This window comes from Pogona vitticeps, chromosome 2 (assembly GCF_051106095.1).
Source record: "Pogona vitticeps strain Pit_001003342236 chromosome 2, PviZW2.1, whole genome shotgun sequence".
Classification (NCBI taxonomy): domain Eukaryota; kingdom Metazoa; phylum Chordata; class Lepidosauria; order Squamata; family Agamidae; genus Pogona; species Pogona vitticeps.
This window is the reverse complement of record NC_135784.1, coordinates 163,083,599-163,136,971: the sequence shown is the minus strand read 5'-3', so window position 1 is coordinate 163,136,971 and position 53,373 is coordinate 163,083,599. Positions and strand designations below refer to the sequence as shown.

General features: G+C 43.4%; 1 protein-coding gene across 1 annotated transcript; it reads left to right on the top strand.

Annotated features, from left to right (window-relative positions):
- The first annotated feature begins 885 nt into the window (after nucleotides 1-885).
- Nucleotides 886-50,528, top strand: FAIM2 (Fas apoptotic inhibitory molecule 2). Its single transcript, XM_020815757.3, has 12 exons — nucleotides 886-1,765; nucleotides 5,843-6,038; nucleotides 17,395-17,495; nucleotides 20,133-20,197; nucleotides 22,959-23,012; nucleotides 27,922-27,972; nucleotides 29,174-29,213; nucleotides 32,142-32,179; nucleotides 33,967-34,054; nucleotides 37,018-37,113; nucleotides 42,595-42,648; nucleotides 47,296-50,528. The coding sequence occupies exons 1-12, from the start codon at nucleotides 1,751-1,753 to the stop codon at nucleotides 47,443-47,445; spliced, it is 948 nt and encodes a 315-aa protein (XP_020671416.1). The 5' UTR covers nucleotides 886-1,750; the 3' UTR covers nucleotides 47,446-50,528.
- The last annotated feature ends 2,845 nt before the right edge of the window (nucleotides 50,529-53,373 follow it).

The following is a 53,373-nucleotide window of genomic DNA, read 5'->3' as shown; positions in this document are numbered from 1 at the left end:
AACAAATACAACTTTTTGAAAGGTATTAATTATTGTACCTGTTTATGTAAACAGAGTTATACTGTACAATCTATTTATGGAACATACCATAGTTCTGTGGCTTATGAGATTAAATAAAAGATGTCCTTCTAGTTGGTGTACGGTTATAAGGCGTTGTCTTGTAACTGAGGTATGTTGAGCTCTGCGGTTAATTAGCTGCTGGCTTTCTCCTTCTTACACAGTGCTTCACTGTTCTGGCTTTGAATTTCTGTGGCTTGTGGTTGTTTAGCTGACTCCCCACCACCACCACCAATCTACAAATACCTACTGAGAATCTCCTGGAAGAAGCCTGTTGTGCTTGGCATGAGGGAGACAAAACTACTCCTACTTGAGTACAAAGTCGTTCTTATGAACCATACCTAGAAATATGGAGCATTTTCCAATGAGCCTAGAATAGATCCTAAAAACAATGGACTAAATCTATTTGATAGAGTAGACTCGGTGAATAAATGAGGCTTGTTAAGTCAACACTTTGGAAGTCCCCATGAGTCCAGTTTAGCTGGAATGAACAGCTTGATATAACCTCATAAATTTAAACATCCAGGAACAAGCTGATCATCTGCAGCCATTTTTAGTGAAAGTGAGAGGACAGGTGCTAACCAGACAGGATTCTGTTAGTTAAGAGACTGCAAATGGAGAGAATTTCTCTTCAGACAATTGACACGCCTGCTGCTAGTTGCAAACGGGATGGAGGTGTAAAGGCTGATACTGGTGCATCGAACAGTCAAGCGAAGCCATCCTGCAGCAAACCCATAAAACCAAAGGGAGAGAGAGGGAAATACTGTAAGGGAAGAAAAAAATCACCAGGAAGAGTCAGTGGTTAAAATGGAGGTGCGCTAACGGGAATGGAGAGACGGATCACTCCAGAAGGGTCCAGAAGGACTTCACTTTACCTCGGGGGTGCAATAGTGTTGGCGTGCCAGAGAAATAACCTAGCACTTCCCAGGGAGATGCTGTTGCTGCTCTTAGTGACGCAGCAAACGTGGTGTGCCTGCAAGCAGCAGAGCATCCTTCCCTTTCCCCCTCTGCATCATCACCTCCTCCCTCCCTCTCTCTCTCTTTTCCCTGGGCAGCAACACCAACCCTCCCCCCCCCCCATCTGTCTCTCTCTGCACATCTCTGGTCTTCGACATTCAGCTGCATTCTGGCGCTTGCTGGCTTTTTCTCTCGCCCTGTGACTCCTCTACAGCACCATCATCCCCGCAACCAGCCTACGTCACTGTTTCCCCACTCTTCCTCTCCCCCTCCCAACACAATTAGCTCCCCTTCGTTCCTTCCTTTTTTGGCATCTGCTCTCCCCCCCACCTATAGCAGCAGACTTTTCCACCCCACCCGCACCCCCACTTATAGGGATGTAAATGGTACGGTCCCTACCTCCAACTCCAACCCCCCCCCCCGCAGCCGGCAGCTCCCATCTAGATGTTGCTGGAACAAAACAAAAAGAGAGAGAAAAAGAAGGGGGTCGAGCATCCCTCATCCTAGACAGGCTGAGGAGGGCGGAAGCGACAGGAGGAGCAGCGAATGGGCGCGCGAGCCGAGCCGAGCCAGCTGCTAGGAGACCGGCAAGGTGCGGGTGCGCGCGTGCTCGCGCCTGTTGTGTGAAGGTGGGGGAGGACTAGCCATCCCCGCGCGCCTTGCTTGCCCTTGGAGGTACCACGGTCGCCAAGAGAGGAAAGGTTTCCTTTCGCCGAGAGAAGGGGGAAAAAACAACATGACGCAGGGAAAGGTAGGTTGCGAGTGGGATCTGGGGAGCCGGGAGGGGGGGGGGACGGACCCTCGAGTCGGCTTTTGCAAGGGCAGACGTATAAGGAGGTGGATCCAACCGTGATGGTTAATAATGCATGCACCATGGAGAGGTCTTAGATCATATGGCTTGGTCCACGAGTCAGACATGGTGTCAGCTGCCTATTCAAATAAGATCAAATACTTCAAATTGTTATGTTTGTGTGTGATACGTAAATGTGCAATACAGCCAGTACTTCTGGATGCATGGATGCATCTATATGCATAGGTAGATACAGGTGCATGTTTATGTGTATATATTTTACACAGAGAAATATGCAGCACGAAACACCTGTCTCAGAGATGAGAGAAAAGGTCCCTTGTTGTTTGTCACTACAGGGCGAATGATGGCCTCAGTCACATCTCAGAACATTCCTCTCTAGGGGTTTTGGACTTCCCCCAGCCTTGAAGACAAAGATCTTGGATAACCAGAAACCATCATGATCTTATGCATCCAGGAGTTAAAATGTAGGATGTAGTTTCATCCCCCCACCCAGCTTGGCCTCCCCCCCCCCCAAGCTCTGAGAAGTCAGTTGCCATGGAAGAGGTAGTCATGACACTGGATCCTTTTCTTTAAAATTTTGAACGAGTATCTAGGTCCTTAGCTTTCTGTGAAATTTCAGGACCCAAATATTATCATCAGTTCAAGGAATCTCTAGTGATGTAAATCTATGGTGATGTAAATTCTGATGGTCATGGTTTAGGTTATCAATTCCATCGTCCTAGGCCTCAACTGTATCCAAACATATGGGATTATGTAACCAAGAGATGGTTTCTCCTAAAGACTTTGCTTGTAGAACAGAACATGCCCAGGGGGTGTTGACGTTGAGTGATGAGATTATATCTCTACCTATCACTCCAAGGAAGACAGGAGAGCTATGAAATGCTTTCTCATCTGGATATATCAGCTGGAAAATTAATATGGAAAGAGATCCTGCCCCCCCTCCGTAACCCACTCTACCCAATATTCTCCCACTAGACTATCTCTTACTTTAGGAACTGTTTCTTTTGAATTAGGTCATCTCAATCCAAGTGACACCACACTGGTATAATTCCAAGATTAACTCCTTGTAGTTCTCCTTTGAAAATTCTGCGTGCGTGTGTATGAGAGACAGAGGGATTAGCTGCTGATTTTTTTGCATTATTGCTGTCATGTACTGAGTTGTTATAATCCTTGCAGCATTTGTTTGTATGGTGGCTTCAAATGGCTGCTAGGAGGTTCTTGCTAGCCAGGTTTCAGTTGCAATGTTATTCAGTAGCTGCTGAATGTTGGATAATAAAGGTACTGTATACATTCTAGGGCCATAGTTTTCCTGGACCAACTCATGGGCCACAAAAATCTGCAAGATTCTCTGATATCTTCATTAGGTTACAAAAATACAGGTAACAAAAAGACAAGAGTGTATGAGAGAGGTTTGGGGGATGTAGGGGAGCGACAAAGACTGACAGTGTTGAAGTCATAAAGTTCTCATGTTCATGCCTTGAAAAAAATGGGAAAGAGGGGTGAGTACAAATATCCCTTCCTGCAATTCATTTTAAGATTAGAAGCATGCAGACTTAATGATTTATACATTGCCAGGCTTTTTTTCTGTGCTCTTCCTCACCATCACCTCCTTTTTTTTGCAACATTTTTCCTGACGACAATCTCAATAGTTTGCCATATCTGACCTTGGGGTTGGTCTAGGAAACATGCTAGCCTTATAAGGATACGTATTGGGAATCTTCTTACGACCAAGGCAGACACCTTGGGATAATAAAGCTACCTTGCATAAGAAAGACAACTCAAACCAAGAGGCTCAGAACAAGATTAAGCAGGCTCATATGGACTTAAATCCAGGCTGAGATTAAAAGGACTAGTTTTTTGGCCAGTTGTTTAAAATGGTGCTATCAAGTGATATTTGTTGTGTTTCAAAATATTTCTCCTCCCTCAGGCTCTCCTTGCTATTTACGGTGGGCTGTATGGAGGGAAGAACAGAAGCAGAGACAGAATTGGACGTGCGGTGTCCGAAGTCCACAGATTCAGAGGGCCAGTGTGGCGTAGCAGATAGACTATTGGACTTGAGATCTGGTTTCAAAACCCTGCTTGGCCATAGAAGCTGTTTGGGAGTGTGTGGGAGTAGTAAACCACTCCTTGAATATTTCATGTACCTCAAAAACCCCTGTCAGGGTTGTTAGACGTGGGAAGCAATTGGTGGCACACAAAAGCCACGCTGCTGATTACAGGAAACATTCTGGACAAGAAGGGTGCAATTTAAGTGTCAACGTCTTTGCAAATAAAGTAAAAAATTTTTAAAATTTAAAATTATAAAGTTGTATGCCAGAGTTCCCTTGTCCAGTGCCTTTAAAAATGGTGGGGAGGGATGGGGAAGAGGCTGTTGCGAATACCCTACAAGCACCCCTCCTTGTTCCTTAAGGCAGTAAGTAGGCTTCGAGGTTCTGCTCCCATCCTCCAGTAGCGTAAGCTAAGATGCAGTCTCTCCCAAGGATGGAAAAGAGACCTTGTGGTGAGGCCTGTTGCCCAACCTGCTTGAAGCATAGGAAACAAACTGTGCTAAGTAGGTATGTTGATTCCTGTCATCAGGTTGAGTTGGATTAACAACATGAGAAGCAACTATCCTTCCCTGAAATCAGTCAGTAAAGTTGAGTCCATCTCAGGTGTGCAAGTGGCTGTGTGGGTGAATGGCAGGCTCACGGTAGGTAGGTAGGTAGGTAGGTAGGTAGGTAGGTAGGTAGGTAGGTAGGTAGGTAGGTAGGTAGGTAGGTAGGTAGGTAGGTAGGTAGGTAGGTAGGTAGGTAGGTAGTGAAGCAATACTGCTCAGCCAGCAAATCACTACACTGGGTGGTGTACACTGAAGAAAAGATATATACATTTTGAAATTACTATAAAACACTAGAATGTCCCATATATAGAGTAGCCACAGTAACTATGACAACCGGAGTGGCTTGTGGTCCGAGCTGAGTGAGTTGCCTGACCTCAGCATTTCAGTCAGGAGCTGCCCATGGGTGCATCAACACCCCGCTTTATATGTGTGATTTTCAAATACACGAGAGCACCTGTATGTGTGCTTGTGAACTAAAAACAGAAATACGACGTACTGAAGGAATTCCCTGCATGCAGAGGTACATATTCAACTATTGAGTTATAGGGCCTTCTCCATTTTTATGGATTTTTCCCCCCTAAGCACTAATGTTTTTCAAACTCTGTATGGAAAAAAAAATGCAGCTGCCTGCCTTTCACGGCTCTGCATGCGGCCGTTGCCTCCAAAGCCCAGTTCCTCACTATGGTCAGTATTGCCACAAAAGCATTTTGTGGTTCTGCATCAGAGAATCCTTGACTTTTCTTGTTGTTCCAGTTTATACTGCAGTGTTGCACCATCTGCGCTAGTCATCAATTTTTTTTTTACACATTACCACATAACAGAAGGACTATCTGTACCTGGATAAGGAGCTCTGAAAGAAAGGAATGCACTGTCACCTCTCTCTGTTTAACTGTGATATTGTACATTGCAGATTTCCCACAAGTTAAGCTGGACAGTGCCAGGACAAGTCATGTTTTGTGTAGATAATGAGCACTCATCTATTTTTTCCAGCAGTACAAGGAACATGGGACATGGTGGAGAGCCCACCTGTATTCTCCCTGAGAAAATAGCTGTTGTGCTGCAGGCATTTCTTCAGCATTTTCTGCCGAGATGTTTCCCAAAGTCCCAAGACACCTGGCCTCGAGCCAATTAATTAGTCACAAAACATTGCCACCATTCTCACTGGGAGTGTTAAAACCTAGGAAAGCCCGATAAATGTTGTATGTTAGGGGTTCACAGTGCACACCCTACATCTTCCAGGCTAAGATGCCTCCTGATGCTCCCATGCTCAAGGATAAAACCACACACCAACCTTGGAGCTGATCTTCCATTTTGGTCTCCTTGTTGTTGTGATAATAATAATAGTTGTAATCGTAGTAGTGGTAGCAATGAAGATGATGACAAATCTTCACTTTTCTTTCTTCTTTTTTTTCCCTCTGTAGCTCTCTGTGAATAACAAGCCTGCAAATGCCGAGGGGCAAGGGCAACTGGGAGATGCAAAAAAAGAGGACAATGCCACTGTCCCCTCGGCACCTCCTACCTATGAAGAGGCAACTTCAGCAGAAGGGATGAAATCGGGGGCATTCCCTCCACCACTGAATGTTCCTCTCCACCCCAACTGGGCCTACGTGGATCCCAGTAAGTTTTCTCTCCCTCCCTCTCTGCATTTTTTTTTAAAATAATGATTTGAAACTGATGTCTTTTTATGTGAATCATTGTGGTAGAAGAATGGTAGGCCTGAAATTCAAGGTCAGTTTCAAAGGACCTTCCCTCTCTGAGAATCCATTTTCTGCAACAGACACAGATGCCTTCTCCTCTGAGTACTGAGTACTTCCATTGCAGAGTGTCCTCAGGTATCCTCTCTTTGTCAGCAATTATGAAGAGGGGTGGGATAAAAACATTTCTCTTGCCTTACAAAGAGGTCCCTACACTATTAAAGCAGAATGGGCAAGGATGGCCCACTAACTGCATTTTTGGAGCCCCAAAGATACTCCAACCCAATCAAGCCATGATTTGATTAAAATGTATCACCAAATAAACGTCATAACAGGACATCAAATCCTGGGTGAGAGCTGCTTGTAAACCATGGTTTATTAGAGGATGCTGATCTAAACATCCTACTAAGTCATGGTTTGGTATCAACATGTGAACCATTTTCTGAGATGTTGTTGTTGTTTAATCGTTAAGTCGTGTCCAACTCTTCGTGACCCCATGGACCAGAGCATGCCAGGCCCTCCTGTCTTCCACTGCCTCCCGGAGTTTGGCCAGATTCATGTTGGTTGTTTCGAAGACACTGTCCAACCATCTCATCCTCTGTCGTCCCCTTCTCCTCTTGCCTTCACTCTTTCCCAACATCAGGGTCTTTTCCATGGTGTTTTTTCTTCTCATGAAATAGCCAAAGTATTGGAGCCTCAGCTTCAGGATCTGTCCTTCCAATGAGCACTCAGGGTTGATTTTCTTCGGAATGGATAGTTTGTTCTCCTTGCAGTCCAGGGATCTCAAGAGTCCTCTCCAGCATCACAATTAGAAAGCATAATTTATTTACAAATTGAATAATGTAGGAACGTCAGTGCAAGAGGTTTTATCATTTTAATTGGGTATACAGTGGTGCCTCGCTTAACGAGCGCCCCGTTTAACGATGAATCCACATAGCGATGGAGTATTTGCAATCGCAAAAGCGATCGCATTGCGATGTTTTAAATGGGGGAAATCGCTTTGCAATGATCGTGGGGAAGCACTTCCCCACGATCATCCCAAAGGCCCCACCAAAAGAGAGCCCCGAAGCACAGCTGATGGGCGGGGGGGTTGCAAAGATCGCGGGGAAGCCAGCTTTGCAAACCCCCTGCCAACTTCGTCTCTCTCTCTCTCTCTCTCTCTCTCCCCCCCCCCCCACTCGCAACTCCAGCCTGGGCAGGGAGACTGAGGCACTGCGCTGCCACCCTGGCCGTGGCGGCGTGGTGCCTCAGTCTCCTTGCCCAGGCTGGACCTGGAAGGGGAGAGAGTGTGTGCGGGGTTTGCGAAGCTGGCTTCCCCGCGATCTTTGCAAACATCTGCCCGTCAGCTGTACTTCGGACTGGCTCTGTGGCTTAAATAAGCCTGTGGCTTAAGGATTGCCAAATAGAGGAGTTGAAGCAAAGGCCCAAGAGTAGGGGAGGCTCCATCTGCTGCCTGAAGGTTCCAATCCTGTGTCATCACAATGATTTGGTGAAGAAGGGCCAAACCAGTCTTACAGCCTTGCTCTTCCCTGTTTCTCCTTGTTGCTGGAGGCTGCAGGAGACAATGGAGAAATTTTACATCCGTAAAAGCAACATAAAGATGGAATCTCTAAAGAAATACAGTAAATGTAAATGATCAAGACAGCAATGTTTACCTTAGATTTTAGTATCAAAATAGGGAGTTGGAAGGGGTTAGAAAGAAAGGCGGATGGAGTGATTGCTGAATGGTCAGTAGCTGAAAATGTTTAATGATTTTTTTTAACTGTAAGATTTCATCTCCTTGATTGTTTTTGAGATTGTAATGCGATTTAACTAATAATGAATTTGCAGGAGATTGATATGGAAATAATGGCGGAGAGTAATATGATCTCGTTATTGGCACATTGGGGTTATGGTAAAAAAAAAATAGGGCAACAGGAACACCACTAAAACAAAGAGCTATTATTTTCTCCACTGTCAACAGATTTCATGTTTATTGATCCAGCTTTTCCCAGAAGACAAATCATATCAAGCATTTCTGTGGGAGTATCATGGCCCCAAATGTCTAGCCCTGGCTACCTGATGGATGGCCCGAAATGCCCCCCCGCAGCGTTTTCGCGACCTCCGTAAGCAAGGGGAGGGCGTGAAAACACTGATAGGGGCCATTTCGGGTCATGCGGTGGCCATTTTGGAGCCGCCGATCAGCTGTTCGGCGGCTCCAAAATGGCCGCCGGAGGCCCCAATCGTCGCAAAGCGAGTGCGCCAATTGGGGCTGATCCATATAGCGATCCCCAAAAAGGGATCGCTATACGGATTCTTCGTTAAACGGTGCGCTCGTTAAGCGAGGCACCACTGTAAATCTCCTGGAGCCTCTATGGTTAGCATGCCATAGCCTTCCTTTCCAAAATGAAAGCCCTACCCCCAGGCCCAGATGATGGTTCCATGTGGGAAGTCAGAGTGGGCACCTGCTTGAACCTCTCTGTCCATCTCCTGTTGTCCATTTCTGCATGAAGGAGAGTCTGAAGAGGAGGCAGCCTGTTACACCTGGAGTCTCTCCATGTGAGCAGCGATGCTGCCATTTCAGGAAGCCCAGCTACATGGAGAGAGTGCCTAGGTAGCAAAACCTTTTCTTTTCAAAGAGTCCCTTTTCCCTGTAGAGACGGGGCCAGGCATGGGACGGCGCTCTCCCGCCTAATGCTTTCAAATCAGCATATTTTTTTTAACACCTGATTTAGACGACCCTCCCCCCCCCACACACACACACATAATGATTCTAACAACAGAGTACTATACTGTATTCCATAACTTAGGAGAGGCTGCAGTTCCAGGCTAGTCCTTTTCAGGGGACAGCATCGAGAGCCTGTCCTGAAAGAGGAGGTGCCCAACTTCCAAAACTGCTGAATGTAGGGGGTCGTGCTTTTTCTACATAGTGTAACAGCATCTTGGGAGGGTTCCAGATCCAGCCAGAAGAGTAATACTTTGGGCTGGCTCTGAAAATCCTTTGATGGAATCCAAGCCACTGCAATTTTAACCTTTCTAAGTATAATTCAGCCTTGCTGGTGAAATGTGATTCTGTAACAGGCTGTTGCTAGCAGGTGGATTGCAACAGGCCGGCTCTCTTCTCCGCTGCTTGCCTAGGGGCTGAGCGTAATATTGCCGAGAATGCTGTCATTTGAATTGTGTCTGTGATGTTACTGAGGATAAGTGATACCATTCTCCACTCTGTATTTACACCTTTGGTTCTGTTTTGCATTTTAAAGGAAGGGCTGTGCTTTTAGCATTTTTTTTAAAAAAATAGTACAGATTGGGCAGCTTTTCTGCTTAGCCATGTGGGTATTCTTGTTAAAGCCAAAAACATAAATCCTTGCCTGCTTGAACAACATCACCTAATCTTGGGAAAGTTAGTTTTTTGGACTATAGCTCCCAAAATCCCATAGCCATTGTCATCACCAAATGCAGGAATGTCTTGTCAGTTCAAGACCTTTTCTTGTATACTGCTTCATGTTTTGTAAAAGATCCCTGCCGTCTCTCTCCCATTTTCATCTTTGATCACAGAGACAGATGACCCTTTCTTTGCAACAAGGGGTGGGTAATGCCAACAAGGCTGAGAGTCATTTTTCAGCTGCCAAAGGGCTGCATTCCCAATAGGGAAGGGGGAGAGGTGTGACCGAATAAGCTAATGTGCATAGATGTGGGGTTTTTTTTGAGGGGGGGACTTGAAACTACCCCTCTACCACACATCTATATCAAGAGAAGGCTCTGTAGGTCTTCATTGCAGAGTGGGGGACACTGGTGCTCCCCTTTACCTGTACAGTATCTTCTTTGCTTATGTTGGAACGACTCATTCTGGACCTTATTGTGCCTGTTTTGCTCAGCTCAATAAAGTGCCTTGTGTTCCAAGGCTGCTGATGGCATGCTGGGTGCAATTATTCATGCCACATGCAGAAACATGGCGGAGGCTGCCCCCTCTCTCATAGAAGAATTCTCTCTAGCTGTTCCTGTTGTGTGCCATCAAGTGTTTCCAACTTACAGCAACCATAATAGGGTATGTTTAGAGGAATGGTTGACCATCACCATTTCCCCAGTGAGTTTTCGTGGCTGAATAGGAATTTAAACCCACCTTACTTGAGTCCTAATCCAGAACACTGGCTTTTCCATTACACAAGCTTTGGATGCTCTTTTGGTCAAAATGCACAATCATTTGCTTTGTGGAAGTGTTGCAAGATTTCATTTAGGGGTAGGTTTTTCTTGGTGGCCAGCATGGAGACACTCTGGGGTCGTCACAGAACTAGAGCAAGACATTTCCGTACCTGAGGCAGAACATCTCAACATTGGCTCTAGTGGAGTATATTTGAATAGGAGAATATGCTACTGTGTTTTCCCGGAAATAAGACAGGGTCTTATATTAATTTTTGCTTCAAAAATGTATTGGGGCTTATTTTCAGGGGATGTTTTATTTTGCAGTTATGACATCTTCTTTTGGTTGCTGCACAATGCTGTACAGTGGTGGAGGGCGGGGTTTCACTTAACTGGGGCTTATTTTGGGGGTAGGGCTTATATTACAAGCATCCTAAAAAATCATACTAGGGCTTATTTTCAGGTTAGGCCTTTTTTCGGGGAAACGGTAGATCACTGCCAGTTTGCTACTATAACCCTTAATGATTCAGGGTAGGCCTTCCTCATATTAAACTGACCTTGGATAGACATTTTGTTGTGTTTGTGTTTTGTTATTTGTTTTAATCCCTTAGGATGAAGTGAGTTACCAAACATAAAGGACCTCTGTTTTTTTATTTTATTTTATTTTAATTTTTGCCAGATAGATCCCATTTTACTTTGTGAAAATGATAAGAGGCCTGGTTTTCACATTCTCCGTTCTCTACTGATCACTTAACCCGCAATTTAGGGCTTTATTGGCTATAACAAAAATATGTTATGGCTTTTGTACAATCTCCAAGGTACTTCTCACACTTAGGAATACACAGCACTGGTGGGGGGAGAGGTTTTGTATGATTCTTTGTGGGAAACAGCAGCTTTAGCGACTGAGTGACGTTGGAAAAACATCCCTAAAGACTGGCCATAAGTTTGAAAAGGTATTTGAGCACTAATCAGCCCCAGAGCTTCTTATCGGCAATTCCCTTAAGCCACTTAAGCAACTTCAGCCAGCTACTTCAGAGTAATTACGCATGGTGTTTAGAAATAGAGTTGGGTTAAGCGGCAGAGAGTGGTAAACTGCATAAATACACAGAGGGATTGCATCATGGTGATTTGTTGACCGCTAGAAGTTTATAAACAATTAACTGAAGTTTGGAGTTGCTGTTTGTTGTTGATGTTTTTGGAAAACTGCCAGAAATCCCAATAAAGTACTTGCTTAAGGGATTCTAGACTGGTAATCTGAAAGCACTTTTAATGAATTGTGTGATTCATTCAACCTTAGTTCAGCATCCTGTTGTTGACCCTCAAAGCCCCAAATGTTTGGAAGCTGGATAGGGGAGCATTTCCTTTTAGGTACGCGAATATCCCAAATTGCCCAGGTCTGTATGGCATGGCTTGAGGGATTGTGATGTTGGGTTATGTGGGGCTGGGGTTTTTCTCAGTCACAGTGCTCAGGCTGTGGAACATTTCAGGAGTACAACTTCCAGCAGGCGGGTTGGAGGATTCCGGGAGTTGTCCGAAAACCACTCCCTGCTTTCAAATTGCAAAGTTTTACTGGTGTTGCCAGTCTCCCCACACCATGGTTTCCATGGCCAAATAGGTATTTGAACCTCAGTCTCTTGAGTTCTACTCTTGTCAGGCATTCTATCTGTTACATTATACTATACAGGTTTGCAAAGTTTGGATTCCCGTGTTGAGTGGGAGGTTGGACCCAATGGCCTTTTAGACTGCTTCCAACTGCATTATTCTATGATTTTATGAAAGCTCCCCATAGTGTCTTCAGTTGGTCGTTGGTTGTTACCTGGAGCAAGGTACAGCTCTTTCAAAGGAGCAGGCAATTATCCCTGAGACATGTTTCTCTCTAGGGAGGTACAGTTGTCATAAGAAATGATGTCAAGAAAGGTTTAATACACAGCAATTAAACTAAGCTAAGGGACTCCTCTGCCACTAGAGCTGAAGGAGAGGTATACCATGAGAGTATACATCTTGTACACTCAAAAGGACATTAAATATTCAGTCACAGGGAAAGCCTATGGCCCTGGGCTAGAAGATAAAGCGATGACCTGAAGCCTAGTTGCATTCTTTAAATATTCCCCACATACCCCATATCTTGTAAGAATATAGGTAGCCACATAGCATGTAAGGCTATTGCTGGTAACCTGTCGGCAGCCATTATGCTTGCCAGGATGGGGATGAAGTATGTATAGAGGGTTCCTTCAGCCTGTTGGAGTTCTCGGGGTGAAAGACACAATCTGTATGAGCCATCTCGGCTCTTCAGGCCATCAGGGGAGCCCCTTCCCTCCATCCCACCGCCATCCTCTCCGGCGTGTTTGGTGAGAAGGCAAGAGAAAGCCTTCCCTGTGGCTGCTCCCAGGCGGTGGGAGGCCCTCCCTTTCTGGAGAGGCTTTCAACAACTAATTGGGCAATGAAGAGTTTTGAATTTGGGGGTCACATATTATTATTTTATGTATGTTTAAACCTGTGTTCGAGGTGTCATTTTTTTAGCTGATAATATTAATACTAATATTTCGAATGCAATAATTTATTGTCGTTTAACTGGCTTGTTTTTTTTAAATAATTTGTGAGTCAACCTTGGGTCCCATAATTGGGAGGAAGGCAGCACAGAAATAATTTAAATGACAAATTAAAAAAAAGTGTGCTGTCAACTTATGGTGACCCTTTTCAGGGTTTTCCAGGTAGAGACGACTTGGAAGTGGTTTTACCCTTCCCTCCTTCTGGGACTGCGCAGTTTGCCCAAAGCTACACAGGCTGGCTCTACGCGCAGGAGGCACAGAGGGGAATTGAACTCCCAACCTCTGACTCTGGAACGTGATACCTAAACCACTGAGTTATCCAGCTGGCTAAATGACTAAAACAAACAAACAAATATTGTGTGGAGCCAGGGGCAAAACTGGATGTTCACGTATAAGCAATGAGAATCATTCTTTCACATACGTACACAACAGATGTACATATAGCACACACACAAATACGCATACGCACAAATACAAATGCAGGAGAACCTCTGCTTCTGTTAAGAGGGCAGGACAAAATTGGCTGGTTGGGAATAATCTGAGGTGGGGCAGTGTCCCGCTTGCTCTAGTGGCAGAGCCACCACTGCTTGTGTCTCCCACCCAGAGGTGCTGATTATTGCTCCTTCACCCCTACCTCCCACACCTCACACCCCATGGGGAGAAAGGATTTCAGAGTATCATCTCTAAAATCTTATTGGTGATATGTATTAAAAACAAAGGATATAGATGGAAATTCATTCAGACACTGAAATTGCTGCTGATGTGAGGAGTGTCTTTTTTGGGGGGGGAGGGGAGCTCTGTGGCGTTTATCTTCTTCCCACCCACCCACCCCTGACAGAACTAGCAACAAGCAGCTTTTTTCCCCCTTTGTCTTTCCTGATCTCTCTTCTCCCTTCTTTCGCAGTAGAAACCTGCAAGATATTGTGTTTCATAGGCTTCAGTGGTGCAAGAGAGCCACTATAGTTGTCACCAAATTTCAGTAGCAGTCGTGGGTGCAATCGTAGTCGTGGGTTGCATCCTTTGAAGAGTTGAGTGTAGGATGATGCCTCCCCCTCCTGCCATGTCTTAAGAAGTTGGCCATCCTGGTGGAGACAAGAGGGTCTTGGGGCCATAGAATGGGCAGTCAGTGAAAATTTGAACTCACAATGATGATAGTGAGGAAAATAATATCCACACTAATACTACCAGTAAAAGAACAATATCCACACTATATCTTGGATATTATTAGGAATATGCACAGTATGGTGTAGTGGTCAGAGGGATGGACTAGGGCTCAGGAAACCTGGGTTCAGATCCCTGTTTAGCCATGGATCATTATTGGCGGACGTATCTCACTTGCCATGATGTTTTTAAAAGAGTTTCTATAAGTCGATGCCAACTTGATGGCACATCATACACACACACACAATTAGGAAAGAGATTGACAATAACATGACAAGTAGTCATAGAATCCTACAATAAAAGAGTTGGAAGGGTCCTGTGAAGCCATCGAGTTCAACCCCCCAGCTCAACGCAGGAATCTTTTGTCCTGATGTATAATGATGCCACTTCTTTCAGAGCACTGTGTGTCACACTAGCTGCTCCGTTTTAAAAAAGGAAGCTCGACTCTACTGAAAATCAATTTACTACTTGGAAGGAGAAGCTTATAGCCTTTAACCCTTGTTTGTGAGCTTCTCACTTTAACTGCTGGCTGGTCTTTTCGTTCATTGCATGAAACAAAATGCTGGATGAAACTGACCTTTGTGTGTGTCTCTCTCCCCCCCCCCGTTCCCCCCAAAAAGCAATCCTGTTGTTAGGAATGGCTAATGTATGACTCTTCAGGTGGGTTATAGTGCCCATCATCCTTCACCAGTGGCTATGGCAGCTTGGGTTGATGGATATTACACTCCAAAAACACCTGGAGAGATATATAAATCCTACCTTATATCCTTAAATTGAATTGGAAAAGTTTGAGAAGAATGGAGATTTAAGATCATAGCCCCACAGAACATTGTTCCAGGGGTGGCAGTGGTGTTGTTGGTGGCACGTTTGTTGAAGTTTCACCTTGGGACCGAATGGTGATAGAACTGTGCCCTGACCTAGGAGTACAGCCAGGCCTGTGGTCTCTTGGAATGAGAGGAGGGAGACTCTCTCCCTTCTAACATCATTCTGGATTGTGCTTTCAGATCAGAAAGAGACTGGTCATCGGTCCCACATGGATGCATCTGCCTTGCCTGTGCACATACTTGTTTCCTGATGGAGAGGAATTGGAGCCTAATTAATGGTGCAATTATAAGTATTGTGCTTTACTTGTTTTTCGTGTCACTGCAGTGGCCCCTGTAGCTACTGTAGGTCAGCCCAACTCACAATTTCTGGCTACACGTTTGAGTGCAGCTTTTGTAGTCTCCCGTTTAATGTCGAACCATTGTGCTTTCTTTGGGATGTCCACAGGATCCTGAGAGGACCGAGGCTTCCTCAGCTTCCCTTGGCCCTGGGACATTTTGCTCCTGTTCTATAGTTTGTTGGCCGAGACTGTTTCGCCAGAACCAGAACATGCGGTTTTCAAAATTCTGCCAGGTTCATCTTTGACATTTTTCTTTGTCCTGATGTTGTTGACTTCTGAAGCTGTCACCTGTGGCATCTTTTTCAACGGCTCATCTAAGAGATGGGGACTTTCCATCCCCTTCAGCCTCAACATTGGTTCTTCTCCCCCCCATCTCCTGCAATGTGATGAATTCTTTCTGTTCCCCATGGACTGTGGCCACAATCTAAGACAGAATCCTTGACTCATATTTACTTGCTCTTCTGTGTGTGGTGGAAAGAGGATGAGATATTTGGTGGTGCACTTGGCATGACAATGAAACTGAGAACATTGTGTGTGTGTGTGTGTGTGTGTGTGTGCACACGCAAAGTAGGCAAAATTGTGGGAAGTAACACTTAATGGAAAATAACAGTTTAATTGAAGTGCACAAATTGCACAAAATGCCCAGATAGGTATTTGTCAGTTCTCTTCTACTAAGGATTCTACACTTAAATCCTTCAATCTGTGTCTGTTTATAATCTAAAAGCTCTTTGTTGTTTCCTTGTTTTAGTTTTTCAATTTGTTTATTTCTGCAAGAACAATAACGCGCTTGTGGTACTTTAAAATGCTAGCAAGTTTTATTTGACATCAGATCCCTTGGAATCTGATGAATGGGCTGCAGTCCATGGAAGCTTAAGCTTTGAACAAATGCTTAAGTTAGAAAATGCATGTCAGTTGTAAGCTTATAGCTATGCAGATTCCAGACAAAAATTTTAGTCATGCTTGAATCAAAAATACAAAAATACACAAGCATTAAAACATAGGAGCTCATAGCCTATAAAGGCAGAGAATACATCTCCATGACATTTCAGAGTTTTTAAGAACAAATCATAAAAAGCAAAATGCCTTATAATTTTCAATGCCAGGCATGAAAAACTTTAGAAACTTTTAAAAGTACTTTTTACAAAATCAGAAGCATTATTTAGCTCTAAGCATATTGTTAACACACAGAAAAATACTCTCTCTAAAAAGAGAAAAGCTTACCCCAGCCTTGTAAGCCTTTATCTATGTTATTTCCATGGCTATTTCCTGGCTGCTGTCAGTCCATCTGCATCTTCCCACTTGTTTGCAAAAAGCAGGTGGCTGTGATTCTTGGGAGTTCTGTATCCTTTTGGAGATGTTCTCTAAATATGATAGAAATTTCTGTTTAAATACTTTTGATGTTTTTGAGTTAGTCAAATATCATGATGCACAGCTTTTGCTCTTCTATGGGTAAGCAATGCTGGCTTCTCCAGACAGCTGTAGGTTGAATTAGCTGGGGTATGAGCTAGCTACTAGCCAGGATAGCTTGTAGTTGGGGAAATGGAGTGATTACTCTTAGGGTACTGCAGTATAAGATGCTATTATTTTTGCTGCAACAGATAAGATTATTTCCTGCCTTGCTTCACCTTGCTTCTTTCGTGAGTATCCCATCTTTTAATTGTTGGGTATTCTTTTGTACTATATAATTTTATAAATGAAAAATCTATTAAAATGACAGCTTTTAATATAAAAAGTGCGGATTTTTTTTAAAAAAATATTATTGTTGTTAAAAGATTGCCTCCTCTTTGATAAACAAGGTGCAAGGGACAGTGGAACTCGTGGTGGTGGTGGAGACATTTTAATTAACTACTTTGGGTGAATGTAACAAGATGGTCGCTCAGGCCCTTGCAGAGATGCAATTGAGAAATAATTGTTTTGACGAAATGGAGTCAACTTGGTCCAGAATATGCAACAAGAACGGTGAATGCAGGTCCTTCTTAAATGTTGCTGAACTTTAATGGTTGAATATACTGGGCATGGAGATGAAAACCAAGACATGGTTCTTGTGCTTGTAAGAGTTGTATGGCAGAGTGGATTTCAACAGGTAAAGTTTTATCATGTGAGCAGCACCTGCTGAAATCCCTTCATCTATACAACTTCTCAAGGTACAGGAGCCCTGCGTTCTTTTTTCATACAGACATCCTGTAGACACATAGACCTGTCTTTGTTCTGTTTTCTTTGATGGGCCTTAATTAACTCGTGGTGGTTTACAGGACAAATGTTAATGTTTCTTTTTTTGCCACCTTTTTCAGGTGCCAGCCCTAACTATGGCAGCGGATACTCAGGGGACACAGAGACCTTTACAACTTTCAGCTGGGATGACCGCAATGTACGCAGGGTGTTCATCAGGAAGGTAATGCCTGGAAACAGACAATTGTAGTTGGGGAATTCGTCACCTTACGATACATAAATTGGCCCGGCCATGTCAAAGTGCTTTCTGCCTCCATTTAAAACGTGGTTGGGCACCCGGCCACCAAAAAGCAGCAAAATTGGTAGCCATGCTGTTGGTAGCAAATAATAATAATACACATACATAGGCATCCTTCAGTCTCGAGAGACTATGGTAACATGCTGTGAATCGAGGAGTGTCCCCTCCAGAGCATGAAGCCTGGGTAAAGTAATATGGAGGACAAGCTGTTACCCAAGCAGCAGATCCCCCCTCTCCACATTGCTGAAATGGTCCAATGGAAAGGCAAGAGCCAATACGACTGGTTCCAGCAACGTCGCAGGAGTTGGCAGAACGACACATGCTGCCATTGGGACTCCAGCTCCGGATTTTGCCTCAAGGTTAACTCCTGAAGCCTTTTCCATGAGTGGATATAGCCACAAGGCAGTGGAGGTTTGAAATCGGAGTTTTCCTTTTCCTAGATGGGCTGCCTTCCATGGCTGACAAGCCCCACCTATCTGGCCTGCTCTTTAATAGTGCAAAAGTATGATCTGACCCTTAAAACTTTCCTGCCTCCCAGGCTTATGCAAAGCTAATTGGCTTTCTTAAAAGTCCCACCCCTAGGCCCCACCCCCAGGCCATGTGGTGAGGAGACAAAAAGAAAGTCCAGGAAAAAGAAACTCAGCAAGGTATCCATGCAAACATACCTGGCCTTCGCCCTCAGCCCAGCTTCCTAGGGAAAAAGGGTCCAGGGTCCTGGTACACGCTCTTTTAAAGCAGAAAGTCCCACCCCTAATAATAATAATAATAATAATAATAATAATAATAATAATAATAATAATAATAATAATAATAATAATAATAATAATAATAATAATAATAATAATAATAATAATAATAATAATAATAATAATAATAAAAACAGCAGCAACAGCAATAATTATGTTGATGATGATAATAATGATGCAAAGTCCAGTCAAATCTGACTCATGGCAACCCTCCCAGGTATAAAGTTCTCAAAAATGGTTCACCCGCCCCTCCTTCTGGTAGTACTCTGGGTCTATGAATCTTGCCCAAGAACACATAGGTGGCAGAGCCTGTAACCCCCACCAAGCACACATGCTTTGGGTGATATTGGCTGGCCCTTCTTCTGAGAGGCACAGTTGGGAACTCACACTCCCAACCACTGGCTCTGCAGCAAGATGCTACTACACACTGATCTCTACCAACTTGTAGGTAATTTTAAAAAAGTATGCTGCTTATATACTGTCCCATAATTCTTAAAGCACTCTCTGGGTGGTTTACAATTTAATTACATAGGTTACACGTTGCCCCCACCCCAAGCAAGCTGGGTACTTAATTTACTGACCTTGGAAGGATGGAAGGCTGAGTCAACCTTGAGCCGGCTCCCTGGGATTGAACCTGGGTTTTGAGCAGAGTTTTGGCTGCAGTACAGTAGCTTAACCACTGTGCCACAAGGCTAATAAAGAGGTATTTACAAATCTAAGAAGTATAATAATGATCAGCATCCTTAAAATCTGCCTGGTGTGGTGTAGTGAATAGAGAGTGAATTAGAATTCTGGAGACCAGGGTTCAAATCTCCAGTTGGCCATGGAAGCTCACTGGAGGTGTGAAACTGGTAAAACCATTCCTTAAAGCTACTTACCATGAAATCCCTATTAGGGTCACTATAAGTTGGTTCTGAATTGATGGCATATAACTAACTATTCTTAAAATACTTTGTCGAATAAATTTTGGGGAAATGTATTGGTGAATAAATCCAAGAAGAGCTTCATGATCTTACACAGAACCTGAACTGTCCCATGCATTAATCTTTTGCTGTTGTGTGTATTTTCTTGCAAGAAACATGGTCCAGTATGTTTTTCAGGGGTGTGGGGGTGGGTGGGGCAAATAAAAGTCAGATCTCACTATCAGGCTGAGACAGTTCGCAGTGTTCCTTTCAGCTTGCCCAACCTTCTGTCACATGCTAGAGTAACCACAGAGATATTCTTTATCTGCCCAAATAGTTTACAAACGTGGCCAAGAATTCTTATCCAGGATGTTTTCTGAGGAAGAATTTATACCAAAATATTTCAGGCTTAATAAATCTTTTCATCTATACCTTGAATCTCTTGCTCTAATGCATTTTTACAAGGGGGGCGGGCGGAATCCAGCTGGTTCCCTTGTAAATCTACAATCAGTTGAGGAGTGGAGATGGAAGCACATCTATGGGTCAGCCCCCCTCCCGCACACTGGCATCCATGCCAGTCATCTCCCCTGCCCCAGTTGTCCCAACATCTCCCATCATGTTTACAGTTGTGCCTAGGCACCACCCTTGGCACTGATGCTGAATGCCACTATATGTCTTTGGATGCTGGGGGCATCACCAATGGTAGTAGCTCTCCACACCCCTCAGAAATACATGCATTTGAAGTGTGTGTGTGTGTGTGTGGGTGTTCAGATGAAAAGAAACGAAGACAGATAGGCAGGAAGATACAGAGTGAGTCTGCCTTGATTCTTTCAGGTCTAGATGAGGTCCAAGGAAAGCATTTGCTGGAGTCTGGCCTTAACCATGGTGACATTGATCCTTTTGTTTGATTTTAGGTGTACAGCATCCTCATGTTTCAGTTGCTGGTTACAGTTGGCATTGTGGCTCTCTTCACCTTCTGGTAAGTTTCCAGCCAAGCAACAAATATTTTGCTTAGAGTCCTTTTTCTGGTTTGGTTAGCAGACTAACTGTTCCTATATCATTTTCCCCTGTGCATGTGAAATGAGGAGCTAAACATGTATGCCTGTTTTTTTAATGAATGTCTACTGAAGCCCCAAGGTATAAATGAAGCTGTCTTAAGGCTTATTCCAGCCCACCTCTGTATCGTATTATGAAGGTTTCTTCACCCTATGCAGAAATTCATATGTATTTCATGTGCATTTTTCAGAATATATGGAGTTTTGACATGTTGCATATATTCTCACCTTGATTGAAGCATTTTATGCCTATTTTTAAATGATACATTTTTTCTTATGCAAAGGCATGTATAACAAAATGGGTTTGAGTGCCACTTTGAATCCTCACGTTATCAATTGGATAAGCTCATATGAATTTGTTAACCCAGTAGATTTCTTATGCATCCCCCTGTAGGTATTTTTGAGCTAGTCACCTTGATTTCTTGGTTGTTTTGATTTTTTTTAAAAAAAATCCATATCTGGAGCACTATGTAGAATGAAGGCAAGGTTGATATCATACAAATTCTTTGCAATAGTTTAAGCCAGAGTTGAGCAATTTCAGTGGGGCCAAGGACTGATTTTTCAGATACTCCAGCACCCTGAAGGCCACACCCCAACGGATGAGCTCAAGGAGTAATGTTCATATTATTCCTAAAAAGTTAGTGCAGTGATTATGCACTGCGAAGGTTACATTGAAAAATGGATTCAGCCAAAAGAAAAGGGAGGGAGGGAGGGAAAAAGACATTTTTAAATCCTCAAAGCCCCCCTGTGTCCTCCAGTGGCCTCAAATGAAATTTTTAGAAAACCCACGTTGGTCACACATGGCTTTTTTGGGCCCTCAGAACAGGACAGGATTGCCTCCTGTGCTCTCTTGCGGGCACAAAAGGACTTTCACTGGGTGAAAAAAAAGACACTTTAGTGTATATGGATGGGCCGTAGAGTTGGGCACAAACCATGCCTTGTTTTTTTAGTGCCCGGAGGCAGGTTGGGGCAGTTTGTGCCCATTTCTAGTGGTCAGGGGTGTTAAAATGGCCCTAGGCTCCACCTTTCACCTAAGGACCACAAGTAGCCTGTTTCAAAGCAAAAAACAATACTCACAGTTGCCTCGAATATCATTTTAGATGCGTTTTGGTGGCAACTCCATCTATTATATTGAGTAGCTACCAAGACCGTGGGCAATTGCTGTTTTCCTGCATTATGTTGTGAGAAAGAAGGAAGGAAGGGCAGGGGGCTATTTGTGCAGTTTGTGAAGGCCGTCTTACATGGGCATTGCAGGCCAGTGCTAGATTACTTTATCTCTCCCTTTGTTTTGTCACTGGCTTTGTCCTGGAGGGTCTTCTCTTGAAAAAGTCATTGGAATTCACCAAGGATGCTGCATTCACTTTTATTCACAAATAACTTCATTGGCTGACTGCGTGAAGCTTATAGAACAGAGGGAGTCAGAAGAAAAGGGTAGCCTGGATCTAATTGCGTTTAGCATCAATAATAAATTGACGTCACTTGAGACCTTTCTGGCTATTTAATCAGCTTGCTTTGCAATGAAAAGTCATTTCCCTGGAGTAGAATAAAGTGAAGACATAATGTAGAGGATTGTGATGCACTCTCCACTGACAGGGAAACAGAGTAGCTTTGCCCCCCTTGAGTGCTAGGGAGGCTTAAGAGCCATTTCAAAAAGCAATGCTTGGTATTTCTGGCACCACACCGTTCTCAGCCTTGATTGATTTTGGATGCTAGGAAGGGTCAGGCCTGGTTAATACTCACATAGGAGGCAACTGGGGAATATCAGGTGCTGTATTGAGGCGGATGAGTGCTAAAGTGTGCTCAGGGCTTCAGTTCCAGCATCTCCAGTTAAGGCTGGGAAAGAATTCCACCCTGGACAGTGTCCCTATCAGCATCTTGAGCTAGGTGGACCAATGTGCTGATTCTGTGTAGCGTTGTTTCCTTTGTTGTTATGTTCTTCCTGGGTTTCCAGATTTTGCTCTCCATCCAAAAGTACAGATATGTTTATCCAGGCTGTGCTTCAATGGTTCATGTAGCAGGACCATTCCCTCGCACAGCAGCAAAGTAGATTGGTCATTCTTTCCTTTTGATGTTGGGATCTGTCTGTCACACACACAACCACACAACTCTCTCTCACACACACACAAACATCCCCACAAAAACAGCAGCAGCCTGGCTCCAGACGCAAAGAGCAAACTGAGCTCTCTCAGATGTGATTCTGTTCTATGACCAGAACATTACAGAATGGCCATGAAAAGCAATGGGAAGTACAGTGGACCCTCGACTTACAGACGGCTCGACTTACAGTCTTTTCGAGTTACAGACTTCTCTGGCTGCAAAATTTAGATTCGACTTGCAGCCGGAGAATCGACTTACAGACCAGAAAAAAAAAAAAATGGAACAAAAATGGCCGGCTACGGATTAATCAGCTTTCAATGCATTGTAGGTCAATGGAGACTCAACCTACAGACTTTTCAACCTGCAGCCACCATTCCAATATGGATTAATTCTGTAAGTTGAGGGTCCACTGTAGGGAGATGTGGCAGCCATGGGATGGGAAGAAAAGAAGGCAGAGAGACAGTGGTTGGTGAGGTGGGATGCTTGGCATGCTGTCTCCATAGGCAAACACATTGGAAAGAAAGGTTGAATTTTCTCCGCTCTACCCTAATTGAACCGGTCTCATGTGCCTTTCTCTTCTCACCACAGTGAACCAGTCAAAGGATATATCCAAGCAAATCCGGCCTGGTACTGGGCTTCCTAGTAAGTACTGATCCTCTTTATGGGATTCAGAATTTGTAATGTGCAGAATATGACAATCAAAAGAAGGGAAGAAGACAAGAACACTTCATTACTGTGTGTGTCCCCCTTCCCTGAGAATAGTCACTTGCAAAATCCTAGCCAGTCAGGGTTCAGGTGATGGGTTGGGTTGACTAACAGGGGTTGATAACTAAGCAGGGTCTGAAACTAACCATTTCACACCATTCCATAAAAAGCGTCATTTGTCCAGTTTACGTGTCTGTCTGTGAGGCTACCCTTAAAAACATAGGAAGGCCAGGGAAGAAAGCAGCCACTCGAGTGTGGTCCAACTATACCTGAGTCACAGGTAAACCTTTTCGTGTTAACCAGGTATTCAACCTGAATAATTTTGGGCTTACCGGATTTCCTTCCTCTCTGCATGGTATTAAAAGTATTTCCTGATGTGGCATGCCCTGTGATATCTACAAGGTTATTTTGGGGATTTCAGGGAGACTAATGGATCGTTCAGCAGAGGAGCAGTGCTGAACGCTGAAAGAGGCATGGGTCAACAAAATTCAGAACCTGATGCTTATTTTATTTTTTTATACTTGCAGCAGAAACTTTGGACAGAACAAGGGTGGCTTTTGCAACTTTAATAGCGGTGTAGAAGAGGAAATGCTAGAAGCTATTTCTTGTGTAGCAAGTTACATGGTTTGATTTTCTTTCTTCTATGCAGCTGTTGGAGGTATAGCAACCTTCTACTCTTTTTCTACCCAGCTGCTCTAGGGTGAAAATGAAACTTTGGGCTTGGCTAGATGGCTCAATTGGAGGGGGCAGAATAGGGTCATTTAAAGTCACGTAGAAATCCAGTATGCATTTGGTGTGATCCTTGCATCCACACAGAATACACACCTCAAGTAAACCTATTTGGCCTGCCCCCCCCCTTAAGAAAGGAAAGAAAGCAATCAAAACAAAACAAGCCCCCTCCTTACCCCTCAGCTTTCATATTTTAATATTTTATTTCTAAGAAATCAGCGCTGCCTTCATAGACTGTAAAAAAAAATATCCAAAACTTTGCTTCCTGCCTCTGCGCCATCTGGTTTTATTTTCCCAATATCGTTAAGCTTAGCCACGTAGTGATATTGAGAAAGCAGAGGAAGTTTTTAATTTTCCAGTATAATTAAGTGACTAAACTTGACAATATTTGGAAATGACAAATTTAAAGTGGCAAGTTCCACTTTGGTTTGATCCCAAAAAGGAGTGAACCAGCACATCCCCACAGCATACCAAATTTGAGGGTATATGTGGATGGTATCATAGTCCACACTAAGCAATTCTCAGGATTCAATCCTGTCTGTCCTACTTCTGCTGCTTCACTAAATAAAGTAGAGGATCATAGATGAGAGGAAAACGTATCTTGAGCAGGCACCATATTTTTCCATTTTTTATTCCATTTTTATTGTTAACTACCCAGAGTAGACTTCGGTCTAGATGGGTGGGGTATAAATCAAATCAAATCAAATCAAATCAAATCAATCAATCAATCAATCAATCAATCAATCAATCAATCAATCAATCAATCAATCAATCAATCAATCAATCAATCAATCAATCAATTAATTCAGTTCCTCTTCAGTTCTCAAGACATTTAATACTGTGGTTCCATTTAGATGCTTTTGCAGCTTACAAAAAGAAGGGGGGGGTAGAAAAAAATGAAATGAAAAGAAAGACACTTGAGAAAAGGCTTCAGAGTCCCAGGATTAGGGGACTAAGATGAGACATAAGAAGGGTAGATGGGCTGGCCACGTGAAACAAAACAAAACAGGGTTCCTAGACCTTTACTAGTTGTGTGGGAGAGGAGATCGCCACAAGGTAGCTAAAAGTCCCTTATTTACATAATTATTAAAAGTCCCTCTCCCCTCGTTTATTTCTGGCTCCCCTAATGTTAGGTGGGTGCCCCTCATCTACCTGGACTCTCCAGACCGACCACATACCACAGCCTCGCTGCTGCAGAGACAACTGGAATTTTGTGCTCACTGAACTGCCTCCTCACCAGGCAGGAGTTGACAGTCCAGTGAGCGGGGGGGGGGGGGTTACTCTCTGCACCCATTCGCCGGGTGGAAAAATACTTGTGGATGTTTTGGGCTCTATGAGTGGGTTGATCTTTTATTCCCCATTGAATCAAATGTTTGGGATTACTAGAAATTCTCCACTGTGCTTAATGAGTTGGTTGTGTGTGAAGGATCTTCCCTCAAACATCCCTCCCCCCTTTGTTTTGTTGTAATTAAACTGCATTTCAGGAAAAACTTTTCCACTTTCCTTTCTAGTCCTTAGGCTTCCAAGATGGCCCCGGGGCTCTGCACGGAACCTGAGAGGCTGTTGGCTGGATGTGCCAAGTCAGGCACATGGTTGCATGTTCCTCTCCCACCCTGATTTCCCATTAGGCCAGATTCTGTACTGAGTCTTGCTTTTGTGTAATGGTAGCTATTACACTGATTCAAATTCAGACAGGCCACCACCAGTGGGGTTTTATCTAGGTTTGGCATTTATTGTGTATCTACTTCAATCTTCACTTGGACATGAGGCCATCCCACATGTTGGCTGAGGGCATCCCTTTTGAGGCCCTCAATCTGGCTCCCTCCCCAAGTGATTTGGACAACATATCCCATAACTCTGAGCCAAACTAGCCCAGTAGTTTGGGCTGATGGGAGTAGCACTGGAGGGCATCAGGCTGGGGAAAGCAGTGGTAAGTCGCCTACATCAGTGGTCCTCAACCTTGGGCCTCCAGATGTTCTTGGACTTCAACACCCAGAAATCCTGGCCAGCAGAGGTGGTGGTGAGGGCTTCTGGGAGTTGCAGTCCAAGAACATCTGGAGGCCCAAGGTTGGGGACCACTGGCCTACATGATCAGTGTAGGTACTGACCCATACTGGATCTGTAAACTTCTATAGAGAGGGAAACTTTGGCCAGACAAATCTCCCTGTATTATTACTTTTATCTCTTTTGAATTACATTACCTGAATTGAGCCAGAGGTAAATTTCCAGTCTTGCATCTCAAATTTCACTGTTACTACAGAGGACATGTCATACCTGTCTTCAGTTTTATAGATCATTATCCATTAAATATAGTGTTTGTGCGGCCTTAGGGAAGTTGTGCTGTGGAGGCACTTGACCAAAGTGGTCAGATGTGACCTGCCAGTTGGGGCTGGACTGTAGCTCCAGGGATCCCTTATCATTGGCTGTGCTGCCTAAGGCTGGTGGGAAATGGCAGTCTTATGGCATGAGGATGGGAAGGATGTGTGTGGCCTTTCCCCTGGGCACAGACACATCTCAGGCATTTCATGCCCTTTCCCATACTGGAATGGAACTGTGTCCAGGGAAGCACCATAGCTCTGTGTTACAGGATGGGCTTTGCGTATGTATGTTACCAGGTTCCATTCCTGGCATCTCCAGGGAGAGGGAAAAAATGTTTACCCAGTCTTAGGGAACTGTTGCTAGCCAGAATAGGGCAAGATCTTTCCTGGGCAACAGGTGGCCCTCTTGATGCTGCTGGAGAACAACTCCCATGAGCCATTTCCACTGCTGATGGGAGTTGTGATTCAACATCTGGAGGGTCATCGATTGTTCACTCTTGAGCTAAGCCAAAATTAGTCTCATCCAACCTGCTGTCAGAGATATGTTCTGAAAGGTCAAGGCCTGCATGGAGAAAGACTTTCTTCCTTTTTCCCAAAGCAGTGGTTTCCAACCTCGGGTCATCCAGATGTTCTTGGACTGTACCTCTCAGAAGTCTTCATCACCAGCAGTTGTGCTGGCCCCGGGTTTCTGGGAGTTGCAGTCTAAGAACACCTGGGTCACCCAAGGCTGGGAATCACTGACCCGAAGGCTAACAGTTTGATATTTACTGATGTGAAATGAACTGAAGGGATGTACTGAAGGAGACTAAACTCACATTCTGACCTTGGTAATGCAAGCTGTTGGCCAAAATCCTGTTGCTTTCCATAGTAAATTATCCTGGAGTAGACTAATTTAATCAGTGAGTCAAATCTTCCACATGTTCCCTTGATTCAAACGAGCCTTCTCTAACTATGACTTACTGTACTAAAGTCAGTTACAGTTAGAGTAGGCCCATTTGAATCAATTGAATTTCCAGAGGAGGGAATCTCTAAATCTCCATTGATGCAATGGGCTTACTCTAGTGTGATTTGCTATGCTAAGCAACAAGATTTTGGCCAATGAGTATCATTAGACTCTTGTCTAAATAGCCCTTGCCCTTCATTTACCTAGCTTCCTTCATCCTGTTTCTTGGACACTGGAGATTGTGAATGGAAGTTGCAAGCCTGGTTTTAAATAAAGCAATAATAATGATATCATACTGAGTTTTCATATAGCATTTTAAAAGAATGGCTAACGTTAAGATAAGATACAAGAGGCTGGGAAACCTTTCACTCTCTGGCTGTGTGGGATGGCTATTCCCTCAATTCCCTACAACTGGCAATGCCAGGTCAGTCTGTTGGGAGTGGCAAGGCCGAAGAGGCTCAGAGGTTCCCCACCCCCACCCCCTTGCTTCTCTTCAGGGCCAGCCCTAAATATCCCTCTGCCTGAGGAACAATGGCCAACAATGGTACAGTTGCCTCCACCCAAGTTGAGGTGTTTTGTAGCTAAAGCCAGACAATGCCTAATAAAATAAAATCCCACAAACACCTCTTGTATTCTTACAGTTATAATTACATGGGCATTAAAATGTGGTAAGAATGATAGCAGTTTCCTATTCTTTCTGAATATCTGAATAAGCTCACTTTGCTTAAGGGTAGGGCAGGCCCTAATGCTCAATAGGAAGGAGGAGAAGCACAGTAGAGAGATTCTGCTTCAGCAGCCACGCACAGCTTTTTTTCCTGGGTTCATTTTTTTTTGTCTCTCTGCTTTTCCCTCACAGTGCTGTTTTCTTTATTACCTACATGATTCTGGCCTGCTGCTCTGGACCCAGGTAAAGGGCTTCTTTCATGGACTTCAGTAGGCACTGGTGTTCTTTTTCCAGCTAGTTATTTACTGCTCAGGAAAGATAATCTTTTCTGCTTGGTGGTACTATAGCTTGCCAGAACAATCTAGACCTCTTGCTATCATTCCCTCCTCCACCTTGGTTTCTACTTTCTACTGCCATGGTCCACCAATAGATAACCCACCAGAATTCTCTCTGATGTCTGGCACTTTTGAACTTCTAGCATGATAAGATATGGTAGTGTCTGCCTAGTGTTTTTTTTAATAGGGCCTGTTCACTTTAGAGAAGGAAGTACATGATGGTATGTCTCTAATATCTGTTCATTTAAAGATTTACCAACTGAGCAGGGGTGGAGTAGGGAAAAACCCAATCAGACAGACAGTGGTATTCTTTAATGCAGTGCCAGTTTTTCAAATGCCACAAAAAGAACAAAGAAACAAAAAACACAACCCAAAAAGCAGCCATTTGACCAAGAGTAGGGAATCTTTGGTGCTCCAGATGTTTTAAGCTTCACCTCTGGGAGACCTGAGCAAATATGGCCAACAGGAAAGAGTGTGGGTATGGGTCTCCAAAATATCTGGGGGCCCAAAGGTTCACCACCCCTGCTTTAAACTTCCCCTGCTTCCCTTTGCAAGCCGTCTGTCCTTTTGCTTTGGGGGGTGACTGTGAGGAAAGGCTGTTGCTGTAATGTGCTGGTTTAGAAAGGGCAAGGAAAGGGAACTTTTTTCCCCACTTGAATCTGATGCCCTTTTTGAAAGTGCCCACATATTTCAATTTCTTGATAGTATTAGATAATGTGCTGTCTGATTAGGTTTTACCAGCTTTTCAGCCAGCCTTAAAACCTTAGCCTTAGTGGCAACTATATCCACAGCTCTTCAGAGGTAATAGTCATATTCACCTGCTGAATCTGTGGCCTTGATCTGTGGTAAAATTATAACTACTGCAAGGCCCGGTCATAAAAGTGCCTTCACTCCAATTGCCAATAGATTAGCAAGAGCCTTGATAATGGAGCACCTTGTGAGTCATAGTTACCTGCAGAGTTTTACATGCTGCTGCCCGTCTGCTTTAGTGGTTGTGTTGTTCCTAAATTTTGCATTACGCAAGATGATGTTATGCAATTTTCCTTTCATTTGCTCTTTGAGTGATAAAGCTGACTTGGCTGTTTTTTTTTTTTTCATTTAATTCGCAGGAGGTACTTCCCATGGAACATGATCCTCCTGAGCATCTTTGTAAGTGGCACACACCTGACCCTGTCTGTGTGGGGTTTTGGAGGAGATGCAAGAGGACAACACAGCCAGCCCGAGAACTCACACCCATCCGTTTTCAGTGACTTGAAAAGCTTGCTGTTGGTCCAGAGGCTGTGCTGAAGGAGTGGTTGATCCTGCAGCATTTGGGATCTGGCAGTACACCACTTATAGCAGCCAGATAGGAAAAAGCATAGGTCTCCTTGTACACCTTCAAGGCTTGTATAGAAGAGAAAACTATCATCGTGCAGAGCATGAACATGCTGGTTGCAGGATTTCTGAGAGTTATACAGTATAGTAAAAACTCTGAGCTTTGGGTGTGGTCATGCAACTTTAGAAAAATGGTACCAGTTAAAATTCCTAACTGTTCCTGGTTCCTCTTCACAGTCAAGTGATAATTATTATAATTATACCCAGTTCAACAAACACAGAGCATACCTCTGCCTGAGTGTTTACATAACCATCTTGTGCTTTTTCTGACCTCGGAGGTGGAATAATTTCAACAGTCCAACAATTTCATTAGTCCAAGCCAAGAGCAACAGGCTTTCACAGAGTGGAGCATCGTGTTGCAGCTTATCTTGACAGGTGGTGCAACAGCTCCAGCACCGATGGCAAGACAGGGCTCAGCCATTGCAGAGAGTTGAAGCAAAACTGAAGTTACACTGAACTCTACAGTAATATCAGTGTCCAGAACTATACTTAATATTTTAAAGAGCAAGCTCATTAAAAAAAAAAAACACGCTAGAACTAATACTTCTGGTCATATGACCCCACTGAACTCATTGTGACTTGCTTCTGAGTGAACGTAAATAGAATTAGGCTGCATGTTTGCTGTCTTCATGTGCACCAGGAAGTCACACAGAAATCATTACAACTTAGATCGATGACATCCATGCCTAAAAGCTTTTTTTTTTGTCTCTTGCTGTTGGCATGCATGAGTGAAAGACAGAAATATTCTCAGTGTGCTTGAACTAGATTTTTGAAATCAGCTGGTGCCCATGCAGGATGCTGGATTTACTATTTCATTTCAACTTCTCTGCCTTTTTGGTGCCACCAAGCAACAATCTGAGGTGCGTTTTTAGTCATCTGTCAGTCTTTTTTCTTTAGAATGGTGGCAATTTTTCAGGCAACGGCTCCTCCTGCTCATGCATCTTAAGCTTCTCTTGTTTTTATAGAAATGTTTATTTGGTTATTTACAGTAGACAATGATTCTCTCATGTAATTCCTCTTCCTTTTCTTTGACTTTGAGCAGGAAACACACACAGTCCCATTTCCTATGAAAGAAATCATCATCATTATCATCATCCCCTCCATGGCACAGTTATTGTTGAGGTAGAGGGGCTTGCGTGCTTCAGTGAGATTGAGAGCTATGCTGAAGGGTCTCCTGAGCCAGACAGGTCTCATCTGATAAGCCAGACCAACTGTGTCCACCAACCATCAGTTATGATGAGAGGGAATAAACAGAAATCCATACTCTATCAGTCATTGCCCGGGTCAACAAGGACTGAGTCAGATGCTACAGCCCCTGAGCATCTGGTGACAAATGGGTTACAGGGCTCAGCAGACCCTGTTGAGGGACCAGGATAGGCTGCAGCAAAGCTACTGGAACAACATAAATGCAAAACTGAAAACTGAGAAATTATGAAATGTTATTACGAGGCAAACCCAACAGCTTGTGGTTTTTAAAAAAAGAATGATGGAAATTTGGAAAAAGAAACATCCAAGTAGTTACATAACTGAACAATTAATGAACCAGAGAAGGTTTATCATCCAGAATAAAGTGTTTCCAGAACTGAAACTGCAAGAACTAGAAAAGGTGACATAGTCAACACAGAACAATGACCATAATATGGAAGACAAATGGAGGGTAGAGGTAGACACAATAGTGGAATAAAATGTATCAATAGAGGAACAATTTATGAAACAACCGAGAAATTATGAGTTGACAGAATATCAGACATCACCGAAGGAAAAAATAGTAACCCATGTTAGCCAGAACACAGAAAGACAAAGGCTCCCCAATTTGTGCCAGTTACAAAGTAAACCAGTAAAAGAACTACTAACTGATGTAAATGTAGTCATCAGAACAATCCCAACCAACACACTAAAGGAAACAAACTAAAGGGATTGCCGCTCTTGAATTGGCCTCCTCAGCCACACTAGACGCTGTTCCAGGTCTTCCATACAGAGCACGATACCATAGTGTCTCGAGACTGAAGGATGCCTAAAGGTAAAAAAAAAAAGCCACAGTAGCCAGAATTCATCTAGCAAAACAGGAACAGACTGTGCTCCTGGATGAACATACCAGTGGTGGTCATGCTGAGGAAGATGCAAGTGAACATATCATAAAAAACAGTCTTAGAAAAAAAGTCACTATAGGTCTGCTGTCTTATCTCGAAACCAACTGAGTGGGCAGCTATAGACTGGAGAGTAACTCCTTTTCTTTCTCCCTTCATGATATTTGCACCATCTTATTTCATTTCTTGCCATGTATCCATTCTCAAGGAACAGTCAAGAAAAACTAAGAGGAACTGAAATAAAGTAAGGGAAAAGTCAAGAGCTACAGCTGCGGTTTACTCCCCAGTAAAATGATTGAGTGGAGGTTTACTGCTCAAGGCAATATACTGCTAGAGGAATACTTTCTAGTGTTATGTAGGTCAGTGGAAGCCCACAAAACTTGTGACTTCTACTAAATCCAAATAGCATGTGCCATCTTTTTACAATGACACTGTGACTGAGGCACTCTGACCTTCTGTTGTTTTTCCCCCAATGCCAGATGAGGAGCAAAATCAGGCCATTTATTGAATGCCATGGGAAATGGATTTTGGCCCATAAGGCCTGCCAATAATAGCCATATTATGCTTCTTTTCCTTTAAGCTTGTGCATTAAACTTGAGCATGTTTCTCTCCACAGACTCTGTCTATGGCCTATCTCACTGGGATGCTGGCCAGGTAGGTCACTCACTGAAGGAGTTTGAATGATTGGCTGTATTTTGTATGTGCAAAATACAAAGATTTTCATTCTTATGTATCTCTGTCTCGCATTTCTTCCGGTATCATTCGTCAGACACTTTCTCCCTCTCCTCTTTCAGTAAGAAAAAGATAAAGCAAAACAAAGACATGAAAATGTATGTCTAGATCAGAACTTGGAAATGAATCTTAGAGTTAACATGTTAATGTTTACATTTTACTTCTGCATGAAATGGGAGGCAACTTTGAGAAAATAATGGCTTAAATCCTGTTGGACAGTTACTCAAATTGTGTAAGTTCGGGAAGCAAATTGTTGAAAGTTAAGAAATCTCCATAGACCTTATTTGTTGTATACTGTAGTGAGTTGCACAACTCAGCATGCAGCAGATAACGCCTATTAAGATTTCTTAACTTAAAGATTTTCATTTAAATGTTACACTGTTTGCAGAACTGTGGAATAGGATTTCAAGTAATGTTTGAAAAGTAACAGTTTTTACCATAAACACTTTAAATTGATACATTCTTTCTAAGATTTGGTCTTAGTGGATAAATTTCAACATGTGCTTTCTAGTTCGTCATATGTGGCCTAGGTTTAGGCTTAGGATTTTTGAATATTTTTTATCAATTACAAATCCCATAATTCTCTATTCTGTGAGTTCCACCCGATAGACCCATACCTGTAGGCACCTAAATGTGGCTTAGTTGGGAAAAAAAGGCCTAGTTGGGAAGGCTTGTGGCCTAGCTTCCTGTTCAGAAAGGAAGCTCCCAGGTAGCAGAATGGAGAATGATCGGATTGGTAGTAAAAAGAAAAGAACCGAACAGAAAAGAAAACCTCATGCCTACACAGGTTTTCTTTTCTTTTAGGATTTGGTGTGTGCCCAGTTTGTATCAGACTGTTTTGCTTCTCTGCTGTATTAGGATTCCTCCCTGAAGAAAACTGGTGGCGGGGGGGTAATAAATGGTGCCATTTTCCCTGAACATTAATTAGCCCCAGAGGAAATAAGGAAATAAGGATGGCTTTGCTTAATATGCCCAACATTTCTCTGGCTCCCCATCTCAGTGGCAGGGGACTCTGGAAACCTCACAGACAGGGCAGGATGGCGAGGGCGACCCCCAGTTTTAGTATCTGATTCTCCCTATATCACAAAAGGCCAATCATGCCAAGCAAGACCAGCTGTATTCGAAGAAGGTCTTGAGGGGCAGCAGTGCTAGCCTCCCAGCTGTTCTTCCTGAGGCCGCTAGCTAATTCCCTCTCTTAGAGAAAAGTGGGGTGCATGGCACACTACCCTTGATCCCTCTCAGCTAGCGTGCTGTCATCAGGCATGATGGGGCATCAGATCTGCCTGGCGAGAAAGCTTCAGTGGTCAGTCCAGTCAAGTTATGTGCATGGAAGGGACGGGCATCATCTTGTCTCTTGGCTCCAGCCCAGATGTCTGGTGCAAGGCTGTAGAAATTCCAGCTCCCAGTGAAAGCTGGTGGAAAAAAGGAGTCATCCAGGAATATGGTGGACTGTTTTCTTTGTGCAGGTTACAGGGGGAGCCTTTAATTACACATTTCCTGGCTCAAATGTGCATTTCTTTAGTCATTCAGAAAACAGATATAGCTTATGGAGTGGATCGTGGGGTCTGCTCTGGCCACAAGCACCTTATGCCAAAACATACTGCTTAGGAATTACCGTTCTCACAGATTTTCTTGATTTCCCCCTCTCTCTGCTTGTTGCCTGGCTCTTTAATAGGTTGTGTCACTTAATCTCACTATTCCTTCTGCAGCTTCTACAACACCAAGTCCGTCCTCCTCTGCCTGGCAATTACAGCACTGGTGTGCGTCTCTGTCGTCATATTCAGTTTCCAAACCAAGGTAAATGAATGTATCTCTTAGTTGGGCTGAAGTTCCCCATCATCACAGCCCCATTTACAGGTGGACGAGCTTGTTTTAATCGTTTTTTTTTCCCAGAGGTCTTTGGGTGCTTTTTAGAGTAAAGGAGCAGAATACAAGGCACATTTTCATTAAGTGGGGATGGGTTTCAGACACAGGTTATTATAGACTCTGTTACATTTCACCTGCTTGTCCGGGCAGGTTTGGGCTGCCTTGGGGAGCAACCCTAACCTGGAAGCATGTTTCTATTTTCTGCACAAAGCGAAGTTCAAGAATGACTCAAATAATGCCAGGACAAGGCTGTCTCGGCCATGCCTTTCCGCTTTCAGATGACCTGAAAGCGAGAGTCAGAACAGGGTCAAACCTTTACTGATGCCTTTCCTGCCAGAGGTTAATTGCCAGAGGTTCAGCACCTCATTCCCTGCCATTTTGGGGCCAAAACCTCAGACCAGGAGGCAAGGCCTTGTAATGTTAGGCAGAGATAAGTGAGCCAATAGATAAAGGGGCAGAACTACTGTATTTTTCTGTGTATAAGACAATACTTTTGTCTCAAATCTAAAGACTAAAAATTGAGGGTCGTTTTATACACTGAAGTAAGCTGAGGATAGAACAAAAACAAATGGAGGGGGAAGGGATCAAAGCAATCCTGCCGCACTTTGGTCCCTGTTTTCCCCCTCCACTTGCTGAGCCCCATGGGGCTGAGCAAGTGGAGGGGGAAAGCAGGGATCAAATTGCTGCAGGATCGCCTGGATCGCTGCTTTCCCCTTCACTTGCTAAGCCTCTGTGGGGCTTAGGAGTCCTGCAGCCCTTTGATCGCTGCTTTCGCCCTCCACTTGTTAAGCCCCATGGGGCTTAGGAAGTGGTGGGGAAAGCAGCAATCAAATTTTCTAATTTGGGGTTAGAAAAGTGGGGGTTGTCTTATACATCAGGGCATCTTATACATGGAAAAATACAGTACTTCTGGTCCAACTGTCTACAGCAAAAGGGACAAACAGCTAAGTGGACTCAGAATACCTGAGCTGTGCCTTAGCAGCTGAACTGGCAACCCAGAGCTGAGAAGAAATCATTATTTTTAGAACCTAGCCAGGCAGCAAAATGCCCAGGTGCTGCACTGAGTGCTGGCATTCCTTTGAGACCTTGCCTCCTGCCCTCCCTCAGGTATAGTCCACAAATACAGGCTATTACTGTGGTTTTCCAAACTCTCATTTGCTGCCAGAGCTTAAGGAAAGCTCACTGCCATGCATGGGGAGTTGGATTTCTTTTCCCTTATACCTTGCTCTGCTTTTCCTACAAAAATCATTCTTGTTCCTCTCCCAGTGTTGCTGTGTATTTCTGCACCTGAAGAACAGGAGAACAAATCTCAAAGTGTAATTGGATGGGCAATTGTCCTGTGGTTGAGTCTGGGTTGGGAATAAGCTAGTTCACTCCTTTTCCTGTCAACCACACAACTTACATGCCATTGCAAACCAGTTCACCCTGATCCATGCCTACCTGCACTGTTTTGGGGTTGTTGTTGATGATGATGCAGGCAAGGTTCACTCCATTTTGGTTTGTTCCAGCATGTGTGATTGTGGGGGTTGAACCAAAGTAGCTGGCTTAAGCTGTTAATTTGCTTAAATCACTGAATAGCCTTGAGACATGGAAAGCTTCCTTGCTGTTTACCTGCAAAGGAGAGGGAGGGAGGAGTTTTTTTAAAAACCCTTTCAAAGCATGACTGATGCTCAGTATTGGTTTGCAACAATTAAAAAGAAATGGAAGACTTCCTCTACCTTCCTCTGCATAGGCAAATGGCAAAGAAGCTTTCCATTTCTCAAGATTGTTAAGTGATGTAGGTAAAGCTTAGAGGAGGAGACAGGAGAAGGGTGTTTGTCTTTTTTGCTTTTCTTCCCTTTAAAGGGAAAGATGATGAGTCTAAAATCTGGATCATGCTAAAGCTCTGAGCTCAGATTGCTTTCTTGAATCCTCCCATTTCTGAATTTGCTCCATTAGAAGCCCAGAGTATATTCCAAGATATACATAACGGGTAATCAAAATGTGGCTCTGCAGATGTCCTTGGACTATGGCTCCCATCAATCTGCACCTTTGTACATACTGGTAGATTTGGTAGGAGTTGTAGTCCAACAATATTTGGGGGGCTGGTAGTCCCCACCCCTACTCTGCAGTTAAACCTGTTTGAGAACAAGCATGGATCTTTAAAAATAATAGATGTCATTAGAGATGAGTATGAAGTGCCTGATCCCAATCCATATGCATGGCACTACAGGTGCTACACATTCTCTCTCCCCTGACCAGCTGCCCCACTCGCAAGCCTTGGTCCAGGCAGGAGCCCAGGCTTCCCTTCTCTGCCTCCTCTGGCAGCTGATCTCTCACCAGCTGTACAGTGAGAATCCCCATCCCACCTCATTGTCGGAGTAGTTGGCTGCTGGAGGAGGTGGGAAAGGGAAGCCCATGCTCCTTCCCGGACTGTACCGATTGAACGGAGAGTGGATTCTAAGTGTTGGGTGGTGTGCTTCAGCTTGTAAGTGGGATAGCCAGCTGGGGAGGAGGAAATGTGAGGCACCTGTGATGCTACGTGTGCAAATTGAGATCAAGTGCTTTGTGCCCATCTCTAGATGTCATAGGGTGGAATATAACCTAAGAAGGATGAGCATCTGGGACTAAATTAAATATCAGACATCTAACCATTTTTTTAAAAAAAGGAAAGCATTTATGGTTATGAAGAAATTTCCAGGGTGGTAGCCGTTTGAGGTTCTTGCAGTAATCGCTTGTAGTCCCTTAAAGGCCGATTGGCATACGTTTCTGCAGACCATAGCCCTTCTTAAGCAGAAGGACTTGTGCATGTATGGAAGCACCTTATGTGCTGCCTATAGAACCGGAAAGGGTGGCTCAGATTCCTCCATCCAGCGTACACTGATGCACTGATGACCTCTTGTTTCCTCCCACAGTACGACTTCACCTCTTGCCAGGGGGTGCTCTTTGTGATGCTGATGGTGCTGTTCTTCAGCGGGATTTTTCTTGCCATTATGCTTCCTTTCAAATACGTAAGTCTCATCTGGCCTCTGCCCATTGGTGCCATCCCCTGTGTCCTTCCACGTGTCATTGAGGTGGAACACCCAGAGAGGATGTGTTGTGCCTTGACTGTGTTCAGTTGTGGATCTGGAATGGAGGCGATGTCATTCAGCTCTCTGTTGCCCTCAGTGAAGCAGTTCCATCTTCACAACCAAGATCAAAAGAGCAAAATGGGGGCAAGAATTAGGGTAGTCCCCCCTTGAAGACTGTCAGTGGAAAATCCTCCTTCTGAAGGTGTCCTCTGGTTCCGTTTGGAGGAGCCTTGAAATGTTCTATCCCCAGTTAGCAATCCCTGGGCAGCGGACTCAGCAGGCCATGCAGGTCACTGTGTTTCCACTTGAGCAGGAATCATTTCTCATTTTGCATCTCGAGGTACAAATCAGCATATGCAGTTTTACACACATTTTTGGTGGTGCATATGATCTTTTGTGAGGAGGTGAAAGAGGCTGCTCCAGTAAATATAAAATAGATCTTTGTTTGCAGATGTTTGAGTGATTTGTAGAAGTGGCACGAGATATGCTGGACTGATAACACAAGTTAAGAATATTACACCTCAGGGTTTCCTCCAGTCATGGGGAACTTCTAAATATATTTCAGAATGAAATTTAAGCATTTACATAGTGCTTAGAATACTGGTTGATTGGTTGGTTTCCTTGCTTACTTGAGGCCTTTAAAATTAGATACAGTTTTGGGCTTTAGGATGTCTTCATGCAGTCCTTCATACACTAAATATTAAGACCGTCTGCACATTCTGTGGTTGCTGGTCAACCTGATATAGTTATCCTGATATAAAATACGATTCTTAGTCTGGCAGGACCCCTGAATCCCAAGGGAACTGTATTGTTGTAACACAGCACTGTGGAACATCAGGTGTTTAGCTAGTGACTGATGAAGACTTTTGTGGAACTCTAAATGTTATATTTTGCCATACCAAGCAGACTTCATTTTATCAACAAATGCTCCTTTATATTATAAAGCCAAAGATAAAGAGGAATTGATAGTGGCTGTCAATTATTACTATCCAAATTGTATCCAGCCACAGGGTTTTGGATTTTTTCGACTTTTGTTGTTGTTTAGTCGTTAAGTTGTGTCTGACTCTTCGTGACCCCATGGACCAGAGCACGCCAGGCCTTCCTGTGCCTGCCTTGTCAGCACCCAGTAACAAGAAGTTTTTTCCTGGAGGGTCATCAGCTGCTACCAAGGCCAGTAATAAAAGGCTGTAACTATGAAAAATTGTTAACAACCAGTCCTCATAGTGGCTGTCACTATAAAACATTACTGAAACATTAATGTACAGGTGATTTTGGGTGATTTTTACTATGCTACAATGAGTAACTATAGAAAAGTTTTGTAGAAGTTTAGCTGCCCATTCATTGTACGTGAATGCTATGTCTTGACGTTTACCACTTGGAGCAAACGACAGGCACCTAGCTGTGCTAGGCATGATGCTTAATAACATTTACATGATACTTGTTATTTTAGTTAATTTCGCAGTGATGGCACCAGATAGGATGGTACAGGTACTTCACAGTGGAGCTAAGAGATTGTCGTGTGGGTGGGAGCAGTCACTTGGACTGCACACATGGTGAGAGATTTCAGCTTCTTGGGTCATTGTGAGTTTATGATGGTGTGTATGTGAAGTGGCTAACAAACCAATCTGATAGCTGAGAGGAAAAATCAAAAGAAAAGCTTATTTCAGGCGAAAACCCCCTGCCGTCAGCTCAGCCTTGCAAACAGACAGACTACAGTCCATCTAGAGTGGCCCTGCTAACCTTTTGTGCCTCACCTTTTGTACTTTGTCATTGGTGTCCTCTCTGTTCTCTTCTGAACAGGTTTGCCGGGTCATCTCCCCATGCTTATCTTGATGTCTTTGGCTGTACTGTGGCTTCTGTTTTCACATCTTGTGCTAGTGCTGTGCTCAAAATTTCAAAGTGTTGACTGTTATTAATCGATTTGATAGAAAAGAAATTTCCTTGAGGGGGAAAAATTCGAAAGAAATGTTTGTGGATAAATTCAGGATTGTTGCACTTGCCTTACTTTAGAGGTAGCTAAGGAATGTGTCTGTATATCTTATCTCTTTGATTGTACAATCATCCCTGTGGCGGCCAGCATCCTCTCCAGCTTCCCACTCTCCACTTAACACCCAGGGCCCTAGGAGAAGGGTCATGTGTTGGCTTCTGCCATAGGGTTCTTTCGGATCAGGAAGTCTGGGCAGAGGGGGAAGCTGCAGAGTGAGGAAGAGATTAAAAAGAAACATAGCAGACTTGGCCAACTTGCAGTATTATGGTACATTCAAAAAATACAATTAAAAAAATATTCTAAAGGACTCCAGGAAGGAAGCAGAAAAATAAGCCCGTTTAATAGAAAAATGCAGTTTGGGGAAAATTTGAGACAGATGATGGCACTTTATCAATTTTTCCCTGGATCTGGACACAATGCTACCCTCCCTTATACCTGTACAGGATTTACAAGGCAACAATTGTATTATCAACATCTGCAGCAGAAACAGGTTGTATGTATGATGATGACCTTTGGAAAATGTTGCATGTGGAAGACCTCAGGAAAATGATAGACCCTGGAAAGTAAAAAAGTGCAAATAATAAGTGGATCAAAATATATTCAAATATGTTTTTGTAAAAAAATGTGATTATGATGACGACGACGATGATGAATGTATTGCTCTTGAAATAGGTAATTACTCCCACTACCGCTTCCACATTGCCGTAGAACAAACGACACAAGGTAGAAGGCATTACAGTATTGACAGGACAACAGTTGTGGTTACAGCCCCTTGCAGAGGCCAGAGCAAAAATAAATAAATAAATAAAAATTAAGAATCCTAGTGAGGGAAAAAGAACAACATTACACTATAACCACAGGTCCTGATGAGCTCCATTTCTACTGGACAATTTGTCCTCCCTACCCCACCCCTGGTGAAATAGATCCCTCAGTTTCTTTGCCCCCATTCAGGATGGAGAATCTCAAAAGGCAACATGCACACAGTGCTTGCTCCCTCTCTTGCAGGTGAATGTGTTGGCACTGGCTTGTGTTTATTGTTAGGTTGTTTATGAGGCAATACCTCATTCATAAAGCACTCCTGATTAGCTGGAGGGAGAACTAGGAAGGAGGGCAAAGAGGCTGGAATTTTTCAGCCACTCATTCCCCGACAGGGAGTTTGCATTATGCATTTTGTTATCGCTGAGAACCTGCTAGATACGGACAAGTGCTGATAAAACAGAAAACGGTCTCCTAGATTGTTAGACACGCACAACCCTGCCATTAATCACTGTGGATTTGATTTGTTTGCTAGATATTCAGGTTGGGTCAATTTCCCCCAATGGCTGAAGCCGTTTTGAGAACCTGACTACTTTTACCTCAAAAGAACATTGGCTTTTTGATTTGGACCTCTCTTTTACTCTGTTGTCCAAAAGCCTGTTGCTGGGTTGTCATTTTTAGCTGTGTTAGCCTGTGCCAGGATGCCAGAGAAAAATAACAAAACAAAAACAAAAAATGAAGACAACATTCTGGCATTATAGAATGGTTCGTTAGTAATGGAAGAAGTTATTAGGCTGTGCATAATTTCAGTTATCAGTCTACAATGCAACAATAGTAGAGTTGACAAAAGTGCCAAATTGTGTGGATCAGTATAGCATTCCACACTTGGCAATGAATTAAAAACCCTTGATTGATAGTCCTTTTAAGTGAGTCTCCAGCATCCGTATACACCTTATATCAGCTCTTGCTCTTTCAAGTCTGGTGCTGTCGTGTTCCCGGCTCCACCCCAAAAACGGCAACTTTCAGGTCATTCAAAGGGTGCCCAGGTAGAATGAAATGTTCTGAAACACGTTTTTTGTGTATTGCCATTCCTGATGAGTCAGATTTATGTCCATTAATTCTTTTGTGCAAAAATTGTCTCATTTGTCCTACACGGAAGGTAGAAGGGCATTGTTGGCAAAGGATGCCATAGATTGCATTAGCAGAGGAACAAGTAAACATGTCCCTGATTTGTGTGGGACAACGTTGAGGCCTGTAATCGTGTTACCAGAGTGGATGAGAGAACAAACTTGGCATCTGGGTTTGTAGCAGGATTTAGTTCCCGTCTCTGTATTCTTTGACTAATGAACCGTTGTCACTTGTCCTATTGTAGGTAGGCCCGCCTGGTTATGGGGTCATGTTTAAATGTGACTGTCATATAGTCTCACTCTTATGTCTAGGGAAATTGACTTCATCCGTGAAAGCTCACATTAAAATGGTCTTTAATGTGCCACAATGTTTTCGTCTTTGGGGATTTTCCCCCTCTTCCCAGAATATGTTTTACTACAGGATCCATGTAGGCCTTCTGTAACTCTGTGTACTCGTGATAATAAACACTAAACGGGTAACATAATGTGCTTGTGATTAAAAAAGAAAAGAAAAAAGGCAGAGTAATGACAAAGGTAGATAGCTACTGAAAACCTGGCTCAGGTGTATACGTGCTCTCATCCTTTACAGCAGGCCCAGTAATGTACAAACAAGATCTTATCAAGTTATGTAGGAAATGTATAACACATTCCTATCATACATTTATCTTAAATATTAACAAGGCCAAGGAGGGCTGAGCACTGGTTCCAATTTCCAAGGTATCCCAGCTCTAAGGTGGCTCACGAGTTTGTCTTAATTTGCCTCATTATATGAAACCACAGATTTTCCCCCAAAGTGTCCACATTTACTTTTTCAAATGGAAAAAAGGAGGGATTTACCTCCCTCCCCTGGGGATTCCCCATTACATTGTTAGAGATGCCCATGTAGTGATCTGCATTCAGGCATATATTTTTTTCCTATGGGTGAAATGCTAATGATGACGTACAAAGCCTAAACGGTTTGGGACCTCAATACTTGGCAGATCGTCTTCTCCCACCTAGATCTACCCGAATCACCTGGCATAGCCAGCAGGGACGGCTGAGGGGCCTAACATCGAGACAAGCCCAGAAAGAACAAGAAACCAGGCCTTCTTGGCAGTGGCCCCATCGGCTATGGAACAGTCTCCCAACAGAAATCTGTCTGGCACCCTTGCTGGGTGTTTTTAAAAGCCATTAAAAAACTTGGCTCTTTAGGCAGGCCTTCCCTCCAGTCAATAACTGATCTTTATTCTTTGTCTTTTAAATTTTCATCTTGGCAATGATTTATAATAAGTGTTAATATTACGATGTTGTAAATGATTTTTATGATGTTTGTTATATTATGATGTTTTATCATGTGTGTAAGCTGCCCCGAGTAGACTTTGTCTAAGGGGGTGGGGTAAAAATCTAATAAAGTAAAATAAGTAAAGTAAGTGAAACTGACTTGGGGTCAACCGGTTCTATCTTCAGCCTCTACAGAGAAGGACAGGCTTGGTATGCTCATGCAGATGGCACTGATTCTGCCCTTCCTTTCTGTTCAACTGACCGACTGCTCCGTCTTTTCTTTCTGTACAGGTGCCCTGGCTCCAGGCCATTTATGCTGTGCTGGGCGCACTTTTATTTACTATGGTAAGTACGTTTGACTCACATTTACAGCTTTCCCACATACGTTGGATGAAATCACAGAAGTTAAGGTGTCCACTCTGGGCTTTTCACTCTGAAGTAGCAGTTGGACTGACCCAAGTATTTTTCTGCCTGAGGAAAAGAACAAAATGGGACCACCTCCCTATTCCATATACAGAAATGGACAAGACTGGGGAACAGCTTTTAATTCAACCCTGGCAGTCTGTGCCTGTGGCAATTTGAATCAATTTCTGTTCATACTTAAAAAAAAAAAAACACGGGTGAGGTCACATAGTATTTAAACCAGTGGCCACGTTCAAATGCACTGAATGGAAATGGGTTTTCTGTTTTAGGAGCACTATGTTCTTAAAAGATTTTTATTTATTACAGCTGAGTGTTTAGGAGGTGCCACCTGGTATCATAATAATTGCTAGAAACCTTGGGAAAGAACCCCAAAGAGGTGGCCCAAGCTGATTAATGATGAAAAAAATTGAGAAATGGGGTGGGGGAGAAGGCTTCCAGCTGCTTTGTGGGGGTGATACTATTGGTGTGTGGTCTGTCCTCTGTACCCACTCTGCACCTACTGGTCTTATACTGCTCTGCCAGCTGTCTTGTAATGCCAAACATAGTGATGAAGTGATAAACAGTTTAAGAACTTTTTTTAATTTAAAAGGAAAAACTGTTGTGCCCCGTACATCCAAAATCCATATAGACACAAATTAAAATTACAGCAGCATTTACAGCTACAAAACTGCATTGAATTGAATCAATTCTAGAAGTGAGGTGTTTTTTTTAAAGCCCCTGCTGGCCAGTTGGAAAAAAAAAACCTCACTTTGCAGCATATATAAATTGATTTCACTCTTGCATTGTGTGAACACTAAAATCTAAATCCATTTAAATTACACTTTCATGCAGTTCTTACTGTATTCTCGAAGGCTTTCACGCCCGGGATCTGATGGTTGTTGTGGGTTTTCTGGGCTGTTTGGCCGTGTTCTTAAGGTTTTTCTTCCTAACGTTTCGCCAGTCTCTGTGGCCGGCGTCTTCAGAGGACTGGAGTCAGAACTGCAACAAACTGCAACGGAACACAGACAGAGTCCTGACTCCTGTCCTCTGAAGACACCAGCCACGAAGACTGGCAAAACGTTAGGAAGAAAAACCTTAAGAACACAGCCAAACAGCCCAGAAAACCCACAACAACCAGTGGGTCTTACTGCCAGTGTGACTACAGCCTGTAATCCTCTATGGTGTTTGAAGGCAGCAGTCTAGCTTAGGGAGGTGCAGGGGCTGCCACTTGGCAAACAGCTCTCTCCTCCAATGTGTTTCTGTTGCCTTCCAGCCGCTGTCACCTGAGATGGCTACCTCGTTCTACTTAAATGGTGTGGTTTTTTGTTGTACAGTTCAGTCTTGAGAAGCTTGCATTCACGTTCTTGCTGTTCAATATTCAGTCTAAATAGTAATTAATAGGCTACATCACCGCCGCCAAGATGGTTCAGAACTAGAAAATCAAATTGTTTCCCCCTGAAAGTGAGAAACCTTAGGCACGCCTCCATTTGTGCCATTGGGAGTGATACGTCTCTCTCCAGGTCCCTCAGAACTGCTCTCCTCTCTTCCCTCTTTGGTAGTGGCTGTGGTTGGACCATGGCAGGAGCAAAGTCTCTGTGTAGGTCCCTGTGAGAACCCTTATTCGCACAAGTGTCCCAAGATTATGGAGGTGTGATAGATCTATTTTTGAAGGGGCCTTGTCGAAGGGGGACCTGCAGAAAGCTATGTTTCTCAAGACTTATCTTTGAGAAGCTACTTTTGCAAAGTCTCGGGAGGATGGAGACATGCACGGAGGCCTTGTTGCTGATGCCCTGCCACCACCGAGGGCAGAGAGGTGAAGGCCAAGCCATGGACAGCAGGAGTTCTTGTGACAGTGGCAAAGGTGGAAAGTAATACAGGCCCAAATCCAAAAGCTTCTGGATTTGGAACTGCATTAGGGTGAGATTGTCTGAATGGAAGAAAATCACCGGGCAGCCTTTCTCCCTGTCCCAGTTCATTGGTGTCTGGCTTGGCAGCATTTTGCAAAAAGGCACACAGGGCGGAAGGAAGCCAGTGGCTCTTGTCGCAAGGACCAGAGCTCATGGCTGTGCATTATACTCATTGTTTCACAAACGGGCACCTCCAGCTAACTCAGGCTCTCGGTGATGTGAATCTCAAAGGGATAAAGGGACTGGATGGGACAGCAGCCAAACCCCTCTGGGAAACAGGGCTTATCTTATCTCTCCTTTGCACCTCTGATTGCCCCTAGTGGGGTGAAAAAAGGTGCAATACACTGAAGGGATGGGTTAAGATAAATAGACCATAAAGTAAGCCAGAAATCAAGGATGGATTGACTCAGCCTGAAGCCCCTGATAAAGAGGACACAAGGCGGATCACAATATTGAAAAGAATAGCATTAAAAACACAATAAGTTGAACATTAAAAAACCAATTAACATATATGCTAATTAAAATACAGTTGAATAATTAAATAGCAGGTAAACATTAAAAACCTCCAACTTTAAAAAGGCATTCAGGGACTCAATCATGACAGTTAAAAAGCTGAATAGCTCAGTGATTTAGGTCTCTGGCTGCAAAGCCAGAGGTTGGGAGTTCAGTTCTCCACTGTACTTCCTTGGCAAGAGATGGACTCAGTGACTCATAGGGTCCCTTCCGGCTCTGCATTTCCAAGATTTTTATAAGTCTTTGAACAGTCAAAGCCAATTCAGAGTGAGGGAACTGGAAATATATGTGATCACAATGAGCCATGGTTCACAGTTTTTCTTAGCCTGAATGTTAGAACATTTTCTTCTTTTGTTAAGAGTTCGGGGAGGGGGGGATGGTGTGCTTTCCTTAGTTGCCAGGATTATTATTCTCCAAGTGTAGCACAGTTGATGGGCCACTGATTCCATGATTACTTGGCTTTTCACATTTATTTTTAACTGAACAAGGAAGTAAAGGTGCACAGATGTATGCTTTTGGATTATAGCTCCCTTTGAGTGGATGGGTCAAGCAACGGGGTTTTCCATAACCTCTTGCGGGTCATCGCTGTATTCCCTGATTTGCAGGATTTTTTTTTGAAAAATTCTGATTTATAAACTCAGAATGAGCCGGACTGTTTCCTAAACAGTACAGGGTGGCTTGACCTTGATTTTTATGCCCTTTTATTTGGGTGCATGACAGACTTAATAGGCTTCTGCATATCTCTGGTGTTTATTTTTAAAACCTTCAAATTTAAGTTTTCTTGCTTCTGTAAGGACTCCACTTACACTGCCCATCTGTTAATCTGCATTTGACGGAAATGCACGGACATCTGCAAAGATGAAAGTTTTTTTCTGATGCAAGATTAAATCAAATCATAACTTCTGAACTAACAACAACAATGACCACGATTCATGGCCACATCTTAGAGTGCATATCCTGTAGTGTATTACATTTCTAAGAGCTACCTGAAATAGGTAGTTTTTCTGACAAGATGCTGTGGCGTCCAGCCTGCCTGGAACATCTGTTGCAGTTCATCTACACCAATCCCAGGTGTAGATGAACTGTGCATATGGAGGTTAAGTGTAACTTTCTCCACGGATGGTGTTGCATGGAAAATTCTAGCTCCTTATACTCTAGCTAAACTTGGCAATATGAATGGCCCTGCATTCTGATAAACAATAAAGTTTATGGTTTTATTGGGAACCATCTTGAGAGGGCAGTCTGTGGTAATTAAATACTTAAGGAAATAAATACATAAAAACATTGTCCTGATTTTAGAGATAAACTAGACATAAAAATACTGTACATGTACCTGTTTTCCGTCTTCTACACTTATATAATGTGCTATGTTGTTATGCTGTCACCTGTCTTTCCCCTGCCTCATGGAAAAGCCTCATGGCCTCACTTCTTTGGTGGGCAGGGAGTGATAAATGTGTAAGGTGATGACATTGCTTTGCTTATTTATATATTTTCTCCCAAAGGAGGGACCCAAAGCAGCAATGTTATTTTATCCTCTAATGACATGTGTTCTCCAAACCCATCATTCTCAGTGTCTGTTAATTTGTGTCCCATGAGCCACACTTGTCAAAGAACCTGAGTCCTATGATAGCATTAGAAACTGAACCCACACTTTTCTGACAAGAGTGCTTCTGTGTTTACAGCATTCTGTCATTATAATCATTTATAGTAAATTGGTGGGCAGGCCAAACAGGGGATTAAGAGATACACCAAGAATCCAGAGTTGTTGCTAACATGCCCCAAAGTCACAGAGATGGATAGTCTGTGGCTTGCAAGAGGTGGCACATTGAAGGATATGGAGATTGAAGGGAGAGTGGATTCTGTTGCGAATGCCCTGTGTCTCATCTGATTTCTAGGTCCCACCGGTGTTAACAGGTCCCACTTGTTGAGGAACAGTGCTCTAAACCATCCATGACAACCATACAGTGAACACTTCAAAGGTCTTGGGTTAAGGAGAAAGACGGATAAAAAAAACAAAAACAAATGTTGGTGCTTCCTACATAGAGACTGCAGTCTAGTGCGTACTTCCCTAGGAGTAACTCCCCTTGACCTCCGTTAGGGTTAATTCCCGAGTTGATGGGTGTAAGATTGCACTGTTAATCTCCTTCTGTCTTTGCTTTCTTCTCCTCAGTTCCTGGCCTTCGACACTCAGCTCTTGATGGGGAATCGCCGCTATGCTATGAGCCCAGAGGAGTACATCTTTGGAGCCCTCAACATTTACCTGGACATCATCTACATATTCTCCTTTTTCCTGCAGATCTTTGGATCCAGCCGAGATTGAGCTTGGCCAAGTCACTTAAGCCCTGCATCTCATAAAACAGAATATATAGATTATATATAAATATATATATATCTCTTTGCTAATACAACAGCAACAAAGAAAAGAGAGAGGAAAAATTAAGTGACCTCCCTGGCCCTTTAGTGAGCACCATTCCCATCAGAATGGCATCAGCCTGCACACACTCACACCAGTCTTCTTGACTTCTTTCTGCAGCCTGTACATACGTTTGCTGTTAAATCTTTTGGGACTAAAAAAACAAAAAACAAAAAAAGGAAAGAAAAAAGAAAAGAAACGGGGGTGCAAATAGTAGGGCATCTTTCTCTTGCTTCCACAAATGCCTTTGATTTGTAAATTGAACCTAGAGTGGCAGTTTCTTCTAGGGTTGCCAGAAAAGGGGAGCTTTTTTGTGGAACCCCCTGTTGCAGCCTTCAGACTAGAGCTGAAACAAAAGTGGATGGAGAAAATTGGGTCAGTGCTCAGATAGTCACATTCGGTTTATTAAAGAGTGAGCAACTGGTGAACTGAATGAATCTTGAGATATTATTATTATTATTATTATTATTATTATTATTATTATTATTATTATTATTATTATTATTATTATTATTATTATTATTATTATTATTATTATTATTATGGTGTGTTGTTAATGTGAGTCATTGTAGAGCTCAGCCTTCAGTTTCTGGCAATATGCAAGGCCGACCTGCATTTTTGTTTTGTGATTCTCAGTTTCTTGTGTCTCCAAAAAAAAAAAGGCTCGCAAGAGGGATCTTGCATCCAAGTAGCTTAGCTTCAGTGCCAGGAGTTAATTATATGTGCTCCTGCTCACTCTGCATATTGAACCCACAAAATGAAATTTTTGACTGTCCTTGCGTTTTAATTTTGTTGATTTGAAATTGAAGCCATGTATCACTTTTTTTCCAGCTCTGATTCGGGTGCAAGAAGGAGGGGAAGGGGAATGCAAATCCCTACAAGAAAACTGTCACCGTGGTCTCCCTTGACCAAGGACCATGTTATGGAAAAAGCAGAGGCAGGGCATCTACTGATGCAGAGCAAAATTATACTTTCCTGGCATGGCACCAGGTTTTCTGCTCCAATATCTTTTTGCCATCGTGTTAACACTCCCGTCTCCTGCCTGAATTTCCCCCCATTATCTCTGATCTTTTGGGGTTTTTTGGCCATGGATGTCAGGGGCTCCAAAGGACACAAAGCAGACTGAGAGTACATTTATTTCTGATTTTGTACTCCTAGCTAAGCAAAGCTCACTTTGAGAGTCAATTGTGTGTTAAAGAACATGATGGTGGCTTTTTGTAATAGGCTGTAATTTCTTAACAAGATCTTTGCCAGTCTTTCTATCTGCATTTATTTATTTATTTATTTATTTATTTATTTATTTATTTATTTATTTATTTATTTATTTATTTATTTATTTATTTATTTATTTATTTATTTATCCACCCACCCATCCATCCATCCATCCATCCATCCCACCTCCACTTACCTCTTAGTGGCATACTTCTTCTTTCTTCTCCTACCTTATTATCTCAACAACCCTGAGAGTTAGGCCAGGTTGAGAAAGCATGATAGGCCAAAGGCTCCTTAGCAAGTTTCATTGCCAGGTGGGGATTTGAACCCAGATCTTTTGTGTCCTGGTCTAGTACTCTAAGCAATGGCATGATGTTGGCTATCTTTTGCAAACTCTGCCAGGAAACTGAAAGAGGAACTTTAGCCATGCAAAGCCTTTGTCCTGCCACTGGGGAAAAACAGATGAGAGAGAAGTCTACCTTAGAGGGAAGTACCTGGACCCTCTGGACTGGACAATTACTATCCGCAGGCCGGATTGGGTTCTCTTCCCTCTTCTTAGAACTAAGGATTTATAACACTTTTGTACATACTAGATTCCAAAATATAGGTAGGATTCTATCAGTTTTGTTGGTATTTAGATGACCTTCATAGGGACACAATCAACCATTTAGAAATAGTGTGTATATACATAAAAGCTTTCCATGAGTTTCATCTATAGGTAGATCCTACAGATGTTCTTTATAAGTCAGATCACCTTGGCTCATACAAGTGAGTGGTCTTACTGTCTTCCCTTTGCTGTGATTCTCTAGCCACTTCTAATAGATGTTCTTCTTCCATCTACCCATCCAGCCCAGAAAAATTTGCTTAAAACCTGGTTGCAAATTGAAGCTATTCTGAAATCCCTTTCTTCCAGTAGGAAAAACTGCTGAGGTCAGGAATCTGAGCGGGGTTCCAGGTTGAAAGAGCTTGGGCATCCCTTGGCAAAGAGGGTATGAAAGCAGTAGACTTGAGTTATATTTTGAAAGACAGTGAGGCCATATCTACCCCAGTGTAACCAGTCATATCTTTGGGCATCAGATGAGAACAACATGCAGTCATCTTGTGCCATCCACAGCATGCCACACACACTCTACATATGCAATGGCTTGTGCAGTTATTTGCACCGTGTGAACTAATGAACCTGGGAATTACTTGTGCATTCACAAATTGGCTTGATGACAAAAAGCATTAGTAGCCCACCTTTCCTGCATGGAATTAGGACTGCAGGGAGAGAGAACCTGTCCTGTTTACAGGACCAACCACCTGTCAGACAGGTGAAAGCACCCTCTCACAACAAGGCATTCTCCAGATGTATTCGGCTACCGTGCCTGCCATCCTGAGCTGGCAATAGCCATGTTGTTTGGGGATAACAGAGAATGTAACTTAACCCAACTGGAGGCCATCGGGTGAGACAGACAGGACTGTGATTTGTCCACAGCCCTCAGGAGCAACACAGGTGGGAACAGAACTGAATGATCCCAGGTTTTGTGTGATCTGCTGCTTTCTCTGCCCTCGACATCAGACTGGATCTGTAGATTAAGAAGATACATGTTTTGTGTATTAAGTGTTTTATTGGTTTGTGGTGCTGATATGCTGCTTTTTCTTCTTAGAATCTCAGAGTACCTTTGATGGGGCTCCCGGGCAGTCTTCCATCCAGGCACTGAGATCAGCTTAGCTTTAACAGTGTTAACAGCATCCTATGTTCTCAGGTGATTCAGTTATTAAACACATATATTCTATCCTAGAGTGGTTTTATTTTCTATGGGGGGGGGGGCTCTCCACATTGTTTCGGTGCCGTTGATGCTTTTGCTTTGTAGACACTGAAGGAACTTCAACCGCCCAGGCAAGGATGGCTTGGAGGCTGATTGTGAGATTCTCAAAAGATCTTTATCTTTGCAATCTCCATGAGAAGATTCTTGCGATGACAGTGGGAGCATCCCAGTACTATCATCTCTACCTCACACAGGAAACCTTTCCCAAGCTCCTGGTAGACCTAGGAAATTGTTGGGTGGAGATAACTAAGGGTGAGGTTAGTAACTGGCAACCCTTGACCCGAATCTGTACTTTCTCTGAGTTTTGCTGTTTGTCAAACTGGAGGCAAAAGGGGGGAAGCCAAGGTCGCTGTGGGGCAGCAGTGCACTAGGTAGAGGAAGCCTCAGAGCCCTTCTGCCACCACCTCCCTCCCCCATCACCTTTTTGTTAAATTGGCCTTGTGACAAAAAGACTGGTTAAAACCAGCATTCTCTTGGGATTACTCTGTGCTCACCACCAACCACGTTTCCTTGGAGGTAGATGGATGACCTACTTTACATGCTATCTCCCATCTTGGCATGTCCCCAGGCTGTAGCCTGAACGAACTAGAGGGTGTTATCCAAGTATCTCTCCATCTCCATGTGGTACTAATATTCTCCCTTTGGAAACCAACCAGCTGTTTCCTAACTGGGCCCCAGGTTGCAGTGACTCCAAGCAACCTCTAACTCTCCTTTAAAAGCCTCTCCTTCCACCAGGTAGAAGCAGCTTATCTGAAATCTGCTTGGAAATGGCGGCTGTTGCGTCACTTATAGTGGTAGAAATGGGAAGGAATGGGAGGGGACTTAAGCAGACTAGCGCCAAATGCCTCCTACGGTACATTAGTCAGTGGCTGTTATGGCCTCTTCCTCTTGGCATTCTCTGCTGCAGAGTCAATGGCACATGCCTTCCGATTTACCAGGCCTGAGCAAAGGAAAGCTGCCACATGGTTTCCTGAGCAAAGTTGCTTGGTGTGCTTTTCAGGCAGATACACTTTGCTCTCCTCCTTACAATAAGCGGCTTTCCCAAGAACATAGGAAAAGGTGAGGCGATGGGGAATGACAGACTTAAAAGGGTGAGCAAGGGAAGCCGTACAAGAACACAAATGAGTCTGCATAGCTGAAAAAGACACCCATTTTGATGATGTAGCAGAACCTCTAAGGGACTTCCTAACCTGCTACCACATGGATGCAAGAATTTCTCCTTGAGAATCTAAAGGGGCAAATGGGGGAACGGATGCTCTGCCCTTAGTTTACCAGTCATGCCAAGGTACTAACACCAAAATGGGAAGGGCTTCCTTCATCTACAATATAACCCTATATTGTCATCAGCAGCGCTGCAGCTGTCTTGAGTCTGATGACACCCAAACACATGGATATCATCCACTCCCCTTGCTCATCTGAGTTACAGGCTTAGATTATGGAATAAGAATTTTCAACCACTAGCTCCTGAGGACAACTGGAACTAGCCATCCGACCTCCATTCTTACACCATGTTAATTCCTTCTCACTCCCATAAGAACATATGCAAGGCCCTTGGACACAAGCAGGAAGATGTTAAAGACTGTTCTTCAATGGCTTCTGCATAGTTGGATAGGTCAGTAGTTTTGGTCTCCGGCTGGCTGTGGAGCCAGATGTTGGGAGTTTGATTCCCCACTGTGTCTCCTTGATGGGCTGGACTTGATGATCCAGAAAGTCCCTTACAGCTCTGCTGTTCTAAGATGATAATGGTGGTGGTGATGATAGTTCTTCTTTATGGGATACAGTCAATAGTTTGGTAGCACTTGGAAAGAGCTGGCTGGCCCACATGAGGCAAGCTGATGTTCCTCACCCTGCCTAGCCTATGCTTCATTCACAAGTTCTATGAAGTCACATTTAAAAAATTCTTTATTAAAAAGAGATTACTAGCAATCAAAGCATAATAAGTGCATTAATTCCCTTGTGTGTGTGTGTGTGTGTGGGGGGGGTTCCAAGTGACCTAATCCCAATTATTTCAGGAGCTCTAATTCCAAAGGCCAAGTTTCCAAGTCTCCTGGCAGAAGCATGCTTTTAAAACAATGGCCTTCATATTTCAGATACAGAGCTGTTTTGTACTAGCTTGATGTCATACTAGCTTGATATCCTGGAAGCATAAAGAAAACCATCCTAAACTAGGAGAGGACGGTGCTCAAAGCAGTGCCTCTGATGTTGAAAGTATCCTCTGGGACAGACGTGGGCAAAGTGCGGCCCGAGGGCCACATACAGCCCGCGAGCCACTCCTTTCGGGCCCTCCAGACATCAAAACCACTTATAACTTTTTGTCTAAAGCTGATCAGTTGCTTATCTTTAACATACCGCAAAAAGCCTCTTTGGTATTTGTGAAGATTAACAAGTTTAAAATAAAAACAATCGTAACATCACTGTTTCATTTTATTTTTAAGTAAAGTTGGTTCGGCCCCTGAACACAGTTCAGATTTTTCATATGGCCCCCCTATAGAAATTAATTGCCCACCCCTGCTCTAGGACATGTTTATTGAATCAACAAAAACTAAATGTCCCTCCGAGCAGTAATAGTTTTTCTTCCTTCTCAGCCATTATACTTCTACTGGAACAAAGTGGAGTTGAGCCAGCCCTAACTGGTCCTAGATTTATCTGATTTCTGACAGCATTCAAGAAAACTGGGAATGCGTAATTGAGCCTAGATCCAAAATGGCTCAGCTGAAGAATGGGGAAATGACACACTGAGATGGAAACGTTTTATTCCATTAAGCAGCTATCGGTGTCAAGGTGTTCTGTGATCTCTCAGAAACACAGGCTG

Bases quoted from the DNA above. Each gene is read 5' to 3' on its own strand.
- FAIM2 (XM_020815757.3), top strand. The intron at 20,198-22,958 runs GTAAGTTTCCAG...TTCTCACCACAG, and splicing joins GTGGCTCTCTTCACCTTCTG to TGAACCAGTCAAAGGATATA. The intron at 23,013-27,921 runs GTAAGTACTGAT...TTTCCCTCACAG, and splicing joins GCCTGGTACTGGGCTTCCTA to TGCTGTTTTCTTTATTACCT.